At 45.0% G+C, this 72,089-nt stretch overlaps 4 protein-coding genes and 1 non-coding gene across 13 annotated transcripts in view; 3 read left to right on the plus strand and 2 right to left on the minus strand.

Moving 5' to 3' along the window:
• LOC125521411 (uncharacterized) overlaps positions 1-2,689 on the plus strand; it is a 5,356-nt gene extending 2,667 nt beyond the window's left edge. For 4 of the 7 annotated variants that reach the window (XM_087536071.1, XM_087536073.1, XM_087536072.1 and 1 more), the window contains exons 4-7: positions 767-918; positions 1,007-1,105; positions 1,194-1,350; positions 1,429-2,689. In XM_087536071.1, coding sequence (XP_087392197.1) covers positions 775-918; positions 1,007-1,105; positions 1,194-1,350; positions 1,429-1,853 — 825 coding nt within the window. In that variant the 5' untranslated portion in view covers positions 767-774 and the 3' untranslated portion in view covers positions 1,854-2,689. Of the gene's footprint in view, positions 582-766; positions 919-1,006; positions 1,106-1,193; positions 1,351-1,428 lie in introns of all 7 variants that reach the window. The other 3 variants (XR_015611195.1, XM_087536070.1, XM_087536075.1) reach the window with 2 other exon arrangements.
• A 17,619-nt stretch (positions 2,690-20,308) lies between these two features.
• LOC125524448 (uncharacterized) lies at positions 20,309-23,815 on the plus strand. Of its 3 annotated transcripts, none has more exons than XM_048689502.2 (7): positions 20,309-21,049; positions 21,151-21,216; positions 21,344-21,409; positions 21,890-22,213; positions 22,300-22,369; positions 22,478-22,596; positions 23,408-23,815. In XM_048689502.2, exons 1-6 carry the CDS (start codon positions 20,699-20,701, stop codon positions 22,594-22,596), a joined length of 996 nt encoding a protein of 331 aa, XP_048545459.1. In that variant the 5' UTR covers positions 20,309-20,698; the 3' UTR covers positions 23,408-23,815. The 3 variants fall into 3 exon arrangements, with proteins under 3 accessions (XP_048545459.1, XP_048545460.1, XP_048545461.1); XM_048689503.2 differs by having other exon boundaries at positions 23,411-23,815; XM_048689504.2 differs by having other exon boundaries at positions 21,344-21,403.
• A 2,348-nt stretch (positions 23,816-26,163) lies between these two features.
• On the plus strand, positions 26,164-27,503 carry LOC125518422 (uncharacterized). The gene has a single exon (XM_087534236.1). It carries the CDS (start codon positions 26,187-26,189, stop codon positions 27,345-27,347), a length of 1,161 nt encoding a protein of 386 aa, XP_087390362.1. The 5' UTR covers positions 26,164-26,186; the 3' UTR covers positions 27,348-27,503.
• Positions 27,504-27,639: 136 nt separating this feature from the next.
• On the minus strand, positions 27,640-33,257 carry LOC125520807 (putative receptor protein kinase ZmPK1). The gene has a single exon (XM_048685834.2). The coding sequence runs from the start codon at positions 30,295-30,297 to the stop codon at positions 27,799-27,801; it is 2,499 nt and encodes an 832-aa protein (XP_048541791.2). The 5' UTR covers positions 30,298-33,257; the 3' UTR covers positions 27,640-27,798.
• LOC125526179 (U1 spliceosomal RNA) lies at positions 31,248-31,407 on the minus strand. The gene has a single exon (XR_007291594.2). It is a non-coding gene; the product is annotated as a U1 spliceosomal RNA (small nuclear RNA).
• Positions 33,258-72,089: the final 38,832 nt, after the last annotated feature.

Consider the following 72,089-nt stretch of genomic DNA (forward strand, 5'->3'; position numbering starts at 1 on the left):
ATAAGAGATGGTTTAGTGAGGCATCCTGCAGATTCTCCTGCATGGAAACATTTTGATGCGACACATCCAAAATTTGCTGAAGATAGTCGCAACATTAGGCTAGCTATAACGGCAGACGAATTTAATCCCTATCGATCTATGTACTGTAGTAGTTATAGCATCTGGCCTGTCATGTTGATCCCCTTGAATTTTCCTCCTTGGTTATGCATGAAGCAGCCAAATTTCATCCTTTCCTTATTAATTCCTGGCCCAAAGTCACCTGGGGAAGACATGGATGTCTATCTTGAACCACTTATTGATAATATGGTCGAAATGTTTGAAAAGGGCGTTAGAACTTTTGATGCTTCTACAGGAGAGTCCTTTGACTTGCATGCTGCCATATTATACACCATTTCTGATCTCCCTGGTTTAGGTCACCTATGTGGATGTGTCACCTCTGGGAACTTCGAGAAAGTTGATGAACATGTGGTTCTGTTCCCTGATTTAGATGCTAATGTAGATCTCCGGGTTGATCTTAAAAGTGCACCTCGTATCAGAGAAGATATAGATGGAACAATTGTTCGACAGGTCAAGAAGGATAAGTATGTAGTTTTTAGCTTTTAATATTCCTGCAAAATACCTCTTCTAATTAATATTCATGTGTTCCTTTAGTTCAGATTGTTCATAAGACACCCTTTTTAACCAGTCTTGTAAGACTACATCTTTGTTTTTGTATTTTAGATTGCATTAAACCTTTTTCTAATTCAGATATTTTACCTTTTTTCAGGAAAAAGAATGGCAAACGGAGGAGAAAGGGCTAATACTACTTCATATGAAGAAGCGCGGGCAGAGACTCTAAGGCTAAACACAGAGAAGTTGCATCAATTAATTCCAAGACTTGCAGAGAAGTCTTCGCATGAACAAAACAACAAGACAAAGGTGATGGTAGCCTTCCAAGACTTGCTTGTGTGTTGATTCAACTGTGCAAGTGTATGGTAGCTATTTAACAACATGTGCTTATCTGCAGAAAAGGCAACACACATCTAGTCAGCCAGCTCTTGAAATGCCTAGACGCATACTAAGATCGGACACCGCTAGAGCTGATTCTAGGCACAACAAGACAAAGGTGATGGTAGCCTTCCAAGACTTGCTTGTGTGTTGATTCAACTGTGCAAGTGTATGGTAGCTATTTAACAACATGTGCTTATCTGCAGAAAAGGCAACACACATCTAGTCAGCCAGCTCTTGAAATGCCTAGACGCATACTAAGATCGGACACCGCTAGAGCCGATTCTAGGCACGATGATGAAGACATGCGAGATGCTGCATTAGAAGAGAATGAAGATGATGTTAATGCAGTGACACAACATGGTAGGTAGTTCTATTTTTTTAGGCATTCAACCTTTTTCATTTCGGAGATCTAACTAATTCTTTTCTATGTTCATATAGATGGTGGTCAACAACAGAAGAAGCGTGGACGCAGCTATACTAGAAAGGCCAATATACGCTCAAGAGGGAACCAGCCACCAATTAGGCTAGAGATCAATGAGAAGGGACAGCCTGTGGGGGACAATGCCACCGAGTTTGCAAATTTTATAGCCACACTGGTTGAAAATAGTGAGATAGTATCACTTGCCAAACCTGACTGGAGGTTGGTTGAGCCAAAGCAAAAGCTTTTATTGTGGAATACTTTGAAGGTAACTTCTGTGATGCACATATACAAAAATTTCTTATGGACTTATGTTTCATCCTCTAATTCATTGTTGAATTTTGGCAACTTGATAACCAGTTGTACTATGAAGTGGATGAAAGAGTTAAAGACTGGCTCATGGGAAGTACTCCTGAGCAACTTGTACTTTCTATGGTTTTCCTAGTAGATAAAAAATGTGCCTACTTTCAAATACATGCTTAAGTCCTATTTTGAATCACAAACAGCAACTCTGTTTCTTAGATAATTCTGCAGCTACTACTTAAACTTTGACAGACATTTATGTGCCTGCAAACTCTTTCTGAAAGCAAGCAGCAAACTTTCCACCCTCAAGGCATCAACACCATCTCCTTTTGATTTTGCACTGCCCCTGTTTTATTCTTGGGTACGGCCCTACACACTAAATAGGACAAGCATGTACAAGAAAACAGAATGGTGGACACCCTGCATTGCCACTGGATTGCTAGTAATTGATCCCTGGCTGCAGTTTTTGAATGTTCTATTTACTTAACAGCAATCAAGAGAAATTATACTGCACCAAACAAGATGGCTATTGGTATATATTTATAGTGATTGGTTACATTGATTTTCCTAGTGATGCATACACAGTGCACAATCTCTTCTTATGAGTACATCCACACATTCTGTCTGTGCCTTGTGGAATGCATACAGGGTGACACACATGTGTCTCTTTCATTTGGTTGAGTCGATTTTCTTTTTCAGCCGATGCAACATATATGTTTGGAACATGTGTTCTTCTGAGCTGATCTATTTGGCCATTTATTTATTTTTACACATCACCGGCATAATGCCTTTGCATCCACAAATGCGGTGTGTTTGGTGAGCTAAAAGGATCTTCTGCTGGGATATGTTTACACCTAAAACCAGATTGTATATTTTGCGCTTTTGTCTATGATGTACTACTTTGAGTTGTGAACCTACAACTGTACGCATGTGTGCATGTAGACCTGATGGATAGTTGTGCTTTTGGCTGTCTTGTTACTGTACTTGTATGCCTGTGTGTGCATGTAGGCACACATAATGGATATTTGTGCTAGCTTTTAGTTGTCCTGGACTAATGATGTATCGTATGCCTATGTGTGCATGTAGGCACACATAATGGATCTTTGTGCTAGCTTTTAGTTGTCCTGGACTAATGATGTATGGATGATGGATTGCTCATAATTAGTATATGCACTATCTCTGAAGTGTGATGCTATCTTTATTACTGTATGCATGTGTGTTTTATATATAGATGGAACAAAATGGACTGAAGATAAATCATAGCTGTCGAAATACATACAATATGGGAGATTTGTGTGGTCGTAGTGAAGAAAAATACAGGCAGACTGGCTGCTGGGAAATCTTCTAACTGCCCTGTATAATCAGCCCGCCGGGGAATATCTGTATGCCGGTAATAGTGCTAACTGCCGGTAAAGGCAAGAACATGAAGGGCAGATATTCTGCCGGCGTATAGGGTAACTGCTGGGAATTCCTTTCCCCGACAGGACTTTCAAGGGCGGTTTGTAATTGCCGGCAAAAGACTTTCCCGGCAGTTAATCTGCCTCCAATGGCCAGTTTTCCCGGCAGATATTATGACCTCTAATTTTTGGTCATGGTATAGTGGGGTAGGATAAATCCAACACCCATTCTTCTTATGGCTTGGGGAGGAATTTCATCACCTACATCACAAGTGCCACTTTGCTCCACTTGGGAGCCGTTATTATCATCAAACTCCACGTTACACGTCTCCTCAATAAGTCCCGTGGATTTATTGAGGACACGGTAAGCATGAGAGTTTGTAGCATAACCAACAAATATGACCTCATAAGCTCTAGCCTCAAATTTAGACAACCGAACACCTTTCTTGAGAATGAAACACTTACACCCGAACACCCGGAAGTACTTGAGGTTGGGCTTGTTACCGGTGAGTATCTCATATGGAGTCTTGTTCAAGCCCTTGCGGAGGTAGAGCCGATTGGATGCATGACACGCGGTGTTGATGGCTTCAGCCCAAAAGTTGTACGGAGACTTGAACTCCGCCATCATGGTCCTTGCCGCATCCATCAACGTCCGGTTCTTCCTCTCCGCAACACCGTTTTGTTGAGGGGTGTAAGGTGCGGAATATTGATGCTTGATCCCCTCATCACTAAGAAACTCATCCAAGGTGTAGTTCTTGAACTCGGTGCCGTTGTCACTTCTTATTGTCAAGATCTTTGCATTGTATTGACGTTGTGCTTCATTTGCAAAGTCAATGACGGTTTGTTGGGTCTCGCTCTTCCTCTTGAAGAAATACACCCACGTGTACCTTGAGTAGTCATCCACAATCACCAAGCAATACTTCCTACCTCCAAGACTATCGAAGGATGGAGGCCCAAAGAGATCCATGTGAAGGAGCTCCAAAGGCCTCTTTGAATAAATGATAGTCGTGGGAGGGTGAGCCTTCTCATGTAGCTTTCCTTCGATACAAGCACTGCAAGCATGATCTTTAGCAAAACTAACATTCGTTAGTCCACGGACATGGTCCCCCTTGAGGAGACTTTGCAAAGATCTCATATTGACGTGGGCTAAACGGTGATGCCAAAGCCATCCCACATCAACTTTAGCCATTAGGCACGTCGCGGTCTTAGTGGGTTGCTCCGAAAAGTTAATCACATATAGACCGTTCTCGACATGCCCAACAAAGGCTACTTTAAGAGTCTTGCTCCACAAGAGGGCCACGGTATCGATATCAAAGAAAGTGGCAAAGCCCATGATTGCAAGTTGACGAACGGAAAGTAAATTGTATGCAAGGGACTCAACAAGCATGACCTTCTCGATCGTGAGATCATGAGAGATGACCACCTTGCCAAGTCCTAGTACCTTAGAAGATGAGGCGTCACCCCACTCAACATTGGTGGGCATAGATGGAACCTTGTGCACGTCCACCACCAAGTCCTTGCTTCCAGTCATATGATTTGTAGCTCCGCTATCGAGCAACCATGATCCCCCACCGGAAGCAAACACCTACAAGAGATCAATGCTTGGTTTTAGGTACCCATTTTGTAATGGGTCCTTTGATGTTAGTAACAAGGGTCTTTGGAACCCAAATAGACCATTCAATGTATTCATGAAGAGAACCAACAAATTTGGCATAAACATGCCCATCACTAGCACGGCATAACACATAAGAAGGATTAAAATCGCCGGCTTTGTTGGGAGGGGTGGCATTGCCCTTCTTGACATTGCCTCCCTTTACAATGTTCTTCTTCTTCTCCTCAGAGGCACTCTCTCCCTCCTTCACAAAGGTTTGCATGAGAGGAGGAGGTCGTTTGGTCTTGTCATTCTTCTTCTTGTTCTTGGAGTCGGGCACGTACCCAACCCCTTCCTTGGCCACAACTCCCTTTTGGTTGATCAAGAGATCGTTGAGGTTCTTCTTGCATTGTATGCAAGTCGCAAGACCTCTCTCAAGTTGCCCCTTTAGCTTAGCGTTCTCCTCAACGAGATGCACATGCTCACAACACGGGTTAGTAGCATTTGCATTATCAATTAACATCATACAAGGGAAAGTGGCTTTTTCCTTGGTTAGCTTTACTTGAAGTTGATCATGCGACTCTTTGAGGCTAGCATGAGCACCCTTCAAGACCTTGTGAGCCTTGTCAAGTAGATCAAACTCCTCTTTGAGTCTAGCAAAATCAACCTCAAGTTCGGCCTTCTCGGAGTTTAGCACATGAGAAACAATGAGGACATGATCATAATCTTTCTTTAACTTAGCATGATCAACGTTGTGTGACTCCTCAAGAGCCAAACGAAGACCACGCTCTTCCTCAAGAGCATTGGAAAGATCCAAAATCTCATCGGCATAGTCACGACTATGCCCTTCCATCTTAGTGATGGTGTTTTCATGAGCCTCGATCATGTTATTGGCTTCACCAAGTTGTTCCAAGAGAGCAACAAAGTGCTTCTTGGATTTTCCCTTGAGTTTGCCCATAAAGGCCTCAAACTCATTAGCCTCCACATTATCTTCCTCAAGTTCATTAATGCTATCCGTCGGAGAAGGATGATTAATGATGGTAGTTTTTATGTTGGAGGTTACCTTGTTGGTGGCTTTAGCCATGAGGCACTTGGCGGTGATGCTCTCATTGGGTGAGTCGAAGAGAGACACCCGTGGAGTCATCGCAATGGCAACGGAGGCCATGGCAACCGACTCATCACTTTCATCATCGTCATCATCCTCATTGTACTCTTCTTGTACCACCAATGCCTTGGGAGGAGTCTTCTTGGTGAAGTTGCTCTTGTTGGGGAACGACTTGGCCTTGTCCTTTCGGATGAGCTTGCCACCATTGTCTTCCCTCTTCTCATACGGGCATTCCGCAACAAAATGACTCACGTTGCCACAATTGTAGCAAGTCCTTACACGTTGCTTGCTCTTTGTGCCACTTGAGTTGTTTTTGCTAAAGTTTGGCCTCGAGTTTTTCTTGCTCCAAAATTGCCTTGAAGCAAGTGCCATGTGTTCATGATACGCATACTTCGTATCTTCGGGGTTGCTCTCCTCTTCTTCCTCTTCTTCTTCTTCAATGGTGAGCTTGGCCTTCAATGCAAGGTTAGGCTTCTTTGCCCTTTGAGAACGAAGCACCGCATTGTCGGCGGTCCTGTCCAAAATGTTCATGGCCACAAACTCATCCAACACTTCGCTTGAGGTTAAAGTGTGGAAGTCCGGTCTTTGACGAATGACGGAGGACATGGCCTTGTGATAGGGCATCATTGCCTTGAGAAATTTGTGCTTGATCCAATTATCATCCGTGTCCTTGCTCCCGTGATCTCGTAGTGAGACCGCGAGTTTGGTTACTCTCCGATAAAGCTCACGAGGTTCTTCATCTTCTTTCATTGCAAATTCATCGGCCTCATCTTGTACCACTTCATAGTTGGAGCGTTGAATGCTTGCACTTCCCCGATAGAGAGAGACAACACAATGCCATGCATCTTTGGCCAAGGCGAAGGGACGAAGATGAGGTAGGTCTTCGGGTGGAATTGCATCTTGAATGATGAAGAGAGCATTCTCATTGAATTGATTGTCTGCGGCTTCTCGAGGAGTGAAGTTGCTTGGATCATGCGGATAGAAACCTTCTTCAATGATTCTCCAAAGGTTAGTGTTCACATGATTTAAATGATGTTTAAAGCGATAAACCCAAGAATCAATGTCCTCATTTTTCACAATCTTAGGGGGAGGACCGGCATGATTCAAATGAGTGGAAGGAACCGGTCCACCATAAACAAGTGGTGGTTCCACATGGGCAAAGATGCTGGTGCCATTCTTACCACTAGAAGAAGGAGCCTTTTCACTATTAGCTTCCCCCTTGTTGGGGATAGCATCCGTCACCTTGTCGGCGGGGTCACCCACTTTCAACGGTGCGGTGGATAGTTTAAGCCCCTCAAGAAATTTAGTAAACATGCTTTCAACTTCGGTCGTCATGGAGGTTTTCAATGTCTCCAAGGCCACATTGAACTCCTCACGAGAGACCGAGGTTCCCCCATCGCCCGTAGACGAGGTCGGATTCACACCGGAGTGTTCCTCCACACCGTCTACGGTATCAACCATATTCTTTGGACGGTAAAGTCCTTAATAAAGAGACGAGGCTCTGATACCAATTGAAAGGATTGATATGGTTGACTAGAGGGGGGTGAATAGGCAACTAACAATTTTTAGCTTTTATTTAACAATTTAAATTTTGCATCAAAGTAGGTTGTCTAGATATGCAACTAGGTGAGCAACCTATATGATGCAACAAGGATAGGAACACAAGCAAGCAAGATATATGAAACAAATAAGCCTGCACAAGTAAAGGCACGAGATAACCAAGAGTGGAGACGGTGGAGACGAGGATGTGTTGCCGAAGTTCCTTCCCTTTGAGAGGAAGTATGTCTCCGTTGGAGCGGTGTGGAGGCACAATGCTCCCCAAGAAGCCACTAGGGCCGCCGTATTCTGAAAGCACAAGTGCTCCCTAGGTGGTTTTGATAATTGATGACAACATATCTCTTGTTGGACTAACATTTCTATCTAGCATGTTTCAGATAAGTTCAACAATGGAGTGGCATGGACTAAAGGTTGTGGGAACTCCTTCAGGATGCTAAGGACAAAGGATTGGCTAAAGCTTCAAGCTCAAGACTCTTCACTTTACATTTTAGTGATCCAAGATCACATTGAGTCCATAGGAAAAGCCAATACTATCAAGGAGGGATGAGGTGTTGCTTAATGAGCCTCTTGCTTCATGTGCTTAATGATATGCTCCAAAATCCTCAGCTACTTTCCCACTTCCACAAATGACCTAAACCCTAAGCCAAACTCGGTCATACCGATTCTTTCTATCCGGCGCCACCGAGTTTCACTTGTCATAAGCCACTGCCAAACCCTAGCAATTCGGTTCTACCGATAGGGATCTCGGTCTCACCGAGATGGGATTGCAAACTCTCTGTTTCCCTTTCGTAACTTTTCGGTCTCACCGAAAGAGCGAATCGGTCCCACCGAGATTGCAATGTAAACTCTTTGTTTCCCTTTTGTAACTTTTCGGTCTCACCGAAAGAGCAAATCGGTCCCACCGAGTTTGCCTGACCAACTCTCTGGTTAGCTTATTACCAAACTCGGTCTCACCGAGTTTGTGTAATCGGTCTCACCGAGATTACGTTATGCCCAAACCCTAACCATATCGGTCCTACCGAGTTGCATGTCAGTCCCACCGAAAATCTCTAACGGTCACTAGGTTTACCTTTTCGGTCCGACCGAGTTTGTTGATTCGGTCCCACCGAGATTGGAAAACTGTGTGTAACGGTTGGATTTTGTGTGGAGGCTATATATACCCCTCCACCTCCTCTTCATTCGTGGAGAGAGCCATCAGACTAAGCCTACACTTCCAGCATCCTATTTCTGAGAGAGAACTACCTACTCATGTGTTGAGGCCAAGATATTCCATTCCTACCATATGAATCTTGATCTCTAGCTTTCCCCAAGTTGCTTTCCACTCAAACCTTCTTTCCACCAGATCCAAATCCTATGAGAGAGAGTTGAGTGTTGGGGAGACTATCATTTGAAGCTCAAGAGCAAGGAGTTCATTACCTACACACCATTTGTTACTTCTTGGAGAGTGGTGTCTCCTAGATTGGCTAGGTGTCACTTGGGAGCCTCCGACAAGATTGTGGAGTTGAACCAAGGAGTTTGTAAGGGCAAGGAGATCGCCTACTTCGTGAAGATCTACCGCTAGTGAGGCAAGTCCTTCGTGGGCGATGGCCATGGTGGGATAGACAAGGTTGCTTCTTCGTGGACCCTTCGTGGGTGGTTGCTTCTTCGTGGACCCTTCGTCGGTGGAGCCCTCCATGGACTCGCGCAACCATTACCCTTCGTGGGTGGAGCCCTCCGTGGACTCGCGCAACCGTTACCCTTCGTGGGTTGAAGTCTCCATCAACGTGGATGTAGGATAGCACCACATATCCGAACCACGGAAAAAACATCCGTGTCTCCAATTGCGTTTGAATTCTCCAAACCCTTCCCCTTACATTCTTGCAAGTTGCATGCTTTACATTCCGCTGCTCATATACTCTTTGCATGCTTGCTTGATATGTATTGTGTATGTTGAAATTGTGCCTAAAACTCCACTCAAACCAAAAAGGCCTAAAAATTGCAACTTTAGCACTAAGTGTCTAATCACCCCCACTCTAGACACATCTACTTCTAGATCCTACAAGTGGTATCAGAGCTTTGGTCTCCATTGCCTTGGTTTAATCACCATTGGAGGAAGATGGATGTGTCTACCTTAGGGAGTCTTAGACATAGAGTGCCTATTCTTGATGGAGAGTATTTTCATGAGTGGAAAAATGAGATGCGTGTAATTTTCAATCAATATCATTTGAACAAGTATATTGCTAGCCCTTGTGCACCTCATATTGATCCTTTGCATCCTACCCTAGATGAAGATATTGACATGATTCGCAATCTTAGAACTATTGAGCTCATCATTAGAGGATTGCCCAAAAATTTGATTGCTAGTTTGCCTACTCTTAATTGTGCCTATACTATATGGAAATTTCTTGAGGAACGATTTCCCGATCATTCCTTGAAAACTTTGGATGAAATTCTCCATAAATCTATTGCCTTGAGTAAGATGAACTCTAGTGATCCTAGTTTTGGTAATTGTCTATTTGAGCTTGCCAATCTCAAGCGAGCTAAAGGAGATGTTGGAATCATTAGTGATATCATATTCGAAGCTATAAGAATTCATAAAGGTGACCACTTTGATGATCATTTATCTAATGAATTACCCTCTCTAGGAAACGATGAGTCACAAGATCATGGTGAACATGGATACTATGATGATGATGATGATGATGATGATGATGATGATAGTGACTTCGATCTTGATGATGCAATGAGACATTTTGGTCTTATGGCAAATCTTCGGGGATATGAGTTAGGAGGAAAGGAATGGGTTCTTGATAGTGGATGTACTGATCATATGACCGGAGATGAAGAGATGTTTCGTGAGCTTGCTGAAAATGACGACCCTCGAAAATATGTCACCTTTGGTGATAATTCAAAGGGTAAAGTGGTTGCCCTTGGTAAGGTGGCCATCTCACATGATAGTTCCATTCAAAATGTCATGCTCGTTGAATCTCTCGGCTACAACTTACTTCCAGTATCTAGACTTGCTGATTTCGGTTTGAATGTCCTATTTACTGAGGTAGATTGCCAAGTATTTCGTCGAGACAATCATAAAATGGTATTTACCGGTATGCGTAGAGGTGATCTTTACATTGTCGATTTCTCTAAAAAGACACAACCTAAAACTTGCTTTGTTGCTAAATCCTCAAAAGGTTGGCTGTGGCATAGACGACTAGGTCACGTTGGCATGAGAAACCTTGACAAGCTTATTAAAGGAAATCATATCCTTGGAGTTAACGATGTCATATTTGATAAGGATAGACTTTGAAGTGCTTGTCAAGCAGGTAAACAGGTTGGAGGAAGGCATCCCGTGAAGAACATCATGACCACAAGAAGGCCACTCGAGCTACTTCATATGGATCTTTTTGGTCCCAACGCCTACAAGAGTCTCGGTGGAAATTCTTTTGGTCTAGTTATAGTTGATGATTTTTCAAGATTTACGTGGGTGTTCTTTCTTAATGACAAGTCGCAGGTCCAGAAGATCTTCAGAAACTTCGCTAGGAAGGCCCAAAATCAGTTTGACGTGAAGATCAAGAAGGTTCGGAGTGACAACGGAACGGAGTTCAAGAACGCAAATGTGGACACCTTTCTTGATGAAGAAGGGATTTCACACGAGTTCTCGGCTACGTACACACCTCAACAAAATGGAGTTGTTGAGAGGAAGAACCGGACGCTCATCGAAATGGCAAGAACGATGCTTGATGAATACAAGACGCGGAAGCACTTTTGGGCAGAAGCGGTTGAGACAGCTTGTCACGCAACAAATCGCTTGTATCTCCACAAGCTACTCGGCAAGACGGCATACGAGCTCCTCACCGGTAACAAACCCCAAGTTGGATACTTTCGAGTATTCGGCTCAAAGTGCTACATTCTTGATAAGCATCGTCGTTCAAAGTTTGCTCCTAAATCTCATGAAGGTTTCCTACTCGGTTATGGCTCGAACTCTCACACTTACCGTGTCTACAACAATTTCACCCGAAAAGTTGAAGAGACGGTAGATGTGAAGTTTGATGAATCTAATGGCTCGCAAGTAGAGCAATTGCCAATTGATGTAGGAGACAAAGACCCTTCAGAAGCAATCCAAGACTTGTCCATTGGCAAAGTTCGTCCAGCAGAGGTGAAGGAGAGTACTTCATCTGTCCAAGTGGAAGCTTCTACTTCACGACAAGGTGAACCAAGAATCGATACGGAAGCATCCACAAGCGGGACACACCAAGATGAAGAAGACAAGGAAATGCATCAAGACGAACATCAACAACCTCCTTCTCCACCACGACAAGAGAACGACAACGTCAACAATGAAGAAGGCCAAGAAGAAGAACAAGATGAAGAAGATGTTCAACGAAGACCCAAGCAAAATCTCTCACGAGTTCGAGCAAGAATTGCCAAAGATCATCCCGTCGAGCAAATCTTCAATGATATACAAACCGGGAGAATCACTCGCTCAAAGACTCGTTTAGCTAACTTTTGTGAAAACTATTCATTTATCTCTAGCATTGAACCTATGAAGGTTGAAGAAGCATTGGAAGATCCAGATTGGATAAACGCTATGCATGAAGAGCTACACAACTTCGAGAGAAACCAAGTTTGGACATTGGTTGAGAAGCCCGACAACAACCACAACATCATTGGTACAAAATGGGTGTTTCGCAACAAGCAAGATGAAGATGGACAAGTGGTTCGCAACAAAGCACGTCTCGTCGCCCAAGGGTACACACAAGTCGAAGGTATGGACTATGGTGAGACATATGCTCCCGTTGCTAGACTTGAGTCCATTCGCATCTTACTTGCCTATGCTAATCACCATAACATCACCTTGTACCAAATGGACATTAAAAGTGCTTTTCTAAATGGTGAAATAGAGGAGGAAGTCTATGTCAAACAACCTCCCGGCTTTGTCAATCCTAAGAAACCTAATCATGTTTACAAACTTCACAAAGCTCTTTATGGTCTTAAACAAGCTCCTAGAGCATGGTATAAATGCTTGACCAAGTTCCTTACTACAAGTGGTTTTGAAATTGGTAAAATTGATTCTACTCTTTTTACTAAAAGGGTTAATGGAGAACTATTTGTATGCCAAATTTATGTTGATGATATCATATTTGGTTCAACTAACCCTCTCTTTAGTGAAAAGTTTGGAAAGCTAATGTCAGAGAAGTTTGAGATGTCTATGATGAGTGAACTCAAATTCTTTCTTGGTTTCCAAATCAAGCAAACTAAGGAAGGTGCATTTGTCTCTCAAACAAAGTACACCAAGGACTTATTCAAGAAGTTCAATATGCAAGAATGCAAAGGTATGTCTACACCCATGCCTACTAGTGGACATAATGATTTGACCAAAGATGGTGAGCCGGTTGATCAAAAGGTTTATCGCTCTATGATTGGTTCATTGTTATACCTATGTGCTTCACGTCCCGATATTATGCTAAGTGTGTGCATGTGTGCACGATATCAAGCTGCTCCTAAAGAATGTCATCTTAAGGCTGTGAAAAGGATAGTGAGATATTTAATCCATACACCAAATTTTGGCATTTGGTATCCTAAGAGGTCTTCTTTTGATCTTGTTGGCTATTCCGACTCGGATTATGCCGGAGACAAGGTTGATAGAAAGTCCACTTTGGGTACTTGTCAATTTCTTGGTAGATCTCTTGTGTCTTGGTCTTCCAAGAAACAAAATTCGGTATCCTTATCCACCGCCGAAGCGGAATACATTGCCGCTGGTTCATGTTGTGCTCAATTACTTTGGATGACCCAAACTCTTAAAGATTATGGGATCTATGTGAAACATGTTCCACTACTTTGTGCAATGAAAGTGCTATCAAAATTGGTCATAATCCTGTACAACATTCTCAAACTAAGCATATTGAAGTTCGTCATCATTTCATTCGAGATCATGTTGCTAAGGGTGACATTGATCTTAAGCATGTTCGCACCGATAAGCAATTAGCGGATATATTTACTAAACCTCTTGATGAGAAAGTGTTTTGCAGGTTGAGAGGAGAATTGAACATCATTGATGCTTCGAACTTGGAGTAGAAACTCCATTGGATACATGCAAGACATGAGCTTATGACTAATCCATGATATATCTCTTATGATAACTATCTTATGTCTTGGATATATTTGCACCTTGCATGTTGTCTAACCCATGTAGGTGCTTGGTTGAATCTAATTCCATGAGATTGCGACTCACTCACATCTTGAGCAATCTCTACATCACCAAGACTCTGCACAATGGTGGTTGAAGACAAGGAAGCACAAAACCATTCAAACATATCCTTTGACAAATTCTATATTGAGCTTCATGATTGTCATTTTTGGATACACAAGTGCTCTTCCTTGCAAGAACTAACCCATGTAGGTAGATGAACTCAAACTCCAAGTGGTGCTCCCAACTCTTGATGAGCTACATCAACCTTGAGCACCCACACAAGTTCAACTACATGAGCAAGAACCACACCACCACCCAAGGTATGTTATTCCATCTTAGAGACGCTTTGCTCCAAGACATGAGTCAAAGCAACTCAACAAGATGTGAATACATCAAGATGCTTAAACGAAAAATGGTAACCCCATTTTGAGCTTAAACGATGAGTATGACCTATGATCAAGTGTTCTCACTTGACTCCTAAGTCAATATACTCTAACATAGGTGACTATGTCACCGCCCAACTCTAGATGAAGTTCTCTTGTGTTCTTTTTGTGTGTATCTCATGCATGTTTAGTTTCTTTCTCTTTTTCAAAAACAAAAAAAACTCCATCTAGATTTTTCAGTCTCTTCTCTTTTCTTTCTGTTTATGTTCTGCATTTTCTGCATTTAATTCCTTGCAAATCCTTCAGGTAATTCATTGCAAATCTTTGTGAGATCCTACATGTCTAGTGAGCTGAGGTGACAAGTGTTTTTCTCTATGTGAACTCGGTTTCACCGACTTGTAATTTTCGGTCCAACCGAATCTTTCCGGTGCCACCGAAACATACCACTCGGTGCCACCGACTTCGCAACAGGAAAAACAGTTTGCCACTTGTTCTATATTTCTTCTGATCCAGCTCTACTCAATGAATCTTGTCCTCTACAAGCATCACAGTTTTATCCATTGCTTTGTGTTGAGTCTCAAGGACCAAACCTATACGACGGATTCCAGAAAGCCCTTCTTGGAAATTGATGTCAAAGGGGGAGAGAGAGATCACATCAAAGCTTGTAGGAGAGAGAGATCACATCAAGGGAGAGAAAAAGTCTCAAGGACCAAACCTACAAGAGAGAAAATATTAAGGGGGAAAGAGAGACTTCCAGGGGAGAGAATACTCAAGGATCCCAGATGCTTGATGTTCAAGAGGAGAGATGTCACATACCTTTTTGGGGGAAAGACATGTATTTGCATTAAGTTCTATCCATTTGTATCTTTCAGCTCTGATTTTCTGTTCCCTATCTTCTCCCAATATCCCATGTAAGATTCAGGGGGAGCAAGACACCTAAGGGAAAGAAATCAGTCAAATTCATTGCATATCTTTATTCTTGGGGACATGTTGAATCCAATGTGGTACCTTGTACTCACTCTCTACATGTCATCCCAGTCTTGGTATTCTTGTGGTTTCTTTTGTTTGCTCTGGCTAGTGGATGTACCTATGTTATCTAACTTTGTTTGTGCAGGTTCATTCCATCCTAAGCCAACTCAAGACCACAAGGTAAGTATATGTATCAAAATCATGAGTATGAGGAGTTCTTACTTATGTACATACTGTTTGCAAGAAGGACTCATGAGCATGAAGTATTTTCCTTGATAATCTTTTGCTCTGATGCATATGGCAAAGATACATGTAACACATTGCCTACTCTGTCATGGTTATGCTCTCACATGCCTCTATATTTCATATTTATATGAGTGCATACATGTAGGGGGAGCCTATGCTTGTTACATGTCCTTCCAAAGCTTTACTTGCTGTTCTTTATATCTTTATCTAAAGCTTTGATGTATGTTGCCATCAATTACCAAAAAGGGGGAGATTGAAAGCACAAGTGCTCCCTAGGTGGTTTTGATAATTGATGACAACATATCTCTTGTTGGACTAACATTTCTATCTAGCATGTTTCAGATAAGTTCAACAATGGAGTAGCATGGACTAAAGGTTGTGGGAACTCCTTCAAGATGCTAAGGACAAAGGATTGGCTAAAGCTTCAAGCTCAAGACTCTTCACTTTACATTTTAGTGATCCAAGATCACATTGAGTCCATAGGAAAAGCCAATACTATCAAGGAGGGATGAGGTGTTGCTTAATGAGCCTCTTGCTTCATGTGCTTAATGATATGCTCCAAAATCCTCAGCTACTTTCCCACTTCCACAAATGACCTAAACCCTAAGCCAAACTCGGTCATACCGATTCTTTCTATCCGGCGCCACCGAGTTTCACTTGTCATAAGCCACTGCCAAACCCTAGCAATTCGGTTCTACCGATAGGGATCTCGGTCTCACCGAGATGGGATTGCAAACTCTTTGTTTCCCTTTCGTAACTTTTCGGTCTCACCGAAAGAGCGAATCGGTCCCACCGAGATTGCAATGTAAACTCTTTGTTTCCCTTTTGTAACTTTTCGGTCTCACCGAAAGAGCAAATCGGTCCCACCGAGTTTGCCTGACCAACTCTCTGGTTAGCTTATTACCAAACTCGGTCTCACCGAGTTTGTGTAATCGGTCTCACCGAGATTACGTTATGCCCAAACCCTAACCATATCGGTCCTACCGAGTTGCATGTCAGTCCCACCGAAAATCTCTAACGGTCACTAGGTTTACCTTTTCGGTCCGACCGAGTTTGTTGATTCGGTCCCACCGAGATTGGAAAACTGTGTGTAACGGTTGGATTTTGTGTGGAGGCTATATATACACCTCCACCTCCTCTTCATTCGTGGAGAGAGCCATCAGACTAAGCCTACACTTCCAGCATCCTATTTCTGAGAGAGAACTACCTACTCATGTGTTGAGGCCAAGATATTCCCTTCCTACCATATGAATCTTGATCTCTAGCTTTCCCCAAGTTGCTTTCCACTCAAACCTTCTTTCCACCAGATCCAAATCCTATGAGAGAGAGTTGAGTGTTGGGGAGACTATCATTTGAAGCTCAAGAGCAAGGAGTTCATTACCTACACACCATTTGTTACTTCTTGGAGAGTGGTGTCTCCTAGATTGGCTAGGTGTCACTTGGGAGCCTCCGACAAGATTGTGGAGTTGAACCAAGGAGTTTGTAAGGGCAAGGAGATCGCCTACTTCGTGAAGATCTACCGCTAGTGAGGCAAGTCCTTCGTGGGCGATGGCCATGGTGGGATAGACAAGGTTGCTTCTTCGTGGACCCTTCGTGGGTGGTTGCTTCTTCGTGGACCCTTCGTCGGTGGAGCCCTCCATGGACTCGCGCAACCATTACCCTTCGTGGGTGGAGCCCTCCGTGGACTCGCGCAACCGTTACCCTTCGTGGGTTGAAGTCTCCATCAACGTGGATGTAGGATAGCACCACCTATCCGAACCACGGAAAAAACATCCGTGTCTCCAATTGCGTTTGAATTCTCCAAACCCTTCCCCTTACATTCTTGCAAGTTGCATGCTTTACATTCCGCTGCTCATATACTCTTTGCATGCTTGCTTGATATGTATTGTGTATGTTGAAATTGTGCCTAAAACTCCACTCAAACCAAAAAGGCCTAAAAATTGCAACTTTAGCACTAAGTGTCTAATCACCCCCACTCTAGACACATCTACTTCTAGATCCTACATATTCTCCTCACGCCCTCACACAATGCGAGATGCCATGATTCCACTATTGGTTCCCTTGGAGGCGGCGACCGAACCTTTACAAACTAGGTTGGGGCAATCTCCACAACTCAATTGGAGGCTCCCAATGACACCACAAAGCTTCACCACAATGGACTATGGCTTTGCGGTGACCTCAACCGTCTAGGATGCTCAAACACCCAAGAGTAATAAGATCTGCAAGGGATTAGTAGGGGGAATCAAATATCTCTTGGTGGAAGTGTAGATCGAGGCCTTCTCAACCACTCCGAGCAAATCAACAAGTTTGGTCGGCTAGGGAGTGAGATCGGACGAAAATGGAGCTTAGAGTAATAATGGAGCTTGGGGGTGGAAGAGGTGAGTCAACGGGGAAGAGGACCCCTTATATAGTGTGGGAAAAGGATCCAACCGTTACCCACCAACCAGCCCGCAGCCAGCGGTACTACCGCTCCTGGCCAGCGGTACTACCGCAAGGCCGCGCGGTACTACTGCTTGCCACCAAGCGGTACTACCGCACGGCTGTGCGGTACTACCGTACCGACCCACGGTACTGCCGCAACCCCAGCGACAGAAAAGAAAAAAAGACGCGCAGGAGCTGGGGGCGGTACTTCCGCACGTGCGGTACTACCGCGCCCCCCATGCGGTACTACCGCAAGGCAAAAACCCCCAGCCAGGGGGAAAGGAACTTCCGTGCCTACTTCCACAAAGAAACGGAAGTAGCAAAAACCCGACACAGTAGTACTACCGAGGGGCGATACTACTGCCTGACTGCATAGCGCGGTACTACCGCTCGACGAAAATGGTACTACCGCAGTAGGTGCGGATGTAAAAAATTACATCCGCCCCTACTACCGCAAAGGGGCGGCACTAGCTTGGTGGGCAGCGGTAGTGCGGCTCCAGGGGAGCGGTACTACCGTGGGCACCTGAGGTACTACCGCGGATGCCTACGGTACTACCGTTTTCCTGGGAGCAGTGCTACCGCGACCAACCACAGCAGCCAGACAAGGGAGGCAAGAAAACGGAGGAAGCTCCAAGGAAAAAGGAGGGGACAAGAAGGAGACGTGTACGTGATGATTCCACCCAAACATTTCCAACGCGGACCCCCTCTTAATAGTACGACTTTCCTACGACTCAAATCCACCAAAAAGAAACGTAGAAAAGACGTCGTCTTCATCAGTCTTCGAGGGGCACCCAATCGTCTTGTGCCTAGCAATGAAATGTCTGGAATACTCAAGGCACACGATTAGTCCGCAAATGCGCTGTCATCAATCACCAAAACACTTAGGGATAAATATGCCCTTACACATGTGTTCTTTCTTGAGGGTTATTTCTGGCCAGGTCTACCCCTCTTCGTGGAAATTTGAAGCAACCATCGTCACCAACTCTAGTGCATCAAGGGGGACATTTCATCCAAGTCAGCTTCCCCACCACCATCAACATCACTGCCACCCCCTCCATCTCCATCCTATCTATGTACAATTTGGTGTGAATCAAGTACCATTATCACTTATTGTTGTTAAATGTTGTTATAGTAGTTGATCGTTGTGTGCTTTATTGGTGAAAAATTTGTACATTCAAACTGTCATATTTATCATTAAACCTTATGTTCACTCATGATCCACAATATAGGGGGTCCATCATAGCCTTTTCAATAGGTAAGAGTGTCGAACCCAACGAGGAATAGTAGGAATTGACAAGTAGTTTTTAGCAAGGTTTCACTGTAAACACTATAAAAACAATTTGATAGGTTGTTTGATAGCAAAATAACTTATAACAAGATAAATAGTAACAAAAGTAAAAGAGTGCAGCAAGTAGCTCAATTCTTATCTATGCTAAGGATAAGCCAGTGGTGTTTCTTATAATAGCTAAAGCGCTCTTGAGGATACACAAGAATTTCGCCAAATGTGCTTCCCCATGATTCATTAAGTTACCGTTCATGAATTCAATAAGTGTTGTGTGGGTGGACCGAAGCTAAGGTACTGTCCTTGTTTGAACAATTACCTACTTATGATTATACTCTTCATGCAAGCATCCGCAAAATACAAAGAGAGATAATTAAGATATATCTAAACGTAATATTAAACATTAGAATCCAAACACAACCCCTCACTGAATAATTCATAAACTGGCGCGTATGTTTCTATCACTCCTGCAACGCATCATTTGTAAACTAATTCCATAATGTCTTATCCTAGGCCCAATGATGCTGAAGTGTTGTGTAGTCCTCATTCATATAACACCATTAGAGAAAGGACAACACAATATATTATCAAAGCATTAAACGGTATTGAACTTCACATGATTACTAACAACAAGATTTCTTCCATGACCCCAGGAAATGATGGATCTACTCACATGACCATAATTAGTGGATATAAATATACGATGAACAATCTGAACATAACACAACGATCAACCAAGGTGGCTATGTCTCTTGGCCGTGTGGGCGCCAAGAGCTATAGCGGAGGCGCGCTTGCCTTTGACAGAGCCCCCCCCCCCCCCAATCCGGACCTTGGGATCTGAACTTGTCGCGTTTACCTTGAAGATCTCGTGGTGGCGCGGGGGAGTTGCAGAGCGAAACTTCTGCGCTTTGTCGCCTACGATGTAGATATTTACTCTTTTTTTACGTAATGTACTTGTAGATATTTACTTACTCTGCGTACTTTGTGTCATAGATGTGAGAAAATCTTTGGCCATGTTTGAATACTCTAACTCGGTTAGAGGATAGAGTTAGATTCTAACCTTGAACTAACCCTAGACTAACTCTAACCAAAGAGCTGTTTGGATGGTAGGGTTAGATTGACAATAAATATTCTTTCTCAACCATTTGACTACTTTGGACCATGTTTGAATGAGAGGGATAACTTTTTTTACTATTTTTTCTAGTGGGCCTTTGTATGAATTTGGTCAACTTAAGCAGAGTTGATTTGACTTGGTACAAACGTACTAGAACTTGAATTATTATTTTGATGAAACACAGGGAGTACGTGAGAGGGTGGCCTCACTTGACGCGGACACCAGGCCGCACCACAGAGACCCCGGACGCAGAAACCCAGACCCAAGGAAGGAACCGATGAGCTGAGGTCAGGTATCCCAAGCCCACACTCAACCGAAAGCCAGCATAAATGCAACCCCCTCCCTCCCTCCGCAGCACAGCACAGACTCCCAGAGGCAGAGGCGGCAGGCAGAAGAGGAAAACCAAACAGTCCATCCGGCCCGCTAGCTGACACGCCACCCCCGCACGGCCGCGGGTACCCGAGCCGAGGCGAGGAGAAAAAAGTTGGTTTGCGCCAAAAAACAAACGGCGCCCGAAGCGGGCAAGCAGCGGGCGGGCGCAAGCAAGCGCGAGGCAGGCCACCAGTCCACCACCCGCGCCGCGGCAGCGCAGCAGCAGCGCGGCATGGGCGCAACACTAAAAAGAAGCGACGCCACCTCCTCCCCCCCTCTCTCCCCTCCTCCTCCCCCGCTCCCCACTCCTCTCTCCTCCCGCTCCGTGGCGAGCTGCCGCGGGGTCCCGGCGTGATCTGGCGGTGGAAGGTGGCGGGGCGGGACATGGAGGAGCGGCGGGACGAGGGGTTTGGAGGGGGCGGGGCGGTGCGGGAGCTGGTGCTGATGCAGCAGGAGCGGCGGCGCCGGCGGGAGGAGGAGGAGGAGGAGGTGCGGCGCCAGATGTTCGGGGGAGGCGCCGCGTTCCACGCTGCGGCGGCCGCGGCCGCGCTGGGCCAGCAGCACCAGCACCAGCAGGCGGAGTACGGCGAGCTCGGGGGCGGCGCGTTCTACGAGAGCGAGGCGGGCGGGTCGTCGGAGCCCGAGCCGCACGGGGCGTCCGACCGCCCGCGCGGGGGCGGGGGGTCCGGCAGCAAGCGCACCCGCGCCGCCGAGGTGCACAACCTCTCCGAGAAGGTGCTGCCCCTGAGTTTCGCTCTGCTTTTTCCGCTCTTCTCGCCCTCTGCGTTTACCGGCCGCTCATTGCTTGTTTGCTTGCTTGATTGACCGGGGCGCAGCGGCGGAGGAGCAGGATCAACGAGAAGATGAAGGCGCTGCAGAGCCTGATACCCAATTCCAACAAGGTCGGCACTCGGCAGCACAGCAAAACCAGCCGTCCCCCTTTACTTTCCTTTCCTTGTCCCTGAATTTCGGGGCTGCGGAATTACTGTTCCGGAATCTGAATGCGTGTGTTCATGGGGTGGGTTGCAGACTGACAAGGCGTCGATGCTTGACGAGGCCATTGAGTATCTGAAGCAACTGCAGCTCCAGGTACAGGTCAGTAAATGCATCTCTGCATGGCTGGTTGATGTCTGAGTAGAGGCTAACTTGCTAGTAGTGCATTTATTTTAACTGATGGTCCAAACTGCAAACATTGACGTAGGGGCAAGTGCCTTACTGTGGGTGTTGTCCTTACTGATTCTTTATCCAATCGATAGTGGACTAGGGCTGGGGAAAGATTTCACACAGCACAGCAGTGAGTGACTACTTTCTGCTCTATCGAGTGTTGTTAGCCACATCTTATACAACTGTTGATCTCCTTTGATTCACATTTGTAATGCCGATCAAAGTGTTGATATGTTAGGGCTAGTTTCCTAGTGCGGATGCACTTCGGCAAATGCCGTGCCAATTGACATTTATGCTAGCTAGCTATATTCAGTTGGTAGGTGCTGATAGTTAAACTGCACTTTTGAAATTTAAATATACAGTTCAAACTCAAGTATTAATGCAGAGTTTTTGCCCTGATCCCCCCTACAGATGCTGTCTATGAGAAACGGCGTTTACTTGAACCCATCGTATCTATCTGGAGCACTTGAGCCTGTGCAGGCATCACAAATGTTTGCAGCACTTGGTGTTAGTGGGAGAAATGTGGCGGCACCAAGCTCTGGGGCAGTAGCGCCACCTGTAAACCAAAGTTCAGGAGCTCATCATTCATTCGATCCGATGAATTCTCCTCAACAAAATCAACCACAGCCTCTTGTGTTACCAAGCTGTCCTAAAACAACCATTCCAGAGCCTCCGTTTCACTTGGAGTCGTCACAGCCCCACCTTCAATCATTTCAGTTGCCTGAATCCTCTGAGGTAACACAGGTCCCTTATTTTCGACAGATATTGTACTGAGGTTTCAGGAAGATTTTTCTCACAACATGCATTCTTATGTTTTGAAGATGATGTTGCGAGGGGATATAATGCTGAAGCATCACCTAACATCAGCTCAGGACAGAGCTGATCCATCAGGTTTGTGACAAATTATTTAACTATCTGTTGTTGCCAGCATTTTCATTTGTACCGCGGACACCACACCTTTTCATATTAATGATGACATGCCCCTTCACCCCCTTGAAGGAAACAAGATGAACTCATTAAGGCAAGAATCATCCATGTTGAACACTCATTTTGATGGATGCTCGCGTAGCAAAGAGCAGTCACATGATATGGTACCAGCAAATACACGGCATGTGTAGGTGAGTTTTTCTTGGCATGGTTGAAGAGCCAATCAGTCAAGCATATAAAAAATAATTATATATGCTGATAAGTTTTTTAAAAGGAGGATAAACATGCTTTAAGTGTGATCACATGCACAACATACCATTGCTTTTAGCCTCTCCTTTTAGACTAAGGCTGCATTTGACATCGTGATAGATTATGATAATACAACTTTTCCAACCAGATTTTGCCTATTCTGTGCTTCGGCTAACGAGGTTGTTCTTGCTTCGTGGCTACTTTCCCTCAGTAGATCGTAAAAACAGAGTTCAGCGCAACATAATTCAGCAACCACAAACTGAGCCTAAGGAGTTGGATTGTGGTCCAACCTGATTGCTAGATTAAAAGAAAATAGTTCGAACTGACGGTCTCGTTTACTGTCATGTTGTCTAGGATGTGCTTAAAACATTGATATCATAATGTGAAAAATTGTCGATACTTCAAGCTTTACCCTGGACTCCCTGTAAATATAAACACTGCGGCCAGTAATGAAACAGGTAAGATGTTTAGACATAAAGTAGTTGACTAAGAAGACTTTGGGGCTAATTCAATGGGTTCAATGACTTCAGTGAAAGCAACCTAGCCTTCAGGCAGGTGAGCTAACCAACCTAGCCCAATTTATTACTAGCGTCTCTTTAACATCATCAACTGTTTTCCCCATGCTAGTACCTGCTATGATTGCTATGTTTGATCAAAAGAACAATTATCTACCCCGTGCATTCCTATATCTTAACGAAGCATCGACAGATACTAATAACCGTTTGTTTGTCTCTAAACCCTTGTCTTTGACAGCAGCTTAGGAAGTGATCACCAGTGACACCGAAGAAGTCGGCGTGCGAAGGCAGGATGACGTGACGTAGCTCAGCGATCTAGCTACTAACCGGCAAGTCCGACAGTCAAAGCTTTGCCAATCACTGACTGATCTCTCCGTTACCGCTATATAGTTCTACTGTTAATTCTTGAAGCGGCCTGAGCGCTTCATCTTCACTTGGTAGTACTAGTAGCTAGAGAGAAGAACCCTGTAAAATATTGCTCATCTGATGCTCCTTTTTTCCAGTCAATTTGAGGGCCTCAGGACTAGCAGGTAACTAGACTAGTCTGCCATAATATGTTCTATGATGATGATGAGCAGCAGCACAGGCAGTAGCCGGTGCTCCTGGCGAATTCAGAATATATATAATCTGCCGGGAACTTTTTGAATTTTGATGCCCAAAATCGTTGCACGGTTACAAAGCGCAAAGCGACAGCAGCATGAGCGATGGACCCGGATCCTTCAGCGAAATTATACGTTTTGTTCTGGGATTCCCCGTTGGAGGACCAGCCTGAACTGAGAGCGACGTACTGTTGTGGTGGCGCGATCATGCCGGGATCGTCCTCGCGAACGTATCCTGGGTGGCGTCCCCGAAGTTGCCCATGACCTCTGCCTGGCGTCCCAGTTCGGGGGTGGTGGAGTGGAGTTGTGGTGCGCACCACCCACGAGGATACGCACGCATCATGTCTTGATGCTCACATTTCAAAGGGACCACCTATAGATTAGGCGACCGAAATTTTTGTAACTTTCGGTCCATTTCACATGGACCGTCCGCCCCTCTTTTCTTTCTCCTCCTGATAGCCGCCCCTCTTCTTCCTTCTCTCGACGCCGCCCTAACCATCTAACGTCCCCCCACCCGTGGCCGATGGGCGTTGTCGTGCATCATCAGTGGCGGATCTAGGAACAAAATTGCAAAATAATTTTTTCTATGTAAGTCAATGCTATTTTATGATTGTTTCTTCATATTACAAGGATGCTTAGAGCAAATTATACAATGTGTAGTGTAAAATTTCACAAATTTTGAATTGTGGCACCCCCAGTGTTGAGATTCTAGGTCTGCCATTGTGCATCATCTTGCCGCCCAGCCTGTGTAAGCCGTCGTCCCAACCTTCTCTTAAAACCTCAACCATGACCTCTAAATGTAGGCAATGCCGCATACAAACCTCATGAACCTGCCTCTTTCGGCCAAAACGCCACGTCGTTCCCACCTTGGATAAAACTAAGGGTTCCTTTGATTCAAAGGATTTGCATAGGAATTTTGGAGGATTAGAATCCTTAGGAATTTTTCCTATATTGGTTGTTTGATTCATAGGATTGAATCCTATCGGATTTTTTCCTAAGGAATTTTTTGTACTACTTCCCATAGGATTTCTAGCATCTAGTCAAATCTCTTTGAAAAAATCCTTCGTTTTTTTTTATGATGCAATCAAACAATCTAAGGGCGTCTTTGATTCATAGGATTGCAAAAACACAGGAATAGGAAAAACGCAGGATTGAAATGATATGTCCATGGGATCCCTATAGGATTTGAGTTTGTTTGATTGTGTTAAGGGAAAAACAAAGGATTTCTTCCAAGAGGTTTGAGTGGATGCTAGAATTCCTGTGAAATGTAGTACAAATGAATTCTTAGGAAAAAATCCTACAGGATTCAATCCTACGAATCAAATGATCAACATACGAAAAATTTCTAAGGATTCTAATCCTTCAATGATCTTATGAAAATCCTTTGAATCAAAGAGACCCTAAACTCCTATAGGATTGAGATGAGCATGACATTTCAATCCTATGTTTTTCCTATTCCCATGTTTTTACAATCCTGCGAATCAAAGAGGCCCTAAAACTTCAAAAAAAAACGGGAAAACACTTGGGATCACCTGACGGATCCCAAGTGTGCGTTGACCTCCTCCTTTGCCCGCCTTTCTCTCTCTCACCCCCTCCCCCCTCTACCCCCCCCCCCCCCCCCTTTCCCTTTTCCCGTATTGATCTAGAGGCATTGAGGAGGTTGGGGCCTCGAAATTCTGGCCATGAAGTCGCCGCCTCTCAAGTGCCTCGACCTGACCGATTCGTTTCGCACCTAAGCAGTCGCCACGCGGTGGTGGCAGCTTCCAATCCCCTGTCTCCTCCCCTCATCTTCTTGTCCATTGCAATGGTGACGTTGACGGCCGTGAGTCGGTGATGCTTTTCGGACCAAGTCCCATGTTGAAATCGCAACAAGGGTCTTGTTGCAAAGGGGAACGGACTCTCCCCCGGTTGGATGGCTCGCGACCCGGATGATTTTTTTGAAAATGATCTGCTGGCCGACTCTTAGCACGCCCCCCTTTTTTTAACGTTGGGAGTATACATTGCCAGCTGGTTTGTTTGCCGTCTCTATTAGACACGTGAGGACAGGATAGGATTAGAGCACACACTCGCGTCGATCGACATGAGCCTGCCTAGTGGAGCTTTGACAAATCCCTTCCTGTCCCGATTGGCTCCCGAGCATCTGCTGCCCGGTGGAGCCCTGTAGCAACCTTTCCAACCCTCCAAGTGGTGAGGTGAGAGGACGGGGGAGACCGGAGGGCCACCGGGCGAGCGAATGATGGTGGTATGATCCCATTCCTGCCCCAGCCCCAGCCAGGAGCGTGCACGGAGACGTCCGGACGGCGCCATCGCCGTGTCGCGTCACCGCGATCGCACCCCCTCCATACAAAATCCCTCCACCCATCGACACCGCAACCACCTCCACCACCACCGCCCCGCCATCGCCATGCGCCCCCGCCCATGACGCCGCCCCCGTCGCCCCCGCCCCTCCTCCTCCTCACCCACCAGCTCCTCTCCGCCGTCTCCGTCCTCGTCCTCGACCTCCTCGGCCCCGCCCCCGCCCCCGACGCCGCCCGCAAGCGCAGGCGGGCCGACAGCGACGGCGCTGAGGCCGGCCCCGCGGACCTCGTCGTCGCCGTCGCCCCGCCTCCGGCTCCGGCTCCGCCGTCCCCGCCGCTGCCGCTGCCGCCGACGAGCCCGGACCACTACCCGCTGGCCTTCCGCGTGTCCGCGCCCACCTTCCACTACCTCTCGGGCCTGCTCGACCCGCTGCTCTCCCACCCCTCGCTCCCGTGCCCGACCCTCCTCGCGCTCGCCCTCGCGCGCCTCGCCTCCGGCCTCCCCTACCCGGCGCTCGCCGCGCTCTTCCGCGTCCCGCCCTCCGCGCCGCGGGCCGCCTCCCGCCGCCTCCGCCGCGTCCTCCTCGCCAACTTCCGCTTCTGGCTCGCCTTCCCCTCCGATCCGGCCGGCGCCTCCTCCTCCCCGCTCCCCTCCTGCCGCGGCGCGCTCGCCTGCGCGCGATTCGCCGGCCCGGGCGGGCCCCTCGCCGCGCAGCTCGTCGCCGGCGCCTCCTCCCGCATCCTCTCCCTCGCCGCCGGCTTCCGCGGCGACCGCGCCGACATCGAGGTGCTCAGGCTCTCCTCTCTCTACCAGGAGCTGGAGCAGGGGAAGCTACTCAACCCCGCGCAGTACCTGGTCGCAGATGGGAACGGGTACCCGCTCCTGCGCTGGCTCATGGTGCCCTTCGAGGGGCCTGTTGTCCCCGGCTCGCCGGAGGCCCATTTCAACACTGCCCACAAGGCAATGTGCCGCCCGGCGAGGCGCGCCGTCCGGAGCCTGATGGGGTGGGGCGCCATCGCGCGGCTCCACGAGGAGGAGAGCCCTCGCGCCGCCGTGACCTGCATTGGGACGTGCGCGATGCTCCACAACGTGCTGCTGGCGAGGGAGGATTACTCTGCGTTGGCGCCGGAGGAGGGGGAGGAAGAAGCAGAGACTGATTTGGGGGCAATGCAGAGCCGGAGAGATCATGCCGCAGAGGAAGGGTTCAAGGTTGATATGCGGGCAGTGGCGCTGCGGAGCGCATTGGCAGCAACGATGAATGATTGGCGGACGCCGGCCTAGCACCGGTGAACTGCTGATTGTTTAACAGGTCCTGTCATTGTTCATTCTTTTGGATCATATATAGCTTTGTATAGTGGTGAGTATTCTGTTACATTGGGTTCATTAATCTGTTGGCTGCTCAATAAATCAAGTAATAAACTGGCTAGATTGGTCCAACCTGGTACAATTCATGTTAGATTCGATATATTTCTGTTTGCTATCGATCTAGCTCATAAGGATCAAGGATTTCTTCTTCAAACTGCTGGAAGTAGATAGATGTGTTGTATAGACTTAAACATCCAAACAGATAGGCAAATGAAATACTCCTACTACATAGTAGTTAGGTATTGATAGAAATCTGTAGAGTTGCTACATATGGCAGGGATAAGGGCAACTTGTCTGTGCAACATCACAGAATATTATTCTTACACACATCAGCTAGATGTAGCAGTAGTAAATACAGTATTGAACATTATTCCACAAGTGAAAGCAGAGTTTCGACCACATGGCTCATGCTCGGTCTTCTGCTCCTCTCTTCTTCCACACATGATACTGCTATCTTAAGCATCATGAGTGCTTCTGAATGGTTGAATTCTCCATCCAGTCTGTAGTCGACGAACTCCAGAATCCACGACTGATCTTCACCTGCAAGTTTCTCTTTAAGAATTTCAGTAGAACATCTAACAGCCATTTCCACTTCCTCCTTACCCTCAACCATCCAACTGGAAACCCGAATCCCCCTCACTAACTCAAGAAGCACTACTCCATAGCTGTAAACATCGGCCTTGCCAGTGATTGGAAGATTGAGAGCCCATTCTGGTGCAATGTAGCCTCTAGTCCCGTGCACTCTTGACAACATTTGTGCGCTTGATCCTCGTTGCAGTAGCTTCACCAGTCCAAAATCTGCAATCTTGGGCTCAAAGTCTTTGTCTAACAATATGTTCTCTGGCTTGACATCACAATGCACAATCCATTCAAGACACTCATGGTGGAGATAGGCCAGTCCTTTCGCCACCCCAACTGCAATATTGTACCTTTGGCCCCATTGGAGCACAGGAGATAGGCTCTGGTAATCAAACAGAACTGTGGCTAAAGAACCATTCTCAATGAACTCAGAAACCAAGAGCTTGCATGTCTTCTCGACACAAAACCCCCAGATTCTGACCAGATTCATATGATAAATTCTGCCTATGACACTTAACTCGGACCTGAACTCCTGCTCTCCTTGGATCACATCATTTAGCTTCTTCACGGCAACCTTCCTTTCATCATCGAGGACTCCCTTATAAACTGCTCCTGACCCACCACTACCTAGCTCTTCTTGGAAGCAATTTGTTGCCTTCTGTAACTCCCTGTAGCTAAATATTCGGAACTGGCTGGAAATTATCGTGTAACCTTCATCTATAATCTCTGGTCTTCCCTCCCATTTGTGAACGACCCAACACCCGGCGATGATTAATATAACTTCAATGAAAAGCAGTGTTAATGCAGAAGAAAGGAAGTAGCCAAACTTGAACTTGGAAGAGCTGTCCTGGAACATCTGTGATGAACTGTCTGCCTCTTTTTCATGAACTCTGCATGTGTGAGCTAGTGTAGAAGTCAATTCGGGCGAAGACAGCAACCTCCTGGGAAGTTTCAGATAAACGTCGTTGGGAGGATATGCAAAGCTCTGGCCGTTTAAAAGGTAGACCTTTGTATAACATGTGCCTTCTCCCTGACGGTAAGCAAAAGCTTTGCAATCAGCATTGTCCAAGCACATACGTCTGCACTGCAGAATTGACACCTGCTGCACATAGATCGAATCATATCCATAGAAGTCAGTTTCAGCGAGCTTTTTGAATGAGAAATCCTGGGTGGCCGTGCTGTTTGCCTTGTGTCTTCTTCTGTTGTCCCAGTTGGCTGTCTTGTTTACATTGGGCGTGCACCCTTTGCTCCAGTCGCTTGCATCAACCACCTCGAAACCTTCAAGGCAAGAGCACTCGAGCTTCGGTAGGTATTTGCAGATGCTGTTTTTGCCACACAGCCCATGTATGTCGCAGACTCGGCGGAATGCCATCCAAGAGACCGACCAATCTCCGCTTGTCGCGTCTAGGCTATACAGCCTAAGGTTGCCATCATAATCCAGAGTCAACCTCCTCATAACCTGATCACCAAGATCAGAAGCTTCAAATGTAAAGTTGTCGCTCGCGACAAACTTGCCCGTCTGTTCAAGAACAGCATACCGGCTGCTGTTATAAGTAGTCCTTCCATTTACCCACGGATGGTTGAAAGGGGCAGGCCAATATATGCTACTGATGTCAGGGCCGTTGTAGATGAGCCTTAGCTCATTGTCGCTGTCAAAGTATAATGTATAGAAACCTGAATAGAGCAAGCCCCTGGCAGATGCAGATACCAGCTTTATGTTCCGAGTCATCGGCTGCGACGGCAGAAGCGTGTCTGTCGGTGAGTCGAAGCTTGTCCAGAGGCTCCGACCGTCTGGATCCACGATGATAAGGTTGCCGCTGTCGAGAAGCTCTGCACGGCTGGCACGAGTCGCGGTCGTGTTGGTGCTCCAGACGGCCGTGCCATCGTAGTCGAGCAGGGCCATGCTCCCGTCCTTTCGGAAGGCGAGCCTGGACCCTCTGCCGTTCACCGGCGCGTCGCGGTTGGCCGTCCACGCGATGGTCTTCGCCGACGAGCCGTTGAACCAGATGGAGAAGACAAAGGCGTTGGTGGCCACCTTGTAGAAGCCGCAGGCGAAGAGGCCGTTGGGCGACGCAAGGATGGTGGTGGTGTTGGCGGCGACGGCGGTGCCGTCCTCGATGAACACCGATGAATCTCTCTGGAGGTAGCTGGTGCCATGAGTATGGTGATCCTTGGCGAGAGCAACGGGGATCAGCAAGAGAAGGAGTGAGATGGATGTGCTGGAAACGTAGGCAGCTCTGGTGGCCGCCATGGCAACCATCTTGGTTCTGCTTTCTTCTCTTCTCATGCATCCAGTGGTACAGCCATGTGTCTATGTATATATCACATACATGTGTGGCCCGCAGGGCCCGGGTTCACATGGCACCATGAATCCATTGCGAAGCCGCTATAGGTCACGACTCATGAGAGGGTTGGAGAGGGACTGGACTCCAGGACGGGCATTCTGAATAGTGAGCATCTACAACCGGACATCATATCCGTCCCAACAAACGCCCGGAAGGGCTGCCCGGTCACTGTCTAGACGAGAAAATGCGACCGGACTAACATTTTCATAACTCAAGATCATGTACATTGCTATACCGTAGGCTACAGGTTAGACACATTGACTTGACCGGTTGACTGCTACTTACTGTGGTTCAGTCCAGTCCGTGTAGCACGGCAATGCTGACCGCTAAGCTTCAGTTGCTCTGAAATGTCGCTCGGCATTATTGGAGGTGGTTTAAGCGGGTGTCCAAGACGGCAAGTAGTGCCACTCTGTCGCTCCTGGCCAACGATAATGTCGTGGTAATGTGTAGTGCTAGCCTTGTAACAGGGGCCGCTTGCAGAGAGAGCACGCAGCTTGGTTGGCAGTGGTCAAGATTTTATCTGACGATAACAGCAACAACTCTAGACGTTCCGTTGCGCTGGACAGCAGGCTCTTGAGATATGGCCGCCGTCCCCGTGTCATGGCGAGTTGGTCGTTCTGGCATGGCCGCTCGACCAAATGGGCGTTCACGGACAAGGCTTGTCTCATGTTAGCTGGACTATAGTGACGGTGATGGAGATATCTGCTTGTTGAGGCACTGGAATGGCTCTTGTAAATTCCATGCTCATGCCGGTGGCAGCTTTACCGAACGCTACGTTCAATTCCTGGTAATCTTGATTCGCTGCGCGAAAGATAGAGCGAGGACCAAACCAGAAAATTCCATCTAGGATTCTTGCTAGGCCAGGGACCAAAGTTTAATTTTGCAGAATTGGCAGGGGCCGCGCGAACGCGTACCCCCTCTACCACAAATTATGACGTCCACTCTCCCGCTTGGGGAGATGGTAAGCCAGCGCACCCACCATGTGCAATGTGGGCCACTAGCCTAGGCCACGGGTCTTCCTGATCACTCGTCGACCCCGTCCAGGTAAGTATGGAACAACGTCGCACCTGCCTCTCCTCTTATAGCCTGCTCTCCCGCTCCATCCTCCTCGGCTGGGCGAGGTGGGACTAAAACAACCGAAGCGCAGCAGCAGCAGCCACGGTCACGAGCGAGCGGAACGCGGGAGTCACGGGAGCGCTGTCTAGCTTCATGGGCTTTGCGTTCGCTTTATCTGGGCCTCGTGGCAGGACGAGCGTTGGGCTTCGGCCCAGAGCGCCGTCGCGGCTTTTTGCTTCTCCTCGTGTGCTCGTATGCATGATCGAGACTGGACCATGTGTTGGATTGGACTGTCATGGCACGTACTGCGTTGCAAATAGTAAAATAAAAAAGACATAAATTGCTTGACAGAGGTGTCTGGACGCTGGACCAAAAACACACGAAATTTGAGATTATGTGCTATGTAAACGGACAAAGTTAAAAGTCGAATGATCAAGGTTGAACGGAGAACCCAGGAGAGAGAAAGAGAGAATTTGCATTAAAATTCTCAAAAGAAATTTTCAGTAGGTGTAACTCATGCTTGGAATTGCAAGTCTGACCCTCACAACATGTTGCCTTTTGTTGCTGGAACTTTGAATGTCTTGTTCCATCGTAGAGTAGAATGATAATAAGAGTCGACTACCATATTTTTCAGATGGTTATAGATCGAAGGAAGCCTTGAATGTGTTGGATTTTAATTTCTAAGAAAACATAGACAATACATTGGTGCAAATTTCCAAATATAGTCTTACTGCATGAGTGCACACATGGCAACGAACGAAACATAAGCGGACATAATGATCAAATCGTGCCAAGCTTAATTTGAGCACCATGCATCGGACGCGAAAATGTCACATTATGCGGTGCATGAGTGTATGCCTGTGCGAGGCTGAACTCAAAATGTCGAAGAATCATACACATTGCCAAGCTTGGCCTCAAGAAGCGCAAGTTGGTGGCCAATGCAGACCCGTGGCCCCCAACCGTTGGCTTGATTTCCTCTACATCAGTCTCATCATCCCAAATTAGATCATCCGTTTCCTCATCCCGAAGATTCAGACTTTCCAGGAGTTTTGCCTTTTCCTTCGGCTCACGACCGCTCAAAGATCTGCCGCTTCCACCAATTCAGGCAATTGTAGCTATGGCCAGAAACATCGGTCAAAACCCTAGCCCGCGCACTCGTTGTTCCCCGGGAAGACCTGAGGGGGTGTAGGAGGCAGATGGGGAAGGAGAAAGCTTCCCGGTTTGCGGGATCAAATCGTCAACGATGGGAAACTCACGATGGCGATGTCGTCGGAGGACTGGAGAACCCTAGTCGTAAGACCTAGGGGGAAAACTCCATACACGATGGTTGTCTTCCCTTTATGACCTCTTTAATTGTTATTCCCGGGATGGATTGACTATTCACTACTGGAATCAGGATCTTTGCTGTCAGCCGTCTCTTTGCCGTCTGCTAGCTGATGGCAAAGAAGGCCTTTGCCATCAGCTTACAGAAAACTGACAGCAAAGATAATGTTTACCGTCAGCCATCTCTTTGCCGTCTGCTAGAAGCTTTGTTGTCAACTAGCAGACGATAAAGAGGGAGGGTGGCCCACTAACAAGAGCCACCTAACGGCCACTTTCTTTGTCGTTCGCTAGCAGACGGCAAAGAAAGTGGCCAAACTAACGTCCGTTAGCTGGCTCTTTGTCGTCTGCTAGCAGACGACAAAGAACCGTGCCCTAACTAAAAAGCCAACGCCCGCGCCCCATCCCTTTCTCTGTCTCCTCTCTCTCTCCGCCCCGTGCTCAAGTCGCCGCCGCCCCGCGCCATCCCCGGCCCATCGCCGGCCGCCTCGCCCCCGTGCCGTCGCCGCCCTGCGCCACCCCGGCGACCCCCTCCTCCGCCCCGCACCACCCCCGTCGCCGCCCCGCCCCGCCCCCGTGCCCGAGCCGCCGTCGCCCTGTGCCACCCCCAGCCCGTCGTCGACCGCCCCGCCCCCATGCCCAAGCCGCCCCGGCGACCCCCTCCTCCGCCCCGCGCCGCCTCCGTCGTCGCGCCGCTCCGCCCTGCCCCCATGCCCGAGCCGCCGCCGCCCCGCGCCACCCCCGTCGCCGCGGCGCCCCCTCCTCCATCACCGGAGACGCCCCGCCGCTCCGGCGCCCCCTCCTCCACCCCAGCCGCCCCGGCGCCCCTCCCCTCCACCACCGCGTCCGCCCCGCCGCTCCGGCGCCCCCTCCTCCGCCCCGGTCGCCCCGGCACCCCTCTCCTCCACCCCCGCAGCCGCCCCGCCGCTCCGGCGACCCCTGCTCCGGTGAGACCTTGTATTTTTTCCTGTTTTTTTAGATTTAGTTTAGCTTTAGTTTAATTTAAGCTTGGTTTAGTTTAGGTATACCAAATATAATGGGACAAAAGTTATCTTGTGGGGAACCAACAACAAGAAAATCAGCAGGATATTTAACTTTCCGACACAAGACTTCAACATCTCTAACAATCCCAACTGGTGAAATAGTATCTCTATTGGCAAGCTTAATTGTAACATCAATCTCTTCTATCTCAGCGGGTGCAATATCATGCATAATTACTTTATATAGAGAATGAGGTATTGCACTTGCACTAGCACCCATATCACATAAGCCATGATAGCAATGATCTCTTATTTTAACAGAAATAACATGCATGCCTACAACATGTCTATGTTTATTTTTAGTATCGGGTCTAGCAATTCTAGTAGATTCATCACAGAAGTAAATAACATGCCCATCAATATTATCGGCCAAGAGATCTTTAACCATAGCAACACTAGGTTCAACTTTAATTTTCTCAGAGGGAGTAGGTGTTCTAGTGTTACTCTTACGAACCATAGTTGAAGTTTTAGCATGATCCTTTATTCTAAGAGGGAAAGGTGGTTTCTCAATATAAGCAGTGGGAACAACAGGATCATTATAAGTGATAGTCTTTTCTTCAACTTTAATAGGTGCAACTACTTTTACTTCAATGGGAGGATTATATTTAAAACACTTCTCCTTAGGGAGATCAACATGAGTAGCAAAGGATTCACAGAAAGAAGCTACTATCTCAAAGTCAAGTCCATATTTAGTGCTAAATTCATGGAAAGCATCGGTATCCATAAAAGATTTAACACAATCAAACTTAGGTGTTATACTTGATTCCTTACATTCGTCGAGGTCCCAATCTTCAGAGTTGCGATTAATTATTTCCAATAAATCCCATTTGAATTCAATAGTCTTCATCATAAAAGAACCAGTATAAGAAGTATTGAGCATGGAGCGATTACTGAGAGAGAGCCGAGCATAATTTTTTTGAATAATCATTTCTTTTGAGAGCTCATGATTGGGGCATGAATATAACATTGACTTAAGCCTCCCCCAAGCTTGAGCGATGCTTTCACCTTCACGAGGCCAAAAATTATATATATAATTACGATCACGATGAACCAGATGCATAGGATAAAACTTCTGATGAAATTCCAATTTCAATCGTTGATAGTTCCATAATCCAATATCATCACATAGCCTAAACCATCTCATCATATCATAGTACAGTTACTAATCACTTTTTGTATTTATGCAAACAGGGGTGCTCAGCTTGATTTCAATGGGAAATGCACAAAATATTCACGAATACATCGAATATTCTCGAATCATTCATTTCCACCACAAGAAAGGAGGTGCCGATATGTTCAAGGCGTTGCAACATATAAAGGCAAAATCATACAAGCTACACACGAATTTGATTGATTTTGGTGGAACTACACAAAAAGAACATCTGGTTTATTTAGCACGAGGTGCCATGTCAATGTTCGAACTGACGGCAAACCCTGCCCATTCCACAATCGTAGGCATTTGATATTTTGGAATGGGAAAACCTTGTCAAAGTTTGCTCATTGATGTACGCAAAACAACACGCATTTGACATTTTGGAATGGGACAACCTTGTCAAATTTGGCTCATTGATGTTAGCAAGAAGACATGCGTTTGATATTTTTGAATGGGACGCCCTTTGCTGTTAGCAGCATCTATCGATTTTTCTTTATTCTTTAGTTGTGAAGTAAATATTGGCTCTAACATGTGAATCGCTGAGATGCATAATTATCGATTGTTTCGAATGTTCTCTATGAATTGCCAGGCCTGTGTGTTGATTGCAATGTACAGGGACGCTAAATTTTGTACTCCCTTTGTTCCTTTTTACTTAGCATATTAGATTTCTTTCAAGTCAGTTGATTTTACATTGTGAATGTTGATACTTTTCTGTAAGATTGGTCAAAGTAGAGATACTTTGACTTCAGACAAAACTTATATGCAGACTAAAAAGGACCGGAGGGAGTACATGTGAAACTGTTGCAAACGAGGTGATCACCTGGGAATAATGCTAGTACGTATTGTTTTGCATGTTCATCCAATGCCAGTGATACAAGAACTAAAACAAATCAAACTAAATTCATTCATACACTGCCGGATTTCATTACATTTGATACATTCTTCAACTAAAAAGGGGTGCGCTGGAGGTATAATTAATTAACCATAGCACCCGTGTCCAGCTGAGCTGAACAAAAGCTTCTTCTCCAGTGGACTGAGCTTCAGTGACATAACAGCAGGTGCAGTTGCGTCACTTACATGTAGGCCAGATGCCTCTTGGGCCCACATGCCAGTGAACCAACTGCACCTGCAGTTAAGTAACTGAAGCAGCATCCTTCTCCAACATAGCTCTCCCACTCCACGTCGCCGCCAAGAAGCTAATCGGCCGTCAATGGTCAACCTGCCTAGCTTGGCTTCAACCGGAGGGTAGCAGCGGTGGCCTTACTTGGACCCGAACGGCGGAGACCTACCATGTTCTACTCTTTCTCGTTTTTTATGTGGCGCGGCCTTGTTGGCAGCGGGACGGGGCCTCGACGGAGCCGGCGATGTCCTCTATCTCGTTGCCGGCGGGGCGGCGCCTCAGCGGAGCGGGGGAAATCCTCCCCCTCGTTGCCGAGAGGGTGGGGCCTCAGCTGAGCCGGCAATGTCCTCTGCCTCGTTGTTGGCGGGCAGGGCTTCGGCGGAGCCGGCGGTGTCCTCTGCCTCATTGTTGGCGGGACGGGGCCTCCGCGGAGCCGGCGGTGTCCTCTGCCTCGTTGTTGGCGCCGCGGGGCCTCGGCGGAGCAGGGCCTCGTCGACGCTAGCGGAGGGGGACTCGTCGGAGCCGGCATTGTCCTCTGCCTCGTCCTCGGTCTCGCCAAAGAGTGCCTCGCTCGCTTCATCGCCCTCTTTGTAGGCGGCCGCAGCCTCCGCCACCCGCATGCGGTACCGCCAGCGCTCGAGGCGGCCCTTGCGGGTGGAGCGGTACGAGTCAAGCAACGCCTCCTGCTCTGGCCGCTCCACAGCGATCTGCTCCTCCGCCTACAAGTGCTCCTGGAGGAGATGGTGGTTGTAGGCGGCGTAGGCCTACGCCTCCCGGAACTACTCCTGACGCTTCTGCCTCACCGTGTCCATGTATTGGGAACGGGCCTCACCGATGGTCATGGTGCAATGCACCGGCGAGGTTGGCGCGCAGGAGGGGGTTGGTGCCGGATCATCAACTACCATGTTCTCCATTGGGACGTCGTCGTCCTCCGGCTGCCTGCCGGCCAGCCAATCGGCAGCAATGGCTACCATCTCCTTGTGGTCTGTCGTTCGCCCGTCCCAAAGAGCGCTGGAGCGCGAGGAAGCCATGGTGGGAGTAGTGGTGTGGACAGGATAAATGGAACGGAGGCGGATGACTACGGCTATGGCCGGCGCAGCAGTTTATATAGCAATGGTGGGCGGCGGAGGGATGGACGTGTGGCGCCGGAGTAGCCGCCTCAGCAACCGCGTATCATTAATGTGGGCGGCAGACAGACGGACGACACTTGTGTCGTTTGAAGGTGGAGCAATCGCCTGCACCAGGAAGCGGGGCAGGCGGCGCTAACCGTTTCGGGCGGAAAGCGCGCGCGGGCGAGGGAGGTGGTCTGGGTGGGCTAGGGTAGTCAGACTCGTGCTTGGCAACAGGTCGGTCCAGCAGATGGGACGTGCTGACTCGCCAGCGAGCTCGCCGAGCTGAGCGACGATAATCAGACGATGAACGTAGCTTCCGACCATGAGCCGGCGCCATTGTCCAAGCCGATTCATGTCGTGTTCACCATAGAGCAGGTGCGGCCCACTTCGACACCCTAATGGCAGAAGAGCTACCAGCGCAGGAGGAGCTGTGCTTCAACCTCCATCTCCTCAACGAGCACCAGTGAACAAGCGAACGACAACGCCGTCGCGTACATGTGGCCCTATGATCCTGGCTTCCCGAATGAGCAGCGGACACTGTATCAGACCATCCGTAGGGCCCGCGAGGCCCTCTCCATCGTCCTTCGAGTTGTTGCGCTCGCCGTGGCGCCACCGTCTCGCGTTGTCAACATGGTCAACGGCACGAGGAATGAGGAGATGACTTTACTTGGAGAGGATGACAGTGGGGATCCACCAGGGCCATAGCCGCACGTACACAAGTGCCTCCTTATTATATATAACTGTAATATTTTTTGCTTCCTCCTTGTTTCCTGACATCATGGTCCCACACCATTGTCAACCTATGTAGTCAATAAACGAGAGAATTGTGCAAGGAGCGGCCGACAGCTGGGACCAAGCAGCTCGACCAGTATTTGTGTTTTTGAGGTGTGAGCACTGCAGAGTTTCACTTGAGCGATGTTTTCGTTATTGTTCAGAGGAGAGCAGGGTATTAACTAGGCGGGCTGTGGCCCATATAGCCCAGGCCAGATATCCAGCCCAGATATTAATTTTTTTCAAGCTGAAAATGGCTAGCCCAGCTATACTTTTTTTGAGGAATACCCAGGCAAGGTCAACTTGTTATTCTCCGCTCCGCTGGACGCAAATCTTTTCTAGGAGGCTGACACGTGGTAGTAGAGGCGCGCACATGTGGTAGTAGAGGCGCGCACGTAGCATGTACATGTACGTACAATGACCAGGGTGCAAGAAAGTAAATACGGACATGTACGTACACACGGGCGGGGTCTCGAACGCCTATTCACACATACGTACGGTCAGGGCTCGTGTACATGGCTGTGGCTGGGTCGGAACGGAGAAACTGCGTCATCGTCATGTTCATGGGGAGGCAACGGAATTTGCCGTGTTCATCGGGAGGCAATGGAACACGTGCTGTTCATCGTGAGCCAACCGGCTTGGACGGAACAAGCGATGAAAACGAGGCCTGGCCAATCGCAGAATGGAGGAAACGGCCTTGTGTTCAACCGGCCACGGTGGAAACGGGATCCTATTGATCGAGAGGGGTGTGGCATACCGCAAAACGGAGGAAACGGACCTCCTACGGTCGAAACGGGTCCTGTTGATCGGGAGGGGTGTGGCGTACCGCAAAATGGAGGAAACGGACTTGTGTTGGAGCGCTAGGGTCGAAACGGGGGTCCTGTTCATCGGGAGGGGTGTGGCGTACCGTAAAACGGGACTCCACGGGATACTGTTCATCTCCACCGTCGACTGCCTCCACGGGCTACTGTTCATCCACCGTTGACCTCCTCCAGCTTCCACCTGCGACTATTCATCCACGGGCTCCTGTTCATCCAGCCTCCACCGCGCGCTCCTCCACCGGCTACTGTTCAACCAGCCCTCTCCACGGGGGTCCTGTTCAACCACCCCTTCACGGGCTACTGTTCATCCAGCCCTCCACCGGCTACTGTTCAACCAGCCCTCCACCGGCTACTGTTCAACCAGCCCTCCACGGGGTCCTGTTCATCCAGCCCTCCACGGGGTCCTGTTCTTCCACCGGCTCGATCGATCGGGGGTACTGTTCATCCAGCGGCAACGGCCTATACTACCACGAGTTCCTGTTCATCCAACCCCCCACCGGGAACTGTTCATCCAAACCCCCTCAACAACGCTCACTGTTCATCCAGGGAAGGAGGCAGCAGTGTTCGATCGGTTTCAGTTAGCACCAGTAGCGAAGAAATCACACGGGTTCAGTTAACAGCAAGGGATCGATCGATCGCTCGGGTTCAGTAACGCGTAGCCTGCAGTGCAATCGCTCGGGTTCAGTTAGAGCCCAACACCTCGCTCGGGTTCAGTTAGAGCGCAACGCCTCGCACACACGCGTGTAGATATGAGAGAAACATGCATCGCTCGGCCCCGACCATCCACCGTAACCGGGAACTCCCCGATATTTTCCTCGCCCTTACTTCTACCATGGTTTTTTCCGTCATGGATGGCCCAAAGAATGTCATGCAGCTGCGTCTCCGCCCCCCCAGGACAAAAAGCCCATTTTCTGTCCTGATTTTTTGTCATAGAAGTAGGAGCCCACCACATCTATGATGATACCATGTTTTGTCACAATTATCGTCATAGAAGTGTCATAAGTATGACAGAAAAAAATTCGTTCGGCCCAAAATGTCATGGATGTGTCTTTTTTTTAGTGTAGAGATTTGTCAGATTCCATAAGCACAAGACAACGATATTTTCCAAATATCACAACCATGTTCAGATCACAAAGCATTGAGACAGACATTAAGTTGAAACCAAGGGATTCAACAAGCATCACTTTATCCACGTGCTGATCCTTTGAGATCGCAACTCTACCTAGGCCCAATACCTTGCTTTTACCAGTGTCAGCAAATGTGATGTGACTTTTGTCAGATGGACGTAGGGTTGAATCCATAAGAAGACTTCGATCACCAGTCATGTGGTTAGTACATCCACTGTCCATAATCCACTCAGAAGCCTTCGATGTCATACCCTACAATGCAGTTTGGGGGATAGGCTTCACAAAGAGAAGTGTGAAGCATAACATTTGACGAACAAGCATACTATCAAAGTTCAGGTCCTTGTTAGGGTAGATAGGATGATTGTCAAGAAATCCTGGGACGAAGTACATAGTAAGACTGACGGTGTCCTGGACTAGGGGGTACTCACCACGTCATCTCCCGATCTGTTAGATTGGGCCGAGGACCCCCATGGCCGTATACTCATGGGCCAGTTCAGACAGTTGCCGCATACATGGAAGATTCCACAAGACTTGGTGATCAAGACAAGGACTCCTCCCCACCGGCGTATTCGTCTAGGACTCTTGTTATCCTAGGCCTCTGGTGCATTATATAAACCGAGGCCAGGCTAGTCGATAGATCATAAACAACAATCATACCATAGGCTAGCTTCTAGGGTTTAGCATCTACGATCTCGTGGTAGATCAACTCTTGTAATACTCATATCATCAAGATCAATCAAGAAGGACGTAGGGTATTACCTCCATCAAGAGGGCCCGAACCTGGGTAAACATTGTGTCCCCCGCCTCCTGTTACCATTCGCCTTAGACGCACAGTTCGGGACCCCCTACCCGAGATCCGCCGGTTTTGACACCGACAAAGACCATTTTGGCATTTTATCTTGCATCCCACAAGATGTTTTAGGCCCCCAGCATAAGTGTCAGAAGCTTTTGATTTTCGGCTGGAGACCATTCCCTGCAAAAGGGAGTTAATTCTTCTTAACCACCCACATCTTCAGGGGTGGCTTAGAAGCAATGAGTCTAAGTGTAGCATCTGAGAACTTTGGCTTTGGAGCCCTAGCAAATAGCCTTGCAGGAGGTGAATAATACTCATAAGAATAAGCAGAAAAGTTCTTGGTCTTATGAACATAGCAGTTTGATGAAACACGCTCATATTCATAAGTCTGAGTGTGGTTTCCCTGCAAAATATTGGCGTTAGGGTGACCCTGATGGGTCCTTTGTCTGTATGAAGCCTTTGGTCTGGGGTTTGTCTTCTTCCTAGGTGGTGTCATTATGACATTCACAGGAAGCTTCTCAAGACAACTTTTGGGCACCCAGATCTTCTTCAAAGGCGGTCCATTCCTGCAATTAGTACTAATATACCTGGCAAACACTTCACCATTCTGATTCTTAAACAGTTTATAGTTTGCACAAAGGATTCATCAATGATAATAGGGTTAGCACAAGTGAAGCCATATAAGGTAGATGGATCCACTGAAGGTCCCTTTGCAGCAACCCACATGTGGTTTTGGGGTACTGCTCAAGCTTCCAGTATGAACCATCAACATTCATTTTCCTCTCGAACCCAACACCCTCTTTCCTAAGGTTTCGGTTCAAAATCTGTTTCTTGAGGACATCACATAGTGTCTGATGCTCTTTGAGGCTTTTTTACATCCCTGTTTCAAGCAATGTCTTCAACCTAGCATTCTCATCAGCAATATTAGTGGTATCATCAGAAGAGGGGTTAGTTACCACATCAACAGTTGAAGATATTGCAACAGTAGCAGCAGTAGAACATTCAGCAACAGAGACATCATTATCACGCTCAAGACATTTTAGACATGGTGGTTCAAATTCTCCCTGAGAGGAACTGATCTGTTGAGTGCAAAGTGAATCATTCTCCTTTTGAAGATCTTCATGAGACGCTCTCAGGTTCTCAAGTTCTTGCTTCCTTTGAAGATAATCATAGGAAATCTTCTCATGAGTAGCTGAGAGGGTTTCATGAAGACTTTCAAGTTCCTCGTACTTAACGTGAAGATTTTTAATGTCTTCAATTAAGGACTGAGTTTGGGTCATTTCCGCATCCAACAGGTCATCGCTTTTGTCTAGCAACTTTTGAATATGTTCCATAGCAGTTTGTTGTTTAGTTGCAATTTTAGCAAGTGTTTTGTAGCTAGGTTTGGATTCACATTCAGAGTCATCTTCACTGGATGTTTGAAAGTAAGCATCGTGTGAGTTTACCTTGGCACCACATGCCATGAAGCAATAGGTCAGAGCAGAGTCACCCTCATCATTGGCATCAGCTTTGGCGATGAGGCCATTGTCTTCGGTGTTGAAGATGGACTTGGCGATGTAGGCCGAAGCTAAAGCCAGGCTTGCCACGCCTGAATCGGACTCCTCCTCAGACTCCAGCTCCGCCTCCTCAGAAGCAGACTCCTCCTCTGAATCCATCTCCTTGCCAACAAACGCACGAGCCTTGCTGGATGAGCTCTTCTTGTGAGATGAAGAATTTGATGAAGACTTTGAGGATTTCTTCTTCTTGTTGTTGTCAGAATCATATTCCTTGCTCTTCTTCTTCTTCTTCTTCTTCTTCTTCTTCTTAGATTCATTGTCCCATTGAGGACACTCAGAGATGTAGTGACCAGGTTTCTTGCATTTGTGGCATGTTCACTTCTTGTGGTCACGAGTGGAAGCTTCATCATTTCTTGAGCTAGATCTTGAAGACTTTCTGAAATGTTTCTTCTTGGAGAACTTTTGGAACTTCTTCATGAGCATAGCTAGCTCCTTTCCAATGTCTTCAGGATCCCCAGAGCTGCAGTCAGATTCTTCTTCAGATGAGGAGACAACTTTTGCCTTCAAAGCACTGGTTCGGCCATAGTTGGGACCATAGATGTCTCTCTTCTCAGATAACTGGAACTCATGTGTGTTGAGCCTCTCAAGTATGTCAAACGGATCAAGATCTTTGAAGTCAGGACGTTCTTGTATCATCAGGGCCAGGGTGTCAAATGAGCTGTCAAGTGATCTTAGGAGTTTCTTGATGATTTCGTGCTTGGTGATCTCAGTGGCGCCAAGAGCGCGAAGCTCATTTGTGATATCAGTGAGGCGATCAAATGTGAGCTGGACATTCTCATTGTCATTTCTCTTGAAGCGGTTGAAGAGGTTGCGAAGAATATCAATCCTTGAATCTCTGAGTTGAGACGCCTTCGTTGACCTTGGAGAGCCAGTCCAAGACCAGCTTCACAGTTTCCAGTGCACTCACACGGCCGTACTACCCTTTGGTCAGATGACCACAGATGATGTTCTTGGCAGACAAATCTAGTTGAATGAACCTCTTTACATCAGCAGCGGTGACACCTTCATCGACCTTGGGAACGCCATTCTTGACGACATACCAGAGGTCGACATCAATGGCTTCAAGATGCATGCGCATCTTATTCTTCCAGTAGGGGTGATCAGTGCCATCGAAGACCGGGCTCACAACGGAGACCTTGATTATCCCTGTAGTCGACATAGCTAAAACTCCAGGTGGTTAAACCGAATCACACAAAACAAAGGCGCACCTTGCTGTGATACCAATTGAAAGTGCTAGTTATTGACTAGAGGGGGGGGGGGCGAATAGGCGATTTTTATGAAAGTCTTCAAAACACGAGGTCTTTGAAGACAAATAGTAGAAATGAACCTATTGATATGCAGGGTAGGATATACTACACTAGACATGCCATAGTCAAGTAAGCAATGTAGTGAAAGCACGAAGACTATCAGGAGCTCGGTAGTATGGATTAGGATGGAAGATAGTATGAAGCCAAACAGTAAATAGTCTTCACTCGGTGAAGTCAAACAGATCAGACAAGCAAGCAATGACTTCACGAAGACAAACTGTAAAGTAAAGTAAAGTGGAGGATAGAACCAGTTGCTTGGTGAAGAAAAGGATTTGGTAGACCAGTTCCAGTTGCTGTGACAACTATACGTCTTGTTAGGGAGGCTAAGATTCAACTTAGAAGACTGCGTCTTCACCTTATTCCCCTTGAGCTAAGGACACACAGTCCTCGCCCAATCACTCTGGTAAGTTGATACATCTCCATCGTATCTACTTTTCCAAACACTTTTGACCTTGTTTTGGACTCTAACTTGCATGATTTGAATGGAACTAACCCGGACCGACGCTGTTTTCAGCAGAATTGCCATGGTGTTATTTTTGTGCAGAAATAAAAGTTCTCGGAATGACCTGAAACTCCACAGAGAATATTTTTGGAATTTATAAAAAATACTGGCGAAAGAATTAACGTTAGGGGGCCCACACCCTGTCCACGAGGGTGGGGGCGCACCCACCCCCTTGGGAGTGCCCCTTATCTTGTGGCCCCCCTGAGGCTCCACTGACCTCAACTCCAACTCTATATATTCACGTTCGGGGAGAAAAAAATCAGAGAGAATGATTCATCGCATTTTACGATACAGAGCCGCCGCCAAGCCCTAATCTCTCTCAGGAGGGCTGATCTGGAGTTTGTTCGGGGCTCCAGAGAGGGGAATCCATCGCCATCGTCATCATCAACCTTCCTCCATCACCAATTTCATGATGCTCACTGTCGTGCGCGAGTAATTCCATCGTAGGCTTGCTGGACGGTGATGGGTTGGATGAGATTTATCATGGAATCGAGTTAGTTTTGTTAGGGTTTGATCCCTAGTATCCATTATGTTCTGAGATTGATGTTGCTATGACTGCTATGCTTAATGCTTGTCACTAGGGCCCGAGTGCCATGATTTTAGATCTGAAACTATTATGTTTTCATGAATATATGTGAGTTCTTGATCCTATTATGCAAGTCAATAGTCATCTACTATGTGTTATGATCCGATAACCCCAAAGTGACAATCATCGGGACCACTCCCGGTGATGACTATAGTTTGAGGAGTTCATGTATTCACTAAATGCTAATGCTTTGTTCCGGTACTCTATTAAAAGGAGGCCTTAATATCCCTTAGTTTCCAACAGGACCCCGCTGCCACGGGAGGGTAGGACAAAAGATGTCATGCAAGTTCTTTTCCATAAGCACGTATGACTATATTCGGAATACATACCTACATTACATTGATGAAATGGAGCTAGTTCTTTGTCACCCTATGTTTTAATTGTTGCATGAGGAATCGCATCTGACATAATTCTCCACCACTGATCCAATGCCTACGAGCTTTTCACATATTGATCTTTGCTTAGTTACTTTACCGTTGCTACTGTTACAATCACTACAAAACCAATACTCTTACTTTTGCCACCATTACCGTTACTTCCATATTACTTTGCTATTAAATACTTTTCTGCAGATATTAAGTCTTTCAGGTGCGGTTGAATTGACAACTCAACTGTTAATACTTGAGAATATTGTTTGGCTCCCCTTGTGCCGAATCAATAAATTTGGGTTGAATACTCTACCCTCGAAAACTGTTGCGATCCCCTATACTTGTGGGTTATCAAGACTATTTTCTGGCGCCATTGCCAGGGTTCATAGCTCTATTCTTTGAGTCACCTGGGATTTATATCTGTTGATCACTATGAAGAACTTGAAAGATGAAAGAACCAAGATTTATCCCTCAACTATGAGGGGAGGAAAGGAACTGCCATCTAGCTCTGTACTTGATTCACCTTCTGTTATGAGTAAACTTGCGACACCTACACCTGCTATTCATTCTGATATGTCGCATGTTATTGATGATGCCACTTCTGCTTTGCATGATGCTTATGATGAAACTACTTCTATGCTTGATAATACTGTGCCACTAGGTGAATTTCTTGATGAACAACTTGCTAGGGTTAGAGAGAATGAAATTATTAAAACTGATAATATTGATGAAAGTGATGATGAAGATTCTCCCCTAGATATGAATTGCCTGATGTACCTGAGGGTTATGTTATGGATGAAGAAACTGCTAGAGACTTTTTAGCTTGCAATGATAGATATGATCTTAAGAAACTGTTAGCTAAGCTGAAAGAAAAGTCTTTGAATGCTAGAATGAAATATGACCCTGCTTTTGCTACTTCACCTATCTGTATTTCTGATAAGGATTATGATTTCTCTGTTGATCCTGAGTTAATTACTTTGGTTGAATCTGATCCTTTTTATGGCTATGAATCTGAAACTGTTGTGGCACATCTTACTAAATTAAATGATATAGCCACCCTGTTCACTAATGATGAGAAAACTCGCTATTAATTTATCCTTAAGTTATTTCCGTTCTCATTAAAGGGTGATACCAAAATATGGTTTAATTCTCTTGATCCTGGTTGTGTGCGTAGTCTCTAGGATATGATTTATTACTTCTTTGCTAAATATTTCCCCGCTCACAAGAAACAAGATGCCTTAAGGGAAATATATAATTTTGTGCAAATTGAAGAAGGGAGTCTCCCACAAGCTTGGGGGAGGCTTCTCCGATTACTTAATGCTTTGCCTGATCACCCTCTCAAGAAAAATGAAATACTTGATATCTTTTATAATGGACTAACCGATGCTTCCAGAGACCACCTGGATAGTTGTGTTGGTTGTGTTTTCGGGGAAAGAACTGTTGATCAAGATGAATTGCTATTGAATAATATGTTGAGTAATGAAAATGATTGGACACTTCCTGAACCAACTCCTAAGCCAACTCCGAAGAAAATGGGTATTCTATTTCTCAGCCCTGAAGATATGCAAGAGGCAAATAATCTATGAAAGAAAAAGGTATTAAAGCTGAAGATGTTAAGAGTTTACCACCTATTGAAGAAATACATGGTCTTGATAACCCGACACATGTAGTAAAGGTAAATATTCTCTATAGATTTGATGAAGGTGATATTACTCGTAATAAGTCTGCTAGCCAATGCTTGGATGAGTTTGATAATTTTATTGTTAAGCAAGAAAACTTCAATGCTTATGTTGGTAGACAATTGAAACACAATGCTTATATGATTGAACACTTGAATGATTATATGTCTAGAGTTAAAGGTGAACTTAACCTTGTTAGTAAACATGATTCTATGGTTACCACTCAAGTAGAACAAGTACTTAAAGCTCAGAATGATTTGCTCAATGAATTAGATAATAAGAAAAATTATGATGCTGTTAGAGTTGTGACTAGAGGGGGTAGAATGACTCAAGAACCTTTGTATCCTGAGGGCCATCCTAAGAGAATTGAGCAAGATTCTCAAAGAACTAATGTTGATGCACCTAGTCCTTCTAAAAATAAGAAAAAGAAAAATGGTAGGACTTAGCATGCTTCTAGTGAACCTGTTGTTGACACACCTGAGAATCCCAATGATATTTCTATTTCTGATGCTGAAACACAATCTGGTAATGAACATGAACCTAGTGATAATGTTAATGATGATGTTCATGTTGATGCTCAACCTAGCAATGACAATGATGTAGAGATTGAACCTGGTGTTGATCTTGATAACCCACAATCAAAGAATCAACGTTATGATAAGAGAGACTTTGTTGCTAGGAAGCACGGTAAAGAAACAGAACCATGGGTTCAGAAACCCATGCCTTTTCCTCCTAAACCATCCAAGAAAAAGAATGAGGAGGATTTTGAGTGCTTTGCTGAAATGATTAGACCTATCTTTTTGCGTATGCGTTTGACTGATATGCTTAAAATGAATCCTTATGCTAAGTATATGAAAGATATTGTTACAAATAAGAGAAAGACACCGAAAGCTGAAATTTCCACCATGCTTGCTAATTATACTTTTAAGGGTGGAATACCAAAGAAACTAGGAGATCCCGGAGTACCAACGATACGATGCTCCATTAAAAGAAACTATGTTAAAACTGCTTTATGTGATCTTGGAGCCGGTGTTAGTGTTATGCCTCTCTCTTTATGTCGTAGACTTGATTTGAATAAGTTGAGACCTACTGAAATATCTTTGCAAATGGCTGATAAATCAACTGCTATACATGTCGGTATTTGTGAGGATGTGCCTGTTGTGGTTGCAAATGTTACTATTTTAACGGACTTTGTTATTCTTGATATTCCCAAGGATGATAGTATGTCTATTATTCTTGGTAGACCCTTTTTGAATACTGCACGGGATGTTATTGATTGCAACAAAGGCAATGTCACTTTTCATGTTAATGGTAATGAGCATACAATACACTTTCTGAGGAAACAACCTCAAGTCCACAATATTAATTCTATTGGAAAAACTTCAATGATAACTATTGGAGGTTTTGAATTCCCTCTTCCTACTGTCAAGAAGAAATATGATATTCTTATTATTGGGGACATGCATATCCCCGTTGAGGTAACTTAGTGTTATTCGAAAATTCTCCGGTTTCATGTTATTCGAAAAGAGTTTGTTAACAAGACTTGATCAACCTTGTTAATGGATTCCTTTTGATGAGCATGAGATGGATGAAGTTAGAAAGCACAACTCTCTGTACCCTCTTTTTACTTTCTGTTATTTAGATTAAATAAAGCAAAAATAGTATTTCTGTCTGTTTTCTGAATTATCCTTGCAATAAAAAATACCCCAAAAATAAAAGTTCTCCAAATGTCATGAAAATTTTATATGATTTTTTCTAGAATATTTAAGAATTGTTGGCACTGAGAACACACCAAGGGGCCTCACCACCTGGCCACGAGGGTCCAGAGCGCGCCCCCTTGGGGCACGCCCCCTGCCTCGTGGACCCCTCCACTTATTCTTGCACCCACACACTTCATCTTCCTCCAGAAAAAATCATCCACCAGCTCAAACCCGAGTTCTAGCTCATCTTGCTGCCATTTCCGATCTCCTTGCTCAAAGCTCCATTCACAAAACTGCTTTGGGGGATTGTGATTTGGTATGTGACTCCTCCAATGGTCCAATTAGTTTTCGTTCTAGTGCTTTTTTATTTATTGCAAATTTTTGCTACTTAGGTGACCCTGTTCTTGAGCTTGCATGTCAAATTTATGTGGTCAAAAGTAGTTTTAATGCATGATATGGCCTCCAGGCACTTGTAGGAGTAGTTGCTATCAATCTTGTTGAGTTTGGTTCACTATTATTTTGAGTCACTAAAAATTTCAGAAATTTTTTCAGAGGAAGAAATATGTTTAGGAAAATGTACCAAGGTGGTTCCTCAAGGAAGCAAGGCCCAAGGCTCGCGATACGTGAGCTGGACAATGAACTACCAAGGGAAGCTCAAGTGCGGCCTTGTGAATGGCCGTCCGAGGAGTTCATGGTCCAGGTAGGAATCAAGGATGAATTTGACGTGTATGTGCGTAACGCTGATCTTGAGAGCTTCGTGTCAGATAAGTGCCGATAATACCTCTATCTAACTGATTCATTTGTGAGAAGGTTTAAATTTACATCCTCGCACAATTCTCACACTATTTTATTTGATCTTTATGATAAATCATATACCATGGACCTAGAAGATTTTAATACTGCTTGTAAACTCCCGCACTAGGGCAATGTTAGTGAACTTCACAAATCTGAATATAAAGACTTTCTTGCTAGTATTACTGTGGGGGAATCTAGGGAAATCACACAAGCCACCATAGGGAGCATTCATTTCCCTTCCATACATTATTTTGCTCTCTTCATTGGTAGATGCATTAACGGGAAGGATGAGGCTTGTCACATGTGCGTTCTAGATCTTAGTATCCTCAAGAGTGCGGTATTAGGTGATAAACAATATAACTTGGGGGCTATTGTTGCACGTAGGTTGCATCACAACAATATAAGTGGAGATTTGTTTGGTGAAATTTATGCAACTCATGTAGCTAACTATCTTGATATACCCATACATGGAAATGATATTGAGTTGCCTCCTACTTATCTAGATTATGATGCTATGGTTCGCCACCAGTTTCTTGAGAGGAACAATCAGTTCCTCCAGTACCGACTAATCTTTGACAGACAGCGCACCGTCCATGTTGCTCTCCCTGCTCCTACTTTCTTTGACTTTCAGGCAAAAAGGAGATATGTTATAACTAGGGAGGAGGCGAACGAGTACGGGAGGAGCACGGAGGCAGCTCGCCTCCAAGCTACAGCTCATCAGGCAGTAGCTGCTGCATCTCAGTACGACCCCAGCTACAACTTTGGATATCCACCAGGCCAGCCGTGGCCCTAGACCAACTTAGGCCAAAAGCCTAAGCTTGGGGGAGTACGTATTTCTCACCGACATTACATTCATGTTCACACACTTATGCCAGTTGTCGGTGCTCATACTTTTTCATTGTATTATCCATGCTAGTTTATTTTCTTTTTTAAGCCTTCTTCTTGTGTGTTTGAAAAACCTTAAGAAAAACAAAAAAAATAGTTGTAGCTTTTAGCTAGTTTACTTTCCGTGCTTGTAGTAGTAATAATTAAAAGAAAACCCAAAAAGATTTCTCGTTCTTTTTTTGCTTGTTGGGAGCTTTCCCGTGTAAATAGTTTTGTTTCTTTTCTTTTCTTTGGGGGTCGAGAGGAGAAGACCATGATGAAAATGTTGAGTGGCTCTCATATGCATTATTGTTGATCTAACCAAGAGCCCATATTACCTTGTCTTCTCCCTTGTATTGAATGCTTGCAGATTCCAGCTTAGTCTAATGCACGTGCACTATTATTATTATCCACGCCGTACGGTCGTGCAAGTGAAAGGCAATAATGACGATATACGATGAATTTATTGAGATGAGAGAAGCTGGTATGAACTCGACCTATCTTGTTTTTGTAAATATGATTAGTTCATCATTCCTGATTCAGCCTATTATGAATGAAACATGTTTGCAATGACAATTAGAGATTATAGTTGCTCATGCCATGCTGAATTAGCTAGGAGTTTATAATGGTTTACCATGCATGCCAACATGCTATTAAAATGGTTGTGATGTGGTATGATGGGGTGGTATCCTCCTTTGAACGATTCGAGTGGCTTGACTTGGCACATGTTCACGCATGTAGTTGAAACAAAATCAACATAGCCTCCACGATATTTATGTTCATGGTGAATTATATCCTACTCATGCTTGCACTCATGTTGATTAATTTTAATGCATGTTCATGACTGTTGTCGCTCTCTAGCTGGTCGCTTTCCAGTCTCTTTCTAGCCTTCACTTGTACTAAGCGGGAATACTGCTTGTGCACCCACTTCCATAAACCCCAAAAGTTATTCCATATGAGTCCACCATACCTTCCTATATGCGGTATCTACCTGCCGTTCCAAGTAAATTTGTATGTGCCAAACTCTAAACCTTCAAATGAAATTCTGTTTTGTATGCTCGAATAGCTCATGTATCAACTAGGGCTGTCTATATCTTCCATGCTAGGTGGGTTATTCTCAAGAGGAGTGGACTCCACTCCTCATTCACGAGAAAATGGCTGGTAACTGGGATGCCCAGTCCCATGCTTAAATTAAAATAATTGCAAACAAAACTCCCCCAGGATTGTTGTTAGTTGGAGGCACCCGTTGTTTTGGACAAGCCATGGATTGATGTTTGTTGGTGGCGGGGGAGTATAAACTTTACCATTCTGTTTGGGAACAGCCTATAATGTGTGTAGCATTGAAGATATTGAGATCTCTCGGTTGTTATGTTGACAATGAAAGTATACCACTCAAAATACTATTCATCTCTATTTCAAAATCGAGCTCTGGCACCTCTTCAAATCCTTGCTTCCCTCTACGAAGGGCCTATCTATTTACTTTTATGTTGATCCATCATCCTCTTATTAAAAAGCACCAGTTGGAGAGCACCACTGTCATTTGTATGTATTACTATTAGTCTACATTGAGTATGACTGTGACTGGATCTCTTTTACCATGAATTACAATGTTTAGTCAGTCCTTGATCTTCAGAGGTGCTCTACATTTATGTTTTGCGGTCTCAGAAAGAGCTAGCGAGATACCATCTTGTTATATCATATTATGATTGTTTTGAGAAAGTGTTGTCGTCTGAGATTTATTATTATTTCTCGCTAGTTTATTATGCTATTGATATGAGTAAACATGAGACCTAAATGTTATTGTGAATATGGTTAGTTCATAATCTTTGCTGAAAACTTGAATGCTGGCTTTACATATTTACAACAACAAGATCAAACAGAGTTTGTAAAAGTTTTTCTTTATCACTTTCAGTTTGTCAACTGAATTGCTTGAGGACAAGCAAAGGTTTAAGCTTGGGGGAGTTGATATGTCTCCATCGTATCTACTTTTCAAAACACTTTTGACCTTGTTTTGGACTCTAACTTGCATGATTTGAATGGAATTAACCCAGTCTGACGCTATTTTCAGCAGAATTGCCATGGTGTTATTTTTGTGCAGAAATAAAAGTTCTCGGAATGACCTGAAACTTCACGGAGAATATTTTTGGAATTTATAAAAAAATACCGGCAAAAGAATCAACGTTAAGGGCCCCACACCCTATCCACGAGGGTGGGGGGGGCGCCCCCTATCTCGTGGGCCCCCTGAGGCTCCACCGACCTCAACTCCAACTCTATATATTCACGTTCGGGGAGAAAAAAATTAGAGAGAAGGATTCATCGCGTTTTACGATACGGAGCCGTCGCCAAGCCCTAATCTCTCTCGGGAGGGCTGATTTGGAGTCCGTTCGGGGCTCCGGAGAGGGGAATCCATCACCATCGTCATCATCAACCTTCCTCCATCACCAATTTCATGATTCTTACCGCCGTGCGTGAGTAATTCCATTGTAGGCTTGTTGGTCGATGATGGGTTGGATGAGATTTATCATGTAATCGAGTTAGTTTTGTTAGGTATCCCTAGTATCCATTATGTTCTGAGATTGATGTTGCTATGACTTTGCTATGCTTAAGGCTTGTCACTAGGGCCCGAGTGCCATGATTTCATATCTGAACCTATTATGTTTTCATGAATATATGTGAGTTCTTGATCCTATTCTGCAAGTCAATAGTCACCTACTATGTGCTATGATCCGGTAACCCCGAAGTGACAATAATCGGGACCACTCCCGGTAATGACTATAGTTTGAGGAGTTCATGTATTCACTAAGTGCTAATGCTTTGTTTCGGTACTCTATTAAAAGGAGGCCTTAGTATCCCTTAGTTTCCAATAGGACCCCACTGCCACGGGTGGGTAGGACAAAAGATGTCATGCAAATTCTTTTCCATAAGCACGTATGACTATATTCGGAATACATGCCTACATTACATTGATGAACTGGAGCTAGTTCTGTGTCACCCTATGTTATAACTGTTGCATGAGGAATCGCATCCGACACAATTATCCATCACTGATCCAATGCCTACGAGCTTTTCACATATTGATCTTTGCTTAGTTACTTTACCGTTGCTACTGTTACAATCACTACAAAACCAATACTGTTACTTTTGCCACCGTTACCGTTACTTCCATACTACTTTGCTACTAAATACTTCGCTGCAGATATTAAGTCTTTCAGGTGTGGTTGAATTGACAACTCAACTGTTAATACTTGAGAATATTCTTTGGCTCCCCTTGTGTCGAATCAATAAATTTGGGTTGAATACTCTACCTTCGAAAACTGTTGCGATCCCCTGTACTTGTGGGTTATCATAAGTCTTCAAGGTAGACTTCCAAACCTTCACAGACTTCATTCACCGGCAATCCACAATGACTCTTGGATGCTCAGAACGCGACGCCTAATTAACCGGCTGGAGGAATCACAGTCCTCAAGTGTAACAAGTTTCAGGTCACGCAGACAGAAAGATTTTAGTGATGCCTAACACTCTTTGGTTCTGGATGTTTTGGGATTTGTCCTCGCAAGGATCTCTCTCTCAAATGCTTCGGAGGTGGGTTGCTCTCAAATGACAAAAGCCGCGCACTAACTCTGAGTAGCCACCATTTTATGATGTAGGGGGAGGGCTATTTATAGCCAGGAGGCAACCCAACCTGATATGTCTGAAATGACCCTGGTGTTGGGGAACGCAGTATTTCTATTTTTTTCCTACGACCACGCAAGATCTATCTAGGAGATGCACAGCAACGAGAGGGGAGAGTGTGTCCATGTACCCTCGTAGACCGAAAGTGGAAGTGTTTAGTAACGCGATTGATGTAGTCGAACGTCTTCGCGATCTAACCGATCCAAGTACCGAACGTACATCACCTCCGCGATCAGCACACGTTTAGCTCGATGACGTCCCTCAAACTCTTGATCCAGTTGAGGCCGAGGGAGAGTTCCGTCAGCACGATGGCATGGCGACGGTGATGATAAAGTTACCGGCGCAGGGCTTCGCCTAAGCACTACGACGATATGACCGAGGTGTGTAACTGTGGAGGGGGAACCGCACACGGCTAAGATAAGACTTGGTGTGTCTTTGGGGTGCCCCCTCCCACGTATATAAAGGGGGCACTACTAGGAAAAAGGCTAGCAGCAGCGCGGGTTTTAGGTGTATCAGTAGCGCGGGGACCGGCGCTACTAATAAGGCGCTGCAGCTAACACGTAGCAGTAGCGCGTGCTCACCAGCGCTACTGCTACACAAGTGTAGCAGCAGCGCGCTTAATGGAAGCTTGCTACTGCTAATAGCTATAGCGCGCTTCTCCTGTGCGCGCTACTACTATTGGAAACCAGCGCTACTACTAACGAAATAGTAGTAGCGTGTCTAGAATACCAGGCGCTACTAGCATTCTAGATACTAGTAGCGTACCATTTATTCCCACGCTACTAGTAACTAATTAGGGATTAAAAAATAAAAATAAAAAATGCTGCATAAAATGCTGCAGCACAGAAAATAGTCTAGGCAAGCAACTCAAATCCAACACTCAGATAGGATTTTGGAGCGTGCTGTGAAGAACGTTAATTGCAACTCAAATCATCAATAGTAACAACACTTAGAGGACACCTTTCAATGCTACACATATATTGGCACAATGTGACAGTTGTCCTCATGGTACAGAAAATGTGAAGTAATAGATCATACTATTTCAATGCAGAGATTGAGATAACACTAAAGTGCAGGAACATGGCAGTGGTCTTCGGTGCTTGTGATTATGATCATGGTCGTCGCCGTAACTAGTTTCAAAGTTTTCAGTATCTGTAGCAATTAACCCTATGTGCATCTCTTCACGATAACCAAATCCGCGGGAAAAAAGTCAACTTAGCATCTAGATTTATCCATTGCCCTGAGTCCCTGAGCATGTTCAAGAAACACTAAATTAGAACATTACTACTATAAATACATGAGGCATCAGGACATAAAAGATATTCAGTTAAATACATGGGGCATAAAAACCTACGACGATCGACAAAAAAGATATTCGGTTAAACTTAGGTCTCGCTGGGAAGGGCCTTATTAGATATGCACTGTAAGTACATAGATATTTCAGTTACAAAAAGATATTCAATTAAAAAGTGACAAATAGCTCAATGAAACTTGGACTATATATTTAAGTTACAAAATATATTTCAGCTTAGGAATGCAGTGTATAAATCAGACTAGATAGATAACACTACCGAAGATAGAATCTATCATGCATACAAAATACAGATGTGCATTCGAGAAAATCTGCAGCTATGCATTATAGTTGCTATAAAAAAGACACCGTAAACCTATCTTCGTTGTAAATTACTGTGATGTAAGATGCCGCCAAAAATGCATCTCCATGTGGTAATTTAGATCTTTGTTGACACTATACATAGGTTAGAGAAAACACTAACATTCAAGCAAAAAACAATAGCTTTGTTTAAGAACATGATACTGAGTACTTGCAATTTATCTTAAAATTTTAGGATCAAGAAGCTGATGGAAATGAAGGTGAAGTAAGAATGCGAGGACATGAGTCACACCTGCAAGATGAAGAGGATGCACCCCTTCATGTAAGCCAAATTAGCTTCTTGTGGAAAAGAAAACAAAGATCAGATTGTTGTATCTAAATGGTTTGTAAAATATTGTATTTACATAATCGGACGTACACGTTTACTGAATTTCTTTAGAATGGGGCACAAAACTAACAAGAATGCAAAAATATTTAGGTAAACTAGAAGTGACACATTACTGAAAATTACAGTCCAACACCACTTTAAATTCAGGCCACCATAAAGATAAGGAATACACATTACTGGGCAAAATGCATATTAAATTACACTATAATTACTGAAGTGGTAGTTTCAGTCTTTTATTAGTCTATCTTACACTGCACTTTTACATTGCAAGCACTAAGATTACAAAGGGAATTCACCGAAATTACATAGGGGTTTACACTGTAAGTATCAATATTAGATTGACTGAACTTATTCTTTGCACAAGTGAGAAATCTGAAACCCTTCTTGTACTTGTGCCGCGGCTACTAGTACAACCTAAGCACTAACAACAATTGAGCAAGAAATATAGTGCAGGACGAAACGAATACAACCATCTATCCAGTTGAAATGACAAATTGCAACCTATCAAATGTACAGAGAAGAAAGGGGTTCAGTTTTCAGAGTAGGGAGCAGAGAAGATAGATGTGACCTTACAAGCGGATGAGCGGGCAGACGAGATCCATGTCATCTTCTCGCGGCCGAGCATAGATGTAGTGGCCTTCCTCGACCTTCGTTCGTCAAGGGTCCATGGCATGGAAGCATGCTGGATGTCTCATGTGGAACATTCACGAGGATCTGACCCCTTCAATAAACATACAGCAAGGGATTGTAACAGACTTGCAACTTCTTATTCTTGAGTACCACATGAATAAGATTGAAATGCTAACTACATTCACAAACCGTTTCAGACTATGGACTTCCAAGAGCAACATGACAAAGGAAACCATCATCAACTAGTTTGTAAACCTAAGGAGTAAGATGATAGAACATCCAGTATGCTGAGCTGAATTCAAGTGTTCATTCCACGAAATAAAATTTGGCTAACACTTTTAATATAGTTGAATCAGCAGATATACATGAACCTACTCTTGCATAAGATCTAATCACTAAATCTACTCAAATATTTGACAAGCTAGTTATTATCTATGAGAGCATCATTTCCTAGTCAGCAAATATTTTACAAAAACAACTACTGCAACAGCTTCAAAATAGAGTAAATACATACTTCCATAAAGCATAAACGCTGAACTTAATATAGATGTCATAGATAGAATTACTGATATGAATTGTTACATAGAGAATAACCAGGGTCGGAGGCTATTGAGCACCCATATCACTATATGGGTTGCTCTGCAGCGGCAAAAGAAGAAGAAGAGACAGAGGAGATGGGCAATAGAGGTACCTTCCATCCATGGCTTCAGGGTTGGAGCCCGCACCTAGCAGCTTCTCCATGGCCCACCCCCTTCCTTCAACTTCCTGCACACAACCACGCGAACACACACATGCATCAGATCCTGGGAAACACATTTTCAGTGAAGCTAACACATTTTCTATAGAGCATTCCTTGTGGTAACGTCCGGCGACAGAAGCAATTGCCTTGGAGCAGAGCATGTACAGCATGCCTGCCTAGTTTCTTCAGTTGAGCAGAAACTAAACTATAGAGGGCTAGGATTGTTATCAAATTAGCAGAGGAGCCCAAATTAAATGGATGTAGCAGGTAGTGAATGGATGGATAACTAAGCAAGCATGGGTTCTTACATAATGGGATTAATAAGGACCAGAACAGAAGTAATTGAGAGATTAAGGGGTCCAGCGAAACCCTAGCTACTAGCAAGCTCTTACTGAATCAACATTCAGCAACCCTAGGCTAGGCTAGGAAGAACAAGCAAGTGATCCCCGCCTGAATCCAGCGAAACCCTAGCAAGAAAGGAAGCAAGGAAGGGGGTGCTCTGCTCTGCCCTGCTCACCGAAGATGGAGACGGAGAGGGTCACGGGTGGCGGAGGCATGGGGATGCGTGGGGGCGCAGTGGAGGAGCCAATGCTGCTGGTGGTGCTATCGGGGCTCATGCGCTTGGCCTTGGCCTTGGTCCATCTCTGCGAAGTGCCGGCTCCAGCGGGTCCAGTGCCACGCCGACGCCGATGCCGCGGGGGAGGAGGCCGCAGTGCAGCGACATGCCATAGCGGAGGAGGAGCTGGCGGGGGCGGGCAGCGGCGTGAGACGGGGAGCGGCGGGTGCGCGTCCACCGGCGTGGCGCACGCGGCGTGGCGCACGCGGCGGGGGACATGCGGGCGGACGGACGGAGGAGAGGAGGTCGAAGGGAGGCCGGCGGCGAGTGGGTTGGGAGAGGAGAGGAGGTTGGGGATATGGATCGGGCTGCGTGTTTTTTTAAGACATACGGGGGGTGGGTGGTGTGGGACGGTTAGTGGGGTGGGAGTGTGGATCGGGCAGGGGTGGACACGCTTAGTTGTAGCGTGGGGGTCTTACCTGTGCTACTACTACTTATTTAGTAGTAGCGCCAGTTTTATACCCCTCGCTACTACTATGGCCTATCCCGTGGGCATTGTTGGAGACCATTTAGTAGCAGCGCGGGTTTATACCCCTCGCTACTACTATCAACTTAGTAGTAGCGCGGTTTTTATACCCCTCGCTACTACTAATTAGCAGTAGCGCCCATTTTTAAACCGGGCTACTGATAAACTTCTGTGTATAAGGTTTTCCCTAGTAGTGGGGAGGAGAGGTGGCCGGCCCAAGGGGGGCGCGCCAGGTGTGGGGAGTCCTACTAGGACTCCCTAGTCGAACTAGGATTACCCTCCCCTTTTCCTTTTCTGGAATAGCAAAGATGGAAAGATAGGAGAAGTAGGAGAGGGAAAGGGGGGCGCCGCCCTGATGTCTACTACGCAACTTTATTCTTGTAGACACGTGTTGGGCCTCCAAGCGCAGAGTTTTGTAGGACAGTAGCAATTTTCCCTCAAGTGGATGACCTAAGGTTTATCAATCCATGAGAGGTATAGGATGAAAATGGTCTCTCTCAAACGACCCTGCAATCAAATACAAGAAATCTCTTGTGTTCCCAACACACCCAATACAATGGCAAATTGTATAGGTGCACTAGTTCAGCGAAGAGATGGTGATAAAAGTGTAATACGGATGGTAGAAATATATTTTTATAATATGAGTAAGTAAAAACATCAAGGTAGCAAATAGTAAATGGGCACAGAAACAATATTGCAATGCTTGAAAACAAGGCCTAGGGTCCGTACTTTCACTAGTGCAATCTCTCAACAGTGCTAACATAGTTGGATCATATGATTATCCCTCAAAGTGCAATAAAGAATCACTCCCGAGTTCCTATTAGCGGAGAACAAAATATAGGAATTGTTTGTAGGGTACGATACCACCTCAAAGCTATTCTTTCCGCTCGATCTATTCAAGATTTCGTACTAAAATAACACAAAGCTATTTTTTCCGTTCGATCTATCCTAGAGTTTGTACTAGAATAACACCAAAGCAAATTCATATTCATAATACTCAATCCACACAAATAACTACAAGGAGACCCCCAAAGTTTCTATCGGAGAAAAGATAATAAAAACGTGCATCAACCCCTATGCATAGATTACCCCAATATCATCGCGGGAATCCACAAGTTGAGTGCCATAACGTATATCAAGTGAATCAATAAGATACCCCAATGTCACCTCAAGTATTCATACCGCAAGACATATATCATGTATTCTCAAATCTGAACATTCAATCCGACATGACAAAACTTCAAAGGGTAAAGATTCAATTCATCACAACAAGAGTATAGAGGGGCGAAACATCATATGATCCGACTATATTACCAAAGCCCATGATATAGATCATGAGAGAGAGAGATTAAATGCATAGCTATTGGTATAAACCCTCAGCACCAAGGGTGGACTACTCCCTCCTCATCGTGGTGGCCGCCGGGATGATGAAGATGGCCACTGGAGATGATTCCCCCTCCGACAGGGTGCCGGAACGGGTCTAGATTGGTTTTTGGTGGCTACGGAGCCCTGCAGCGACGGAACTTCTGATCTAGGTAAACCCTGAAGGGTTTCGGAATATTTGGGAATTTATAGTGCAAAGAAGGGGTGCGGGAGGCCACCGAGGTTGGCACAACCCACCTGGGCGCGCCAGGGGGGCCTGGCGCGCCCTGGTGGGTTGTGCCCCCCTCGGGGCACCCCCCAGGTGCTGCCGTGGCCCATCGGGAGTCTTCTGGCCCATAAAAAATCCACAAAAAGTTTCGCGGTGTTTGGACTCCGTTTGATATTGATTTTCTGCGATGTAAAAAACAAGCAAAAAACATCAACTAGCACTGGGCACTGGGTCAATAGGTTAGTCCCAAAAAATGATATAAAGTTGGTATAAAATGATTGTAAAACACCCAAGAATGATAAAATAACAGCATGAATACTTCATAAATTATAGATACGTTGGAGACATATCAGCATCCCCAAGCTTAATTCCTACTCGTCCTCGAGTAGGTAAATGATAACTGAAATAATTTATGAAGTGTGAATGCTTAGCAAAGTGCACAAGTTTGATCAATGATAATTTCAATCACTTTTCCTAGCATCATAACAACAATTATTTCTTATGAAACTTCTCATGTTATAGTGGCAACCCATTCACATGTTAAGGTTCAAACATTGAGTTCTCTTGAAACCTAACAACCTATGTTCTTAGTTGATATGTCTCCGTCGTATCTATAATTTTTGATTGTTCCATGCCAATATTCTACAACTTTCATATACTTTTGGCAACTTATTATACTATTTTTGGGACTAACATATTGATCCAGTGCCCAGTGCCAGTTCCTGTTTGTTGCATGTTTTTTGTTTCGCAGAATATCCATATCAAAAGGAGTCCAAACGGTATAAAAACTAACAGAGATTTTTTGGAATATATATGATTTTTGGGAAGAAAAATCCACGCGAGACGGTGCCCAAGGTGGCCACGAGGCAGGGGGCGCGCCTGCCCCCCTGGGCGCGCCCCTGACCCTCGTGGGCCACCCGTAAGGCGGTTGATGCCCTTCTTTAGCTGCAAGAAAGCTAATATCCGGATAGAGATCATGTTAAAATTTCAGCCCAATCGGAGTTACGGATCTCCGGGAATATAAGAAACGGTGAAAGGGAAGAATCTGAGAACGCAGAAACAGAGAGAGATAGAGAGACAGATCCAATCTCGGAGGGGCTCTCGCCCCTCCCACGCCATGGAGACCATGTACCAGAGGGGAAACCCTTCTCCCATCTAGGGAGAAGGTCAAGGAAGAAGAAGAAGGAGGGGGGCTCTCTCCCCCTCGCTTCCGGTGGCACCAGAGTGCCACCGGGGGCCATCATCATCACCGCGATCTACACCAACACCTCCGCCATCTTCACCAACATCTCCATCACCTTCCCCCCTCTATATACAGCGGTCCACTCTCCCGCAACCCGCTGTACCCTCTACTTGAACATGGTGCTTTATGCTTCATATTATTATCCAATGATGTGTTGCCATCCTATGATGTCTATCGGTGGTTGATGAATGCTATGATTAATTTAATTTGCTTGTGGTTATGTTGCTGTCCTTTGGTGCCCATCCTATGATTGCGCACGTGGATCACACCCTAGGGTTAGTTGTATGTTGATAGGACTATGTATTGGAGGGCAAGAGTGACAGAAGCTTCAACCTAGCATAGAAATTGATGCATACGGGATTGAAGGGGGACCAATATACCTTAATGCTATGGTTGGGTTTTACCTTAATGAACATTAGTAGTTGCGGATGCTTGCTAATAGTTCCAATCATAAGTGCATAGAATTCCAAGTCAGGGATGACATGCTAGCAGTGGCCTCTCCCACATAATACTTGCTATCGGTCTAGTAACGTAGTCAATTGCTTAGGGGCAATTTCGCAACTCCTACCACCACTTTTCCACACTCGCTATATTTACTTTATTGCTTCTTTACTTACAACAGCCCCTACCTTTTATTTAATTGCTCTTTATTATCTTACAAACCTATCCAACAACACCTACAAAGTACTTCTAGTTTCATACTTGTTCTAGGTAAAGCGAACATCAAGCGTGCGTAGAGTTGTATTGGTGGTCGATAGAACTTGAGGGAATATTTGTTCTGCCTTTAGCTCCTCGTTGGGTTCGACACTCTTACTTATCGAAAACTGTTGCGATCCCCTATACTTGTGGGTTATCATTAGTCACCAAGCAATTGCAATTCAACTTATTCAACAGAGTTTAATTAAGGGCTCCACATACTCAACCATCATGTAGTCTTCTATGATTGCTAACACTCACCTTGTACACATGAGCAAAACATTTCAACCGGACACATAGAAAGATAGGGGCTTATAATTTTGCCTCCCAACGTATTCACCTCAAGGGTGATGTCAACAATAATAACTCATGCTACCCATATCCAACTAGATATATGTGCCTAGATCTTTCCTCACCACATGATGCTTGCCAAAAGAGAAAAATAAAAAGGAATAGAGAGGAATACTTTGACTCTTTGCATAATAGTAAATACTGAAAAGTAAAAGATAGGCCCTTCGCTGAGGGAAGCAGAGGTTGCCATGCGCTTATTTGTTTGTATGCTCAATCCCTTAGTGCAAAAGAACGTCACATTATATTGCCCCTTGTGATAGCAACCTTTATTATGCAGTCTGTCACTTTTATTTCTTTACCATCACAAGTTCGTACAACGCTCAATTTTCTATTACACTTTTAGAAGCAATTTTTATTGCCTTATTGCACCGATGACAACTTAATTGAAGGATCTTGCTCAATCCTTAGGTAGGTATGGTGGACTCTTGAAAATAAGATTTGGGTTTAAGGGTTTTTGGATGCACAAGTAGTATCTCTACTTGGTGCGGAATTTTTGGCTAGCAAAGATGGGGGGGGGGCAAGCACCACATGTTGAAGGATCTATTACAATATAACTTCTATGTGAATATGAACAAACATAAACCATTACGTTGTCTTCCTTGTCCAACGTCAACAATTTTGGCATATAATATCTTGATGGGGGCTCACAATCACAAAAGATTTCCATGATAGTGTATTTATATGTGAAAGTTCTCTTCCTTACACTAATTATTCGTGAATTGCTTGGATGACCAATATTGTGATTGTCAAGCCTCAAAAGATTTCACTTTATAAACCCAATGTGAGGCTACCACTAGGCATGATATGATTTCAACTTCATGAAATTCAATTTATTCAAAAATTTACTCATAGGATATAAGTGAAGCACAAGAGTAAATGACATAGAAAAGAGCTTCGTTGACGGGATGTGAATGCCGCTTACTTAGCCTCCCTGGCAACTATTTGAGGACTCTATTTTATTTAAAAACTTTCAGATCTAAGTACTTTATTAGAACAGCAAGCAAAACAAAATAAAATGACAATCCAAGGATAACACACATCATGTGAAGAAGCAAAAACTTAGGCTCAATCGATACTAACCGATAATTGTTGAACAAGAAAGGTGGGATGCCTACCGGGGCATCCCCAAACTTAGATGCTTGAGACTTCTTGAAATATTATCTTGGGATGCCTTGGGAATCCTCAAGCTTGAGCTTTTGTATCTCCATAATTCCTCTCATATCACGGTTTTCCTAAATCTCAAAAGCTTCATCCACAAAACTCAATAAGAACTCGTGTAAGTTAGTATAAACCAATGCAAAAACCTTATCATTCTCTACTATAGAAAATCACTAAAATTATTATTCAACATTGCATACTAAATGCCTCTGCATATTTAATACTCCTATCCTCAAATAGAATCATTAAACAAGCATGCAAACAATGCAAACATAACAACAATCTGCCTAAACAGTATAGTCTGTAAAGAATGCAAGAGTATGAATCCTTTCCTAACTCCAAACATTGTGAAAATTTACCACACCGAATAAAATTTATCAGAGCTCATTTTGCAAAAAAATCAACATTTTATCACATCCTGACTTTTCTAGGGAATTTTTGCAACAGCGGTAAACTTTCTATTTTCAAACAACAACATGTAGACTTGCAAAAAAACATGGCAAAGGCTATCATTGCCACTTTTATTGAAATAAAAGATGCAAAACATTATTATAAATAATAGAAAGAAAATCCTAACAAATAAAATGATGCTCCAGGTAAGACTCATATCATGTGACGAATGAAGACATAGCTCCAAGTGATGTTATTGATAATGTTGAAGACGAAAGAGGGGATGCCTTCCGGGGCATACCCAAGCTTAGTTGCTTGAATCTTCCTTGAATATTACCTTGCGGTGCCTTGGGCATCCCCAATCTTAGGGTGTTGTCACTCTTTATTCTCCTCATATCGACATCTCACCCAAAACTTGAAAACTTCAATCACACAAAACTTAACGGAACTTTGTGAGATAGGTTAGTATGATAAAGAGCAAACCATTTCACTTTGGTACTATCAAAGACAAGATTCATAATAGTTTCCACACAATGCCTATTGTAGCATATCATATCCACAATTTATATTGAGAAATATAAGCCATGGAAACTAGAAAAGAAGCAAACTATGCATTGAAAACAAGATCTGTCAAAAACAAAACAGTCCGTAGTAATTTGTACTACAACCATACTTCTGCTACTCCAAAAATTATGAAAAATTAGGACAACCTGAGAAATTTGTCTATTAATCTTCTGCAAAATGAATCAACATTTTATCACGCTGCTATTAAAAACATGATTACTACAGTAGCATAATCATGTGAACACACAAAAACAGTAGGTAAAAGTGTTGGGTTGTCTTCGAACAAGCGCTTTTCTTTAATGCCTCTTAAGCTAGGCATAATGATTTCAATGATGCTTGCATAAAAAATAAGAATTGAAACGTGAAGAAAGCATCATGAAGCATATGACTAGCACATTTAGGTCTAACCCATTTCCTATGCATAGGGATTTTATGAGCAAACAACTTATGGGAACAAGAATCAACTAGCATAGGAAGGCAAATCAAGTGCAACTTCAAAACAATCAACACATAGAGAAGAAACTTGATATTATTGAGATATGTAAGAGCATAAGTTCCTTCCTCCTAATAATTTTCAGAGACATCATGAATAGATTCAACAATATAGCTATCACATATAGCACTCTTTTCATGAAGCACAAGCATAGAAGATATATTACTCTTTATGGCATACATTTCATCATAATAATCATCATAGATAGCAACTTCATTGTCATAGTCAATTGAAACCTCTTCCAAAATAGTGGATGTATCACTAAATAAAGTCATGACCTCTCCAAATCCACTTTCATCAATATTGTAATAAGATTCAACACCCTCCAAAATAGTGGGATCACTACTACCTAGAGTTCACACTCTTCCAAACCCATTTTCATCAATGTAATCATCATAAATAGGAGGCATGTTATCATCATAATAAATTTTCTTATCGAAAGTAGAAGGAATCAAAGGATCATATTCATTAAGCAAAGCATCCCCAAGCTTAGGACAAGCATTATTTCCAGCAAATAAATCTTCAAACATTTCATACTCATCAAACATAGCATCCCCAAGCTTGTGGTTTTGCATATCATCACAATCATTCTTATCAATAGCATAAATGGCACCAATAGTATAGCAAACATTATTATCTTATTCTTCCAAGCAAGTGCTAAAAATATTTTCAAGATCATAATTGATATTGTTGTCTTCCCAATCATAATCATCACAACAAGCAATATGCATAACAAAATCATCATTAATGTCATCATCCTCCATCAACATATTTGATTCACTTTCATGAGGCACAATGGTTATGGGAGCAACTTTATTTGGGAGAGATACCTTTTTACCTTTATTCTTTCTTATTTTCTTCTTCTTCACCACACCATGTGTGGGTTTAATTAATTCTTTCAAGCTTCTTGTTGAAGAGATTGATTGGATAGGAAGCTCCTCCTCGTTACCGGATTCATCATAATAAACACTAGGAGGGTATTGGGATTTTTTTCCCTTTCATTAGTACTCTCTTCATATTCTATTTGTTTTCTTGTCTTTAGATAGTTGGCAATATAAGGATTCTCAATGAAATTTACCGTACAAAACATATAAATTTATTCTAGATCAAAACCAAGAAATCTCTCGGGATTTGGAAAACCCTTAGTTATATGTTTCATTTCCTCATACCCCCAAAGAAGACTAAGCTCTTTATGATGCTCAAGGTAAATCAAGTTATCACAATTTTTGGACATGATTTGTTCATGAAACAATTTCCATTGGAGATTTAAATTACCACATTCATTGCAAAATCCACAAGGATGGCGAAAAATTACATCTTTTAGCACAATCATCTAGCCTCTCTTGCAACCTTTTCATTTCTAAATATTTATGCTTCTTACAAAATCCATCTTCCCTTTTTGGTGTGCAAATGCATTTCCAATTCACTCCGCAAAAATTGACATGCTTATAAGAAACATTTTTGTCATGACTTGTGCAATCATCATTAGCATTTTGGATATTCAAAGAATTCACACTAACAACATTGCAATCATGCTCATCATTCAAATATTTTGTGCCAAACATTTTATTGACTTCTTCTTCTAACAATTGAGCACAATTTTCCGAACCATCATTTTCAAGAAAGATATTATAAAGATGATCAATAATATGATGCAACCTCAATTCTATTTTTTGTTTTCTTTTATAAACCAAACTAGTGATAAAACAAGAAACTAAAAGATTCAATTGCAAGATCTAAAGATATACCTTCAACATCACTCACCTCCCTGGCAACGGTGCCAGAAAAGAGCTTGATGTCTACTACACAACTTTATTCTTGTAGACACATGTTGGGCCTCCAAGCGCAGAGTTTCGTAGGACAGTAGCAATTTTCCCTCAAGTGGATGACCTAAGGTTTATCAATCCGTGAGAGGTGTAGGATGAAGATGGTCTTTGATATGCCCATTTTGCATCATGCTTTTATATCGATATTTATTGCATTATGGGCTGTTATTACACATTATGTCACAATAATTATGCCTTTTCTCTCTTATATTACAAGGTTTACATGAAGAGGAAGAATGCCGCAGCTGGAATTCTGGGCTGGAAAAGGAGCAAATATTAGTGACCTATTCTGCACAACTCCAAAAGTCCTGAAACTTCACGAAAGTCAGTTTTGGAATATATTAAAAATATTGGGCAAAGAAAGCACCAGAGGGGAGCCATCCACCGTCCACGAGGGTGGAGGGTGCGCCCTACCCCCTGGGCGCGCCCCCTGCCTCGTGGGCCACCTGGCAGGCCCCCGATGCCCATCTTCTGGTATAAGGTGTCTTTTGCCCTAAAAAAATCAGAAGGAAGCTTTCGGGACGAAGCGCCGCCATCTCGAGGTGGAACCAATCTAGGGCTCCGGTGGATCTGTTCTGCCGGGGAAACATCCCTCTAGGAGGGGGAAATCATGACCATCGACCCTCTCACCGGGAGGGGGTCAATCTCCATCAACATCATCACCAGCACCATCCCCTCTCAAACCCTAGTTCATCTATTGTATCCGATCTTTGTCCCAAAACCTCAGATTGGTACCCATGGGTTATTAGTAGTGTTGATTACTCCTTGTAGTTGATGCTAGTTGGTTTATTTGGTGGAAGATTATATGTTCAGATCCTTTATGCATATTAATACCCCTCTGATTATGAACATGAATATGATTTGTGAGTAGTTATGTTTGTTCCTGAGGACATGGGAGAAGTCTTGCTATAAGTAGTCATGTGAATTTGGTATTCGTTTGATATTTTGATGAGATGTATGTTGTCTTTCCTCTAGTGGTGTTATGTGAACGTCGACTACATGACACTTCACCATTGTTTGGGCCTAGGGGAAGGCATTGGGAAGTAATAAGTAGATGATGGGTTGCTAGAGTGACAGAAGCTTAAACCCTAGTTTATGCGTTGCTTCGTAAGGGGCTGATTTGGAACCGTATGTTTCATGCTATGGTTAGGTTTACCTTAATTCTTCTTTCATAGTTGTGGATTCTTGTGAGAGGGGTTAATCATAAGTGGGATGCAAGGGCAATACCCAAGCACCGGTCCACCCACATATCAAATTATCAAAGTAACGAACGCGAATCATATGAGCATGATTAAAACTAGCTTGACGATAATTCCCATGTGTCCTCGGGAGCGCTTTCCTTTATATAAGAGTTTGTCCAGGCTTGTCCTTTGCTACAAAAAGGATTGGGCCACCTTGCTGCACCTTATTTACTTTTATTACTTGTTACCCGTTATGAATTACCTTATCACAAAACTATCTGTTACCGATAATTTCAGTGCTTGCAGAGAATACCTTACTGAAAACTGCTTGTCATTTCCTTCTACTCCTCGTTGGGTTCGACACTCTTACTTATCGAAAGGACCATGATAGATCCCCTATACTTGTGGGTCATCAAGACTCTTTTCTGGCATCGTTGCCGGGGAGTGAAGCGCCTTTGGTAGGTGGAATTTGGTAAGGAAAATTTTATATAGTGTGCTGAAATTTACTGTCATTTGTTACTATGGAAAACAATCCTTTGAGGGGCTTGTTCGGGGTATCTTCACCCCGACCAGTAGAGCAAAGAGTTGCTCCTCAACCAACTGAACCTACTGAAAATGTTTACGTTGAAATTCCTCCAGGTATGATAGAGAAACTGCTAGATAATCCTTTTACGGGAGATGGAACATTGCATCCTGATATGCACCTAATCTATGTGGATGAAGTTTGTGGATTATTTAAGCTTGCAAGTATGCCCGAGGATGATATTAAGAAGAAGGTCTTCCCTTTATCTTTGAAGGCAAAGGCATTGACATGGTTTAGGCTATGTGATGATATTGGATCATGCAACTACAACCGATTGAAATTGGAATTTCATCAGAAGTTTTATCCTATGCATCTGGTTCATCGTGATCGTAATTATATATATAACTTTTGGCCTCGCGAAGGAGAAAGTAACGCTCAAGCTTGGGGGAGGCTTAAGTCAATGTTATATTCATGCCCCAATCATGAGCTCTCAAGGAAAATTTTTATTCAAAATTTTTATGCTTGGCTTTCTCTCAATAATCGCTCCATGCTCGATACTTCTTGTACTAGTTATTTTATGATGAAGACTATTGAATTCAGATGGGATTTATTGGAAAGAATTAAACGCAATTCTGAAGATTGGGAACTCGACGAAGGTAAGGAGTCAGGTATAACACCTAAGTTTGATTGTGTTAAATCTTTTATGGATACCGATGCTTTTCGTGAATGTAGCACTAAATATGGACTTGACTCTGAGATAGTAGCTTATTTTTGTGAATCATTTGCTACTCATGTTGATCTCCCTAAGGAGAAGTGGTTTAAATATCATCCTTCCATTGAAGTAAAAGTAGTTGAACCTATTAAAGTTGAAGAAAAAACTATCACTTATAATGTTGATCCTATTGTTCCTACCGCTTATATTGAGAAACCACCTTTCCCTGTTAGAATAAAGGATCATGCTAAAGCTTCAACTGTGGTTCATAAGAGTAATACTAGAACACCTACACCCCTTGAGCAAATTAAAGTTGAACCTAGTATTGCTATGGTTAAAGATCTCTTGGTCGATGAGGGAGTCCTGGATTAGGGGGTCTCCGGACAACCGGACTATATCCTTTGGTCGGACTGTTGGACTATGAAGATACAAGATTGAAGACTTCGTCCCGTGTCCGGATGGGACTCTCCTTGGTGTGGAAGGCAAGCTTGTCAATACGGATATGTAGATATCCTCCCTTGTAACCGACTCTGTGTAACCCTAGCCCCCTCCGGTGTCTATATAAATCGGAGGGTTTAGTCCGTAGGACAACAACAATCATACCATAGGCTAGCTTCTAGGGTTTAGCCTCTACGATCTCGTGGTAGATCAACTCTTGTAATACTCATATCATCAAGATCGATCAAGCATGACGTAGGGTATTACCTCCATCGAGAGGGCCCGAACCTGGGTAAACATCGTGTCCCCCGCCTCCTGTTACCATCCGCCTTAGACGCACAGTTCGGGACCCCCTACCCGAGATCCACCGGTTTTGACACCGACATTGGTGCTTTCATTAAGAGTTCCACTATGCCGTCACCGTAAGGCTTGATGGCTCCTTCGATCATCGGTAACGATGCGGTCCAGGGTGAGGTTTTCCTCCCCTAACTGATCTTCATATTCGGCGGCTTCGCACTGCGGGCCAACTTGCTTGGCCATCTGGAGCAGATCGAGAGCTACGCCCCTGGCCATCAGGTCAGGTTCGGAAACTTAAACTACACTGCCGACATCCGCGGAGACTTGATCTTCGACGGATTCGAGCCCATGTCAGGTGCGCCGCACAATCACGACGAGCATGACGTAACTCTGCTGTCGAACAGTGTTCGGGAGATCACACCTGCAACTACTCCGGCCCTCAATCCGGAGCAAATTGCGCCATCCAAGGACGGGGGGATAGACCCTGCCATGGAGGCCGCACTCTTGGTGGCAATGGAGCCGGATACTGACTTCACCGCTTACGAGAGCCGTGTTGCTGAACCACTGGATTCGTCTTCGGCCACGGACTCCGAGCCGCCTGCGTCCGTGCCTATCAAACCCGATTGGGCGCCGATCATGGAGTTCACCTCTGCGGATATCTTTCAGCACTCACCTTTCGGCGACGTGCTAAATTCATTAAGGTATCTCTCCTTGTCAGGAGATCCTTGGCCGAACTATGTCCGGCTAGAATGGGATGCAGATGACGAAGAAATTCGCTGCCCACCCACCACCCACTTAGTAGCCTCTGTCGACGATTTAACCGACATGCTCGATTTCGACTTCGAAGACATCGACAGCATGGACGACGATGCAGGAGAGGAATAGGAACCAGTGCCCACAGGGCGCTGGACAACCACTTCACCACTTCACCACATGACATATACATGGTGGATACACCCAAAGAAAACAATGACGAAGAACGGCAGGATGCAACGAAGAATAGCTCCCTCGAGAAGCAAGCAAAGCGTCGGCATAGGTGCCGCTCAAAATCCCGCCTCGGCAAAAACAGTGATAACAGCGCAAGAGAAAATAACACTCCAGTCGACTCCAGAGGAAATGACGACCACATTGACCCAGCGGCAGAGCACGATGAAACTGCAAACGGCGAACATAGTACGGATCCGATGTCCGAACACGACGATGCCGAGGATAAACCTCATCAAACCCCCTCTGGGGAGGAAAACAGTCCGGACGAAGATGCACACATCATCCCAGAAACGCACTTGGAACAAGAGAACCTCCGCAGAAGGCTTATTGCCACAGCGAGGAGTCTGAAGAAGCAGAAGCAAAGGCTTAAGGCCACACAAAATACGCTCAACAGCAGGTGGAACAAAGTGCTCGAGAACGAAGAAAAGTATGGTGGAAGTTACCACACAAAGAGCTATCCAAAGCACAAGCTATTACCTGAATTCGACGATGAGGCCTTAGAGCCCACACAGCCGAAAAATAAAACGGCTAACCGGCCGGATCAACCACCTTGTGACCATGATAGAGCGGCTAACAAGGTCGCACATAAGTCAACACATGATCTATGTGAGGACTTGCGCCAAAAATCCAGTATGACCGGATCCATCTATGGATCTAGGAAGCACACTCCGGCACAAAATCAAAACCGAATACTACAACCGTCCGAACGCCATGATACATCCAAATACAGGGGTGCCGCACACCCCCTATGTTTCACCAATGAGGTGCTGGACCACGAATTTCCAGAAGGATTCAAACCAGTGAACATAGAGGTGTATGACGGGACCACAGACCCTGGGGTCTGGATTGAGGACTTTATCCTCCATTTCCATATGGCTCACGGAGACGATCTCCAAGCCATCAAGTACTTTCCCCTCAAGCTTAAAGGACCAGCTCGGCGCTGGCTGAAAAGCCTCCCCGAAAACTCAATTGGAAGTTGGGAGGAGCTCGAGGATGCTTTTCGGGCTAATTTTCAAGGGACCTATGTCCGACCTCCGGATGCAGACGATTTAAGTCATATAATTCAACAGCCCGGAGAGTCAGCCCGAAAACTTTGGAACATGTTTCTCACTAAGAAGAACCAAATCGTCGACTGCCTGGATGCCGAAGCCTTAGCAGCTTTCAAGCACAGCGTCCGAGACGAATGGCTCGCCAGACACCTCGGCCAAGAAAAACCGAGAACAATGGCAGCCCTGACAAGCCTCATGACCCGCTTTTGCACGGGCGAAGATAGCTGGTTAGCCCGCAGTAGCACCAGCGACCCAAGCACATCCGAAGTCAGGGATGGCAATGGAAAACCATGATGCAGTAAAAGCAAGCACCGAAATAAAGAAGACAACCTAGATAATACGGCGGTAAATGCCAGATTCAGGGGCTCTCGACCAGGTCAGCGGAAAAAGCCTTTCAAAGGCAGCAGAGATGGACCGTCCAACCTAAACAAGATTCTAGACA

Source organism: Triticum urartu, chromosome 7A (genome assembly GCF_056163025.1).
Source record: "Triticum urartu cultivar PI428250 chromosome 7A, HENAU_Tu73, whole genome shotgun sequence".
NCBI classification, from domain to species: Eukaryota; Viridiplantae; Streptophyta; class Magnoliopsida; order Poales; family Poaceae; genus Triticum; species Triticum urartu.

Coding starts and splice junctions, on each gene's coding strand:
- LOC125524448 (XM_048689502.2), top strand. CDS start 20,699: ATGGAGGAGCGGCGGGACGAGGGGTTTGGAGGGGGCGGGGCGGTGCGG. Junction 22,214..22,299: donor AGTTGCCTGAATCCTCTGAG/GTAACACAGGTC, acceptor TATGTTTTGAAG/ATGATGTTGCGAGGGGATAT. Junction 22,370..22,477: donor GGACAGAGCTGATCCATCAG/GTTTGTGACAAA, acceptor ACCCCCTTGAAG/GAAACAAGATGAACTCATTA.
- LOC125520807 (XM_048685834.2), bottom strand. CDS start 30,297: ATGAGAAGAGAAGAAAGCAGAACCAAGATGGTTGCCATGGCGGCCACC.
- LOC125518422 (XM_087534236.1), top strand. CDS start 26,187: ATGACGCCGCCCCCGTCGCCCCCGCCCCTCCTCCTCCTCACCCACCAG.